Source organism: Pleuronectes platessa, chromosome 14 (genome assembly GCF_947347685.1).
Source record: "Pleuronectes platessa chromosome 14, fPlePla1.1, whole genome shotgun sequence".
Classification (NCBI taxonomy): Eukaryota; Metazoa; Chordata; class Actinopteri; order Pleuronectiformes; family Pleuronectidae; genus Pleuronectes; species Pleuronectes platessa.
The window spans coordinates 10847086-10918417 of NC_070639.1; the positions used below are offsets into that span (position 1 = coordinate 10847086).

The 71332-nt window shown below is 42.0% G+C and overlaps 6 protein-coding genes across 7 annotated transcripts in view; 4 read left to right on the forward strand and 2 right to left on the reverse strand.

The window, feature by feature from the left end:
- The window catches only part of LOC128455576 (sodium/myo-inositol cotransporter), a 7316-nt gene extending 2305 nt beyond the window's left edge, over positions 1-5011 (forward strand). For both annotated transcript variants that reach the window (XM_053439245.1, XM_053439247.1), the window contains exon 2: positions 705-5011. In XM_053439245.1, the coding sequence (XP_053295220.1) occupies positions 998-3133 (2136 nt within the window). In that variant the 5' untranslated portion in view covers positions 705-997 and the 3' untranslated portion in view covers positions 3134-5011. The remainder of the gene's footprint in view (positions 1-704) is intronic.
- A 9660-nt stretch (positions 5012-14671) lies between these two features.
- Positions 14672-16305, forward strand: LOC128455582 (potassium voltage-gated channel subfamily E member 2). The gene is made up of 2 exons (XM_053439254.1): positions 14672-14869; positions 15860-16305. The coding sequence occupies exons 1-2, from the start codon at positions 14843-14845 to the stop codon at positions 16187-16189; spliced, it is 357 nt and encodes a 118-aa protein (XP_053295229.1). The 5' UTR covers positions 14672-14842; the 3' UTR covers positions 16190-16305.
- A 1897-nt stretch (positions 16306-18202) lies between these two features.
- Positions 18203-24510, forward strand: LOC128455578 (calsequestrin-2). Its single transcript, XM_053439249.1, has 11 exons — positions 18203-18699; positions 20703-20787; positions 20957-21057; positions 21168-21279; positions 22382-22455; positions 22532-22662; positions 22774-22819; positions 22899-22953; positions 23583-23683; positions 23781-23855; positions 23951-24510. The coding sequence occupies exons 1-11, from the start codon at positions 18463-18465 to the stop codon at positions 24260-24262; spliced, it is 1329 nt and encodes a 442-aa protein (XP_053295224.1). The 5' UTR covers positions 18203-18462; the 3' UTR covers positions 24263-24510.
- A 2384-nt stretch (positions 24511-26894) lies between these two features.
- Positions 26895-43783, reverse strand: LOC128455577 (vang-like protein 1). Its single transcript, XM_053439248.1, has 8 exons — positions 43685-43783; positions 42400-42571; positions 35491-35919; positions 34781-34956; positions 33550-33683; positions 30776-30926; positions 29467-29701; positions 26895-28772 (listed from the first exon to the last, which is right to left on the reverse strand). The coding sequence occupies exons 1-8, from the start codon at positions 43750-43752 to the stop codon at positions 28512-28514; spliced, it is 1626 nt and encodes a 541-aa protein (XP_053295223.1). The 5' UTR covers positions 43753-43783; the 3' UTR covers positions 26895-28511.
- Positions 43784-52238: 8455 nt separating this feature from the next.
- LOC128455583 (helix-loop-helix protein 2-like) lies at positions 52239-52568 on the reverse strand. The gene has a single exon (XM_053439255.1). The coding sequence runs from the start codon at positions 52566-52568 to the stop codon at positions 52239-52241; it is 330 nt and encodes a 109-aa protein (XP_053295230.1).
- An 8184-nt stretch (positions 52569-60752) lies between these two features.
- LOC128455580 (NAD(P)H dehydrogenase [quinone] 1) lies at positions 60753-62674 on the forward strand. The gene is made up of 6 exons (XM_053439252.1): positions 60753-61366; positions 61452-61616; positions 61712-61842; positions 61930-62043; positions 62126-62227; positions 62321-62674. Exons 1-6 carry the CDS (start codon positions 61363-61365, stop codon positions 62615-62617), a joined length of 813 nt encoding a protein of 270 aa, XP_053295227.1. The 5' UTR covers positions 60753-61362; the 3' UTR covers positions 62618-62674.
- Positions 62675-71332: the final 8658 nt, after the last annotated feature.

A 71332-nucleotide genomic window follows, 5' to 3' on the forward strand; every position in this document is an offset into this window, starting at 1 on the left:
AGGTTTATATTTTCTTTGCATCAATGCAAGTGTGTAAGCTGTGTGTATGACGGATGGTATTGTAAAATGTTTAATTGGTCATAGTAATTCTGTGGGATTGGCTAATGTCCTGTTGGCTTGTGCGTTCCCTCTGCTCTGTGTTTATTCATGGCCTGAAAACCATAAAATGAAAATAAATCATGAGCCAGCTCAGATTGGCCATTTTAAGCATTTCCCCCGAAAAAATGTATGCTTGAGTCTATGCAGGCATGTTTTGTAATTTTGCAAGATTTTCAAAATGCTACTAGTGAGACCACTTATTGAGCAATAGGGACTGCATAGTATTTTGGCTAGAGGCTGTTCATCCTTGCCTTTTTCTTTTTTGCATGACTATGCTTTCTTTGAAGTTTATACAGTGGCACAGTTCTTTTGTGTCTTATTTACGATACTTACGAAGAGAATCATATAGGAAGGCTAATCCCAAAGACTGAAAAAATACTGCAGTTGCAAAACCAACTATTTTGATTAGCATCAGCAGTCTGGTAAATATAATATTTGTTTGGTTTATAAAGTGATAATTCTGATTATTTTATGTTATGGATTGTGACACGATGCTTGAGTCCAGTAACTCCTGTTTCAGAGGGTTGTTGTGAAGTTGTTGGCTGTTTTCCCTCTAAAATCAAGGCTCTAATGAGGTGTTTTTCTTTGTCTTTGCTGTCTTGCAGGAATGTTAAGTCTAGACTTTTCTAGACCAGAGGCCTACAACATCCTCCTCTAAATCTAGAACGACCTCAGTGCCGGTGGATAACCCCAGCCGAAGCACACCTAGTGAATTTGAACTGACGGTGGATTACGACAGTCTCCATCCAGACAGCAAACCAAAACAGAGCATTTCCATTGCTCCATTTTTATTATTAAAATCCATAACTTTTATCATTTGCATTCCTTTTTGTAAGGATTCCATTAGCTATGAGCTGTACTTTCTAGACGTATATATTTTTTAAAGTAATCTATAAAAATGGCTCCTGGAATGGAAGCAGCGGACATTGCTGTGGTAGCACTCTATTTTGTCCTGGTGATGGCCATCGGGTTTTTTGCCATGTGGAAAGCAAATCGCAGCACAGTGAGTGGCTACTTCCTGGCTGGACGCTCCATGTCATGGATAGTGATAGGTGCATCGCTCTTTGTGAGTAACATTGGCAGTGAACACTTCATAGGACTGGCTGGATCAGGAGCAGCAAGTGGATTTGCTGTTGGAGCATGGGAATTTAATGCACTTCTACTTCTGCAGCTGCTGGGTTGGGTGTTCATCCCTGTGTACATCCACTCAGGAGTCTACACCATGCCCCAGTACCTGTCGAAACGCTATGGTGGCCACAGACTAAAGGTTTACTTTGCTTTCTTGTCAATAATACTGTACATTTTTACCAGGCTGTCTGTGGACCTGTATGCTGGAGCTCTTTTCATTCAGGAGTCCCTGGGATGGAACCTTTACCTGTCTATCTTCCTGCTCATCAGTATGACGGCATTACTTACAGTCACTGGGGGACTGGTGGCAGTACTGTACACGGATGTCCTTCAGGCAGTGTTGATGATTGGTGGAGCCTTAACCTTAACCATCATCAGCCTAATCAAAGTGGGTGGGCTCGAGGGTGTTAGATCTAAGTACATGCAAGCGGTTCCCAATGTTACTGCTATATTAGCTAGTGGAAACTTCACATATTCTCCTTCCTGTCGCATTGAGCCTAAAACAAACTCGCTTTACATACTTAGAGGTCCACTGGATGAAGATATCCCTTGGCCAGGCTTCATTCTTGGCCAGACCCCTGCGTCTATATGGTACTGGTGTGCAGACCAGGTCATAGTCCAGAGAGTACTAGCAGCAAAGAACATTGCTCATGCAAAGTGCTCCACACTCATGGCTGGTTTTCTCAAAATTCTTCCCATGTTTGTGATTGTCATTCCAGGAATGATCTCCCGTATCCTGTTTCCAGATGAAATTGCTTGCATAGGGCCAGAGCACTGCATGTCTGTGTGTGGTTCTCAAGCTGGCTGCTCTAACATTGCGTACCCACGCCTGGTCATGGCTGTGATGCCTGTGGGACTCAGGGGTCTGATGATGGCGGTTATGATCGCCGCCCTAATGAGTGATCTTGACTCAATCTTCAACAGTTCAAGCACCATCTTCACCCTGGACATTTACCAAACTGTTCGGAAGAAGGCTTCGCAGCGCGAGCTGCTGATTGTTGGCCACCTGTTTGTTGTGTTCATGGTGGTCATCAGCATTGCTTGGGTCCCTGTTATTATTGAAATGCAAGGTGGACAGACATATCTGTACATCCAGGAAGTTGCTGGCTACCTCACTCCACCAATCGCTGCCCTCTTCCTCCTTGGTGTGTTCTGGAAACGGTGTAATGAGACAGGTGCATTCTGCGGGGGCATGACAGGTTTTACTCTAGGTATCACACGGCTGATCTTAGCGTTTATCTACCGCCAGCCTCGCTGTGACCAGCCAGATAATAGGCCTGCTTTCATCATCCATGTCCACTACATGTATTTTGCGGCTGGGCTGTTCTGGATTTCAGGGCTGGTCACAGTGGTGGTCAGCCTCTGTACTGCCCCACCAGATGAGGAGCGGGTTCGCAACACCACAGTCTGGGGGCTCCGCAATGTTGAAATGGTTCTTGCGAAGGATAGAGAGGAAATGTACAAGCTGACTGACCAGAGCCATCCTAATGTTGATGGAAACCTTCTCAAAGAACTGCCCCCGGATGTCAGAAAGGAGAGATGTTTGGATGGGGCAGATATTAAACTCCTGGTCCCATCCACTGACCATGACTCAGCAACACCTAGTACAGAAACCTCCCCTGCAACCACCCCTGCAGAACAATTTGGTAATAGCAGGATGGAGATGATCAGGGCAGTCGACAGCTGCCATGGGGATGGGGAGAATGGCAGGTGTACACGTTTACTGGACTGGATTTTCTCACATAAGGATGTGGCACAGAGTGCTCAGCCAAAAGACTCTCAGGAGGATGAAGTACTCATCGCAAAGATGCTGTATGAGTCCCCTAGAGTCAAGCTTCTCCTCAACATGGGTCTTTTATGCGTCTGTTCTGTGGGTGTCTTCATGTTTGTATATTTTTCACTGTAGCTGAACCTGGCACTAAACTAAGGGAGACGGGTGTAGGTGCTTTTTATGAAGCTGAAAGGTGTGTTGGTGGTTTGGGTGCTTTAACAAACTGTCTGTAATATTTACAGTTGTCTTTTGTAGTTCTCTAACAGGGATCATAGCTTATTCTAATCATTTTTTGAAATGATTAAAGCTTCTATTTACTTCTTTATGACTATGAAGCTTGTTTGGCACTGCTGTGTCCATTTTGTACAGTGCTTGGTGTTAATACTTTTGAGTATCTGCTGGGATTTTAAGAATCGTAGTAATCCAAGTGAATTTTAATATTAGCTTTATTTGACATATGCACTTGTCTTTTTGGATGGTAGAAAAATGTGTGATTTTAAATGTTTTTCATTTTTGTTGATTGAGTGTAAGCTAAGTTGCTGGTGGAGCATACATGTCTGTAGTAACTGAACTTTTAGGTTTTATGACTTAAAAGTTTTGTACACTAAGATTATTACAACAGTTGTATTATTAATCATTACTATTTAGTTTTCCTGGATGATACATTTCCAAGTGTTCTTTCTTTCTACAAAATATTCTATCCATGTTTCTCCCATTTTTCTAAGGCGATCATTCTGAAATTTATAAAATAATAGTTCATATTAATTGCAAAGAAGTTTTGCTTCTCTGCTGGTGTTGCATATGACAAATATTTGTTTACGGTGATTGATTATATTCGCTAGTTTGAATTATCCTCCTTGAGGTTTTGCATCAAAAATTATTTTGCCCAGTTTACAGTTAGCACCTTGTATTTCACATGTACATATTTTGATGCACATACAATTGAGGGGATACACAGATGTGCAGAAATTGTTACCTGTTTTTTAAAGATTTTTTAGCTAAACTAATTATTGTGTGGTACTTATTCATTGTCATTGGCTGTTACTCATATGTTTCGTCACTGATACGAAATTCCAGTCATATCTGGAGCTATACCGGTATTTCTCAATGGTTCAAATTTTTGGTTTGTATGCTTTTTGTATTACTGTGTGTTTCACGTTTGTTTATTTTTTTTGATCTACTTCTATTCTCTTTATAAGAAAACATTTCCAATGTTCATGATTCTGTATCAATTTACATTTTATGTATATCTCATTTCATGTTTCACATCATTGAAGAGTGTGTCAAGGCGGTTGCATTGTGTCCAATATTATACCTGGCTCATTGGATTGCTGACAGTAGACTTGTCTTTTGTAGTAATCTGTTTTAAATATACGGTGCATCAATGTACCTGTAGTGCACTGCGGTCTTATGCACCCTCTACCAAATGTGTCTTAGTGTGCAAAGTAAAAGTGAAAAAACCCCACACAAAATAAGTTTTACGTCTTGAAATTGTTTGTGCACTAAAAAGCACATTTCTTTAAAGACATGTAGTAAATCAGCTCTGTCAGTTAGTTAAGTACATTGTCAACGATGATGCAAAGCAGACATTGCATTTCAGCACATTACTGCATGAATAAACTCATGACATTTTCAAGGGTTATTCAACAACTTTTGGATTGTGCTTCACCATTCCAGAGTGGAAGGTGACCAGATCTGAACAACACCTAGCACCAGTAGAAAATAGAAAGGTAAATAATGTTGTGTTTATTAAGTTAAGCGGAGAGTTAAATGACCTCAGTATGAAACATTTGGTTCATAATGTAACCGACATAAATGATGCATAACATATTGACGATTGATAAGTAGTGAATGCTGTATGGGAATGAGCTTTAAAAAAAGCTGAGCGAATATACATTGTTTTTTTTATGGACTTTATTTTTAGAAACTGAAAATAAAGGTTCTGTTGAGACAAAAAAAGACAAAGGTGTTGTGATTCTTTATGTTGTGACATAAAGTCAGTTTGGTGTTACGCAAGTTTTCTTTTTCATGTCATTATTATTTCCTGTAAATTCAGCTGATTTGTTGACTTACAAGGAATTAAAGAATATTGCAAAACCAGAAACATTCTTTATTGATCATGTGATTATCAACTTGATCCAAGTTGTCAGTAATCAAGGCATCTGTTTTAAGGAAATACTTGAACTATTTAAATTTAGACCAGATAAAACACTTAAATTTATCTAATGTGGTTATGTTGTTATTGACATTCACTTTACAACTTCTGAATAACCACATTGTTCGTCAAGTGACATTTTGCAACTTTCTTCGGTATGAAGAGATTAAAAAGTTTTCAAAACTCTAAGGAATTTCTACTGGGTTTGGATATTAACAAAATGACCCTCCTATTCGTTTTCTTGTCTTTATATTTTGGGTCTTTCTGCTACTACTTGCCAGTATTATATAAAACCCAAGCAAGGCTTTATTAATCTGATCTGAGCAGGGGTTGGATGATTCCAGGATTCTTTACACAAGATTCAACCAATCAAAAAGCCAGGATCAGTGCCACAAATCTCCACTTCATACCAGTTTTTCTTACCATGTATTAATCCTTTTGAATAAACTCAATCAAATTAAACTTTACGTAACACAGTAAGGGGGAGATTGTAGTTGGCTGCATACAACCTTCAACAAAGCAATGTTTTTCAAAGGGTTGTGTTTTTAAGAGTGACAAGATCAACACTGCAGATATCTCTTATAGTCAGAGGTTGGCATTTAGAGGCTGTGATCCGCGTTTTCATTTAGCCAGTGATTCATATCACTCATGTCCTCTGGCTCTCATAGCAACAAGTTAAAATGAAGCACGCACACTCATAATAGGGGAGTGTGTGAGTCACAGCTTGGAAATAAACTGGGAAATATTACCTGAAGGTTTGGAGCAGGTGTTTTTCAGCGAAGCAAGTAAATAAGTAGCTTTGTTAGTAATTTGCTAAATGGAAAACTTTAGTTTATAGCCACCTGAAAGCCTGACTTTCAGTTGTTCACAAAACAAGAAACTCTTGCAGTCATATTAATATTTAATTTTCCATATAACTTATGTGCACCATTCATTCAACCATGAGCAGATTTTTTTTTTGTTCACCTTTGCCTCATTAGACCCTTCGGGCATCTATCACTTAAATGACTAAAGTTTAAATACTATGCAGTGTTGTCACTAAATAGATCAAACATTGGTTCTTTTTTGCTACTCTGGTATTAGTATGGTGGAAAATTTCAAAGAGCATTTATTTAAGTTCTCTACAAAAACTGACAAAATCTTCAAGTTGTTGTCAAAAATAGGAAATCCAACTATACATTAATAAAGTAAAAATTGTAATGAGTCAAATTTTTCTATTATCACCAGTTGCCATAATACAACACAGGTACTTATGCTCCGCAATGCTTTGAACCAAATGGTAATGCATCTTAATTTAGTATGCGGACATTTTTAGTTCTGTGTCAAAGTTCGACCGAGTGGTGCTGCCCAGGGGAAAGTCAGGGGATTACCAAAGTGATTGGGGTTAATTCTGAGGGGAACATGAATGCGTGTTCCAAATGTCATGGCAATGCATCAAACAGTCGTCGACATCTTTCACTCGAAACCACAAGGGTGAGAGTCATGAGAGGGAAAATCTGTAAATCACCAAAGTCACGAGGATGCATGAATGTTTTTTATTGCAATTTTCACTAAAAGGCAAAAGTGTCACCTGTCTGGTGGCCCAACAGGAAAAGACACAAGATCACCAAAGCCAGTGGGATTCATCCTCTGGTGACAATGAGTGTCCATACAACATCTCATCCAAATCTGGTGAGTCACTGTTGGTCTGTCTGGACTAAGCTGGTGGAATGAATTATTGAGTGACAGTCTGCCATCTGAGCCACATTACAAATGAGCAGTTGTTCCTTTACGATCATACAAGGACAATATGACTGTAAACTTCGCTACATTTGTTTTAGTGTTGTTATCAGTAGCTTAGATAAACAATGGGATTTTAGATAAGAATCTATAATCAATCCATAAAGAATGTGTTGCACTTTCAAAGATGATCGTGAGTATTTCTGATCACCTGTATATAAAGATAAACAACGTGTCTCGAAATCCTGCATCTATCCAAAGATGAAGCCAAAATAACCAAGGTACAAACAGCCATCTTGCACATTTGGAATCTGCCCAGTATCGATCAGGGGAGGAAGCCATAGAAGCAAGGTTCCGCCGATGCATGGACTTTACAGATCAATATCAGTTGTGCTGAAACCAAACATACTGAAATAATTTTTTTATCTGATGTATATTTTGACTCTCGAGTTTTGTCCATGCCCCATCCGCTAACACGGCCGAGGCAGGATTTATGACCTATTCCGCAGTCAGCCACAAGGGCAATTTTGGCTTCAATTTTGGAGAGTCGTCAAGTTGCCAATCTTTATCTACAGCCCATGCCTTAGGGAAATTAATGGAGTATTTCATAATGTGGTTTAAATGAACTAACGCCACCACTGTTTATTTAAACCGTACTAAATGGATATCTGTTGTGTAATAGCATTAATCTAGTGGAAAAACTACCTGTGTTTGCGTCTCTCTCTCATCATCCTAATGGTATCAAAGCTGCAGGCTACGACTACATCGCTCTCATGCTGTTGTTATTTTCCATCACTGCTGTAACCACATGCTTTGAGTTTGACAGCACTGTAACTGGAATCTTCTTTATCGTATATCACTCCAGCACTGTTACAAATCTTGCCCGCCCCAACCCCTGGTCGACTCGTACCCTCCCTCTTTCCTCAGAAGAAACTAATGATATTGTCCTTGTGGAAAAGTACTGGCATCTGCGCCATGCTTTGTTCATTGTCTGCTTTGGACAGCGAGGACAGAAACAATAGTCTGAAACAAATGGCTTCACAGTGTAGCAATGATGATATTATTAGATGGGGCGAATCAGGCAGCATGCATTACAATATTCTATTAGTTATGTGCAACGTGCCTTAAAAATTAGATTTTGTTACATGATCCCTTAAAGATTAGATTAGAATTTAAAAAAAAACTCTTTGTGAACTCTATGGTGCCTAAAGGCGTACTGAGCAGGACTTTCCAAATGAAATATCATAACGTTAACTGAACACAGTTAGTCTTTCATCCTGTTGATCAGTGTTTGCAGTGACTCAGGCTCCTGCCGTAATTTTGTCTTCTTACTCTTCATGTTTTGGATTTGTGATCTTTTGGCCGGAGATGTAAAACACAGAGAGGTTCATATACGTGCCCTGGACTGAACCATCAGAGGCAGCACTTCCCGACAAGTCGTCTGTTTCCCACCTCGGACAAACAAAGTTGTTCAGGTTAGATTGATGGTATAAATTAGGCTTAGCGCTGAAAAGGCCGGATTAGGGGCCTTAGAGGATCAAGTCAGGACATGAAGGTTAAACATATACAGGTGTGATTGCCTCATTCAAACATCAACAGTACTAACGTTGGTGTCTTTTCTCCTGCATCCGGCCCTTTATCTGCTTCTGCAGGGCTGAACAAACAAAGAACCCACCTCTCGATTTGCTTTTACTCTGATATCTTGAACTGTAACCCATAAAAATTCCACTCCACCACCAGCAGCTGTATGTTCAACAAAGAGAAAAAGGTGTTCAACGTCTTGAAGTAGACAAAGTATGCATAAAGAATCCCGGTGTGTGTGATGACACACCTGCATGACATGTTATACCAGAGAGTGATATTCAGTAGGCTGTGTTGAATAATTTAGTCTGGTCAGTAAAGTATCTCCCCCCGACTTAACAACTAGATGTCCCGTTCCTACAAAATACTTACAGTATAACCTTTCTTCCACATTCCACTGTTGATACTCCCTTTTTCTGCTATGATTCATTGGGAAACAGTAACATGATGGTGATATTACACTGTAATAAATGTTGGGAAATGTAAACTTTACATCATTGGTGGTGTGTAGTGTGTATTCTTATGAGCTATTGATTTCCTATTGTCTTCTAATTATCTCATTACAGCACTATTGAACCTTCTGCAAACTGTACTTTTAACACCAGCTATAAGCAATAGATGAAGAAACACATTTTTGTTCGTTCTTTCAGGCGCAGCCCTGTCATGAGGTGTATCACATTTTTAGATACTAAAACAAGTCATTCACTATCATTCTTTATACCAGTGTGATGGAATCCAGTTTTAAGTATCTTACAGGCCTGATTTGAAAGTGACCTGCGTAGTTGGGCATTTGTACACATATGTCTGCCAATGTCTTATCTGTAAAGGAAGTGCAGATACTTTCTTACAAAACTTTCCCGAACCTCAACACTATGCATCTAGGCAAATCATAAGAGAGGTAATATGATATTATTGAGTGAGGATTACTAAAAAAAATAGTGTTTGAATGTGTTTATTTCTAAACATCATCGTACTTATTGTTTGATAGTTTTCAAGATCATACTACAACTGAAAGAAAATGGATGGATGATGGTGGATTTAATTTAGAATGAGCTTGTTATTTCTGTTACTAGCATGTTTAAGCAATAATACCTATTAAGTGTATATACCTACTTTTCTGTTTGTTTCTGTTTGTGTCGAATAACGTTTTGGTATTTTCTGAGTCTAGCCAAAGGTCCCTTGGTTATTCACCCACTCTGAAAGTTTAAAAACATCACCGGTGTTCATGCTTATTGGGGTGACAGCGGAAGGGAATGCGATGTGACCTTTCAAATATACAGCAAACACATAGTCAATGCATTCCTGTCATTCCCCATGCACAGCCCTGACTAAACTATTGCGGCATGCTTGGGAAGCTTGCATTAATCCATGAAATAGCGCTTCAATGGCAAAAGGAAATATTTACCTCTTTTAGTCATAACAGCAGGAAGAATAGTGTCTAGGGCTGTAACGTGCTGAATGTGAATCAATGAGGCATAGACCACTGAGGCCTTTTCCTGTCTTTCTAGGTCAGACTCACCGTTGACAACAACATTCTTGACTGGTGACAAATCGACACTGCGCACGGCGGTGCTGTAACTGCTGACCATGAGTTTGCTGATAAGGACACAGTTATTGATAATGATTGAGGGGGGAAAAGAGCAGAATTATCAAGAGTGGTCATTCTTGTAGGCCATAATGGAAGTGGAAAAAAACAATCCTTATCGCTCATCTCAGATGTCCCAGTAATAAAATGGGACTACGAACTCTGGCACAGAGTTTCCACAAAACGGTTAGGAAATTTGTTGGAAAAGTTTTAGACAGGGGAGAGGGAGACAGAGGGCTCAGGTGGAAAGTTTAGCTGGTACTTTTTCTCAGGTAACCCCCTACAGGACCTGGACTTCGCTCTCCTTCCACCATTTTTTGCAAATTCAAAGAAAGTGATCCAGATCTGCATCCATAATGCATCATTCCACCAAGTTTGCCGATAATTCATCCAGTACTTATCTTGCTCATAGAAACAAACAACTGACAAGCTGAGGTGAAAACATAACCTTCTTAGCTGTTAACTAGCTCCATGTTTTGTCCCTTTAGCAATGGATGGGTTATTTGCAGAGTAAGAGCAATGGGGAAAAGAATTTTTCGCTAACCATCAAATGAGTTACCACCATTGTCAAGAAATGCTTTGTCTTGAGTCAAGAGGAACCCGAAACATTGATTGAGTTTAGATTCAGCTGTGATCAATGAAATAAACGATCTCCCAACAAAATATTGACTTCACAGCAAAACTCTGAGAAACTCCGATGAACTCTTTTGCAGTTTGTGTTTTGAACGTGTGCACCAGATTCATCGTGGTTTTTGAAGACTTATGTCGACATCAGACTTCATAATCATTTATGCCTGATCTGAAGCGTTGCTCTGGTTATTTACCTCCAAAGCAGCTTAGTGAGATAACAGGAGCGACCATCATCTGCTCTGGGAAGAGGGCGTGGTGTAACAGGGGCAAGGAGCCTCAACTGCATGTGTGGAAAAGTACTGCTGTGTTGTTGTTGTTGCCTCACATCAAATTAAAACAGAAGGGAGAGATATAGAGGAATCCCAAGCAAGGGGATCATTGCATTTGCATTAAAAGTATAGATGGATGATTTGTAAAGTATGGTTAAACTAAAAAGTTATTCCCTGGAAGACATAACTGTCGTTCTCACATGAAAACCTGGATTTATACGGCCAGGTGCGTGACTGTTGTGTCCAACCAACTGACAAATCATCAAAGTTGTCACTGTTTGTGTAATGGTGCGCACTGACTCCTCTGACTCAGAACAGTGGTTTATATCAACTCTTCATGAAAGGCACAACCGGGAGTTTGCCTCTAGATATCACACACAAACACAAATGTGAGGTGGGCTGACAGAACGTGTTCGGTACGTGTTCCTGCACGTGCGCATTAATAAGTGGGCACGGCATGTGCTTTTCATGTGTCTTTGTGAGTGTGTGAATCTGTATTTCAGATTTTATGTAACATTAAAGCCCAGCGGGGGGTTTACGCTTCACTGTCCCTCTCTTTGGCATTATGTCAGTCTGGCCTTGGGGTTTTCCGTTGATGAAGTCACACGGCCTGAGGTCACCGCAGTCACTGCCTCTCCGTCGTAAGCGCTTTAATTATTTGCATCAAATGGCACGTTGTTACTTCAGGCAGGGCACCAGCGGGTTGCTATGTGCTTAAAGGGATAGTGCACCCCAAAATGAAAATTCACTCATCACTTACTCACCACTGTGCCGATGGAGGGAGTTTGAGTCTGCAAAACACTTTTGGAGTTTCAGGGGTAAACAGCGTTTCAGCCAATTTCAAAACAATTGAAGTAACTGGGCGACCACTTCCTCAAACGTAACAACAGAAGAAAAACTGAAAATGCCTCCATACTGGTCCTGTGGTGTCTTCCAAATGTCTGCAAGCCCCGACATTCATATTCGACTTAAGACGGTGTCATTTACAACAGGTTGTAGCCTAAATGTCTTGCAATAGCTGCAGTGGCTTGTGGGTACTTGGGTGACGCCACAGGAGCAGTATGGCGGCATTTTCTGTTTGAAGAACTGGTCGCCCTGTTACTTCACTTGTTTTGAATTTGGTTGCAACACTGTTTACCTCTGAAACTCCAAATGTGTTTTCTGGACTCAAACACTCTGCACAGTGGCGAGTAGATAATCTGTGAATGTTAATTTTGGGTGAAATATCACTTTAACCATTAGTAGCTCATTAACAGCTACGTGGCCAGTAACATCCCATCCTTTTCCTGCAGATGCAAAGGATGTACTTTTTAAACTTACTACTCTGTTGGCTAACAATATTTACTGCTTCAGCTCCTACCACCACCACCACCACACCTCCTCCTTATCTGGTGTTACGTCGTGTTAATATGACTAAGATTTAATGTTCACGTTATTGAGGCCGATGAGTTTGCTCAGCAGCGTCATCAGCTGCTCTGACACATTGAAACAACAGAGCCTTTACTGTTTATACCATTTGCTGTTAGTGGTCAATTACATCAATTGGACTTAAATGAGCCTTTGTACAATCCACTCCTCCTCTATTTATGAATGTGTCACTGTTCTCAATTTTCATTTGGCCAACTCTGTTGAATACAAAAATTACATTATTTGCCAATTGAATAGAGACGTTTCCAGTTCGACATCCAACTGGGGGTGTAAGGTAGAGAGATTAACAGGTGCCATGATCAGATGAAAGTGTAATGTGCATTTAATGTGAACATTTGCCATTTTGGGAAGTTATTGCACGGAATATAAGGAGAAAAATAAAGGATAATAAGAGCAGAGATAAGAGCAGCCTCCGGGTTCCAGGCTGTAAAGGTTTTTTCTTTGAGTTTGGTCCTATATTTGTTTAGTAAGAACATATATTTAGTAAATTAAAAGCCATTATTAATGATTTATTAACAGTCTTAACAGGAGCAGAATGGCTTATTTAGTTGTCAAAACACTTGCCAATTGATTAAACCTAGGAATTTTTTAATTACCAGTTATTTACAACGTATAAACCCTTAAAGAAGTGCCTCATTAAGAGGTTTAAGAAATATGCTGCTGAATAATGGTTCTGCTGTAACTTGATTTGATTCTAAGTCACAAATAATAAAAGACATTTTAAGAAAAGCTGTATCGGTTTATTGTGCAAAGTGTCAGATGTCATGCTCCCCCGCTGTCGGTTCTTTCAACACACTTTGTGTTGAAACGTTCTTTCATCAGTCTGAGCCACTGGCCAAATTCCTGATGTATGAAAAAAAAAATTGTGAAACATCAGATTACTGAGTGGCCATATTACCAGGATGTGCAGATGCTGAAACTGACCAGAGAGTGAGAGTAACGGAGGGGAATATACATCCAGGGTCATCGGAAAAGACCTGTAAACACTGTTCAATTTACCTTTACTGTATTTGCATATGGAAATCCTAGTTGTAGATGATATACACTAATTTGTAGATTGTGCATTAAGAATGAAGCTGTAGTTATTTGCATATTCTTTAATTAGCAGACAATAATGTAGCTGTTATTTCCCCCTCTTTTCCACCTCTACACCGCCCGTCTCTTTTTTCCCCAGGCTGTGGAATTTTACGTCTTTGCAGCTCATTTTTCAGCCCTGCTTTTCTGTGTGTGTCTGTTTGAGTGAATCTGCCCCTTTGTGTCTGCTTTCTTTGTACTTATCTGATCCATTTTTCTCTTGTTTCAATTAACAGAGAAAAAAGTCCCCCCCCCTCCTAGCACTAGAGAGCAAAACATAAATGATCTTGGAATGATCAGAGGTAGTGAAAGTAATGCCACGGTGGCCCCGAGGGTCACAAAACAAAACATTTCACAAAACACAATAACATTTCACACAAAATATCATTTCACAACAAAAAAACATCGCACAAAACCCAACAAAGCTTGGTGAGGCACAACATTTTTAAAAACACAACAAAATTTAAAATATCTCAACAACAAATGTGCCTGTGTTTTGTGAAGTGTTGCTCTGTTTTCTGAAACTTTGATGAATTTTGACCCTCAGAGCCACCGTAGTAATCCACTCCAGCAGTTTAGCTCCGAGGGGCAGAAACTTCCCTCCTCCAAGCAAGAGATCCAGTTTCAAACATTCTTGTTTCAGCGAACAGATACCTCGCTGAACCGTCCTTGAACAAGACAATGGACGTGTACTGACTCCAGGGTGTGGACAGTGACACCAAATTCCTTTAAATTAAGAACCCGTCTGTACTCATCACTTCGCCAAACTGCAGACATCTCCATTTTTTTAATTGTTTTTTTTCATACAGAACTTCAAGACAAACAATGTTGAATCAATACATTGTTGATAAATAAATAATTATCCGATATATTAAAAAAATTTTTTAAGTGCGTGTCAATATGATCCAACACTGTGTGGCATTATACTGCCACCTATAGGAAGAGCTACTTTATTATAAAGCAGTCAATGTTGTCTTGGGTTGTGCTTCCTCCATGTGGGAAGATGAGGAATTACAGGCGAATAAACATATAAGCCTCATCCATTAACAATTTTTGTCTCTGCCATTATGGTGTTAATGTATTCATTGTTTGTGCGTGTGGGTGTGCTTGTGCATGTGCATGTGTGTGTGTGTCTGTGCGTGTGTGTGTCATAATGACTATCAGGCCTCACCCTTTTTTTTAACAGACTGGAAGTGATATCAGCCTTTTGAAGGTCATGCCGCAGTATCCTTCCCTCCCTTCCGCACGCAGAAAGTCAAAACCAAGCAGAAAAGATAAAGAAAAGTAAACAGCACATGAGCAGTGTGGGCCTGTGAAGCAGTGAGCGGCACTGACTTTGAGTCTTGCTGTGTTTTTGTATTTTCTCACTGCGGCATTCCCCCGACCTCCTGACAGATTTCATCATGCGGCCTCTGACATCCTGGCAGCAGGTTGGTGCAGTATGGAACAGATGAAAAACAATATAGTGTGTATCTCAATTTTCTCAATGTGTTCTTGCGACATGAGCAGCTTTCTTTTGTTCTCACGTGGTCGTCTGTAGAATTGTGATTGAATGAGGGTGAGTGAGTGGACAGAACACAAGTAAAATCACATAGGTGGATGACGCTGATGATAATGGTAATGAAATCAATCTGGAGAGTGATAATGGCTTTTTTGGACTACTACATGTTGTGCCTGTTATTTTAATATTGTGCAAATCACACATATCACCGTTCTGACAATCATACAGCATCTGTATTCAGAAGTATATGACCCACTTTTGAAGGGGTTGTTGTTTAATTACAAGACAATTAACGGCCCTAACAACCTGTTGTCTCAACCAGTTTCTTACTGTGAATGATATGGTGCAATATGTGTGGGAAACATGTGTTTTTTCCACGTGAGGAATTTTCTGCATGTGCTGATTTTTCTGAGCTTTTCTAACTGTTTTTTTAAATTGAGAGGTATTTTGCTGTAATTCACTGCATTCGTTACAATTTTGCATCTTTTATATGAATGAATCACTTTTGTTGTTTTTTTGCTCATGTTGCAGGCCACTGTTTATCAAATTTGATGTAACCCCACCCACAACTTCTGATGAAATTTTTTTATATATATATATAGTATATATTTACACTGTTGAACTCTTAAGAAATAAGAAATTAGAAACTCTAAAGGATGCTTTTCTGCATTACTGGTACTTATTTAGCTCTGACTTTTTTATGTTGTAAAGAAATACAATGTGAAACCAAGTTTCCAGGGACTTAAAGACCCAGTGAAATGAATTTGTTTACCCATAGTAATTTCATGAAATGTTTTTACCGTGGGTATTAAATGAAATTAATTCAAATAAAAAATTATGCTTATTATCTTATTAGTGTTTTGCTGTGGAACTGAATTTTTACTAGTTTAATATCTTTATTCTTTTTCCCTCCAACTAGATGAGGGACTCTGATTGGTCCAACCTGACCCTTCACCTGGAGGAGTCCTTAACTGGCGCTCTGGGTCACTTTCTTGACAACTGGAGGCATAACACCACGGCCGCCGCCAACGCTTTAGACAAGACACTGGCCGAGGAGAACTTCAGGGGTGTCGTCTGGTATCTGGCCGTGATGATCGGCATGTTAGCCTTCATTCTTGTGGCCATCCTGGTGAGCACAGTCAAGTCCAAGAGGAGGGAGCACTCGAATGACCCGTACCACCAGTACATCGAGGAGGACTGGACGGCTCAGATCCAGCAGGGTGGGGTGATCAGTAACTTTGGAGTTTGATTACGCACGCAGATGCTCAACTCACTGCAATAACCACCAGTATCATCAATTATGTATCATATGCTGGTCAAATTTGTAATAAGAACAATAAAGTCTAATTGATTTGGTAAATCTAACTTGTAGTTGAGCTCTATGTGTAATTCATTCCTTTCAATAATAAGTAAAGAAAATGGCTCCCAACCTTTTATGTCTGTTGTTTCCCAGCAACCATGTCAGACACGTCAGAGTGTTACATTTTTATTGTAGGGCCCCGTAGGCAAAGTGGACCTGGGGGGCCCTAGATCAAAACAAAACCCACTCCCACACAAAGAAACACATGATACCAAACCAGAGTCTTTTACTATCCAAATTATAAGGTAGTGGCATACTGCAAACACACATAGAGAATAGTGCGGTAAAGTAGTGGCCACCATGTTTTTTACAGTAGCCCAGACTGGACAAACTAAACACTTTTTGAGTTTTTATGACAACTGAAGGTTACCACAGGTTCACCTTCATGTTTGGAAAGGGAAGGTAAGGTGAGGGGTATTCAGTTGCAACATGCAAGTTTACCAATAGATGTCACTAAATTCCACACAATGAACCTTTAAGTAAGGGGGTTTTCAAAATGGTGATGTTGCGGTCTCCTGTTTATAGACGATCATTTGGGGGTTCTCACAAACCGTTTAGTTTCTGTCGACTAACATAATCAGCCATTCTCAGAGGCCCCCTATCAGCTCGGGTGCACCAGGTAATTCCCTACTTTACCTAAACTGTTGCAAGAGCCCCGGTCAGAGGAACACATCAACAAGACACATCATGATCCAAATGTCTTTGGAGAAAGTTTTTTAACATTTTAATAACATGTAAGTGAAAGAGGTCACAGTTTAATGCAAGATGTAAAGATTCTGGTACTGTTGATGTTCAAGCTTCGTATTTTTTTTTTTGTATTTCGATTTTTTATTCTTTTCCTCACTCACTGTTTTATTTGTCTCTTGTTTCACTTGACAGAGAGAAAGTCAGCAGCGTCCACCTGCTGGCATTGGATAGGAAAACATAAAGAAAGTTAGAATGCTCAGTGGTGGTGGTTCTAACTACGGGTTTTTGAGGGTCAAACAAAATATAGAAAAACACAAAAAAACCTCACTATTTTCCTACGCTCTTAATTTCGTTTCAAAGTTTATTGATTATCGCATTTCTTCCAGACCAGATTTTGACATTTTTTTCGCAGTAGAGACCAAACAGGTATTCATAGTTAAATTAATAATTGCTGGATTTCATTGAACTGCGTCATTTGCAGGGTCCTGGGTATTGTGACTGTGACCAAGCAGCTCATATATAGTTCTACCTGCAGAGGGCAGCAGAGACTCTATCAATAGAGCCATCGTGCTTGAGAAAACTGAAGAGGAAGGTAAGAATGAAGGTGCAGCTGCTGATTTTTCAGTAGCGTAGAAACCGTGTGTGGATATAAATTATAAAGTTTCTGTTGAATATATTTGAGTCAGTTTGCAGAGGAAAGGTGAAAATGAGTTATGAGGTTTTCAACGAGCAAAACAAATCACATCCATATCAAAGCAAAAAAGTTCTAAATGTTATGTATGTGCTGTAAGATCACGTGCGCAGGACAACCAATAGAAGTGGTCCACAATACACAGATCATGGAAGTTGTCCTTTACACACCTGTTGGCAGATTGTCTCCTGAGCTGCCGCTTAAAATAGTAACACCCCCATTTTCTACTCCGGCACCAAACCTCACGTCCACTTGGTCCTCAAACATTAAATCCTCGATATACCTTCACCCCCGTATGTTCGGGGCTCGCTCCTCTAACGTCTCCATCTCACTCAGACAGAGAAAGTCCTGTTACTCACCATTAAACCCCCTGACTGTTGCCCTCTCCTATCTCCCTTACTCTCCAGCCTTTTTATTTTTAGAATTCAAACAACTGGTCTCCTAAAAATGGGCCTGTCCTAGGAGGAGTGCTGCTATGTATGGTATCCCCCCTTCCCCAATACCTAAGAGGCCCGACAGAGCTTCTCCTTTGCCTTTGTCTCTGCAGGGAGGAAGCGTGAAGGAGTGATCGTAGTAGGAGAAGGAGTTGCCGGCTCCTGAAGATGCTTTAGAAGCTGAATTTCTGCGGACAGCTTGGGATGCAACTCACGGACTTCTTATAACATCTAAAACGATCTGCAGCATTTCTCTCCCCTTGGGGTGACCTCTCCGGTCGTCCAGTTTTGCCTTGTGAAACTAAAAAACCTTACTTCTGACTTTCGGGAGTGTGTGGGAACTTTGGACAATGCTCCACCTGTGGTTGTTCCTGCTCCCCTGCCTGAGCCTTGTTCCTCTGGCCCCGGCCGAAAAGGGCCTGGAATTCCCGCAGTATGACGGGAAAGACCGCGTCCTGGACATCAACGACAAGAACTACAAGAAAGCCCTGAAGAAGTACAGCATGCTTTGCCTGCTCTACCACAAACCCATACCCGACAGCAAGGAGCTGCAGAAGCAACACCAAATGACCGAGCTGGTGCTGGAGGTAAAGTGTTGAAAAGAGGGAAACAAAACAGGGAACAGGTAGTGAATAAGTTCAGGGTCAGGAGAAACTTATGGTGGCGGTGGTTTCCCCAAGGTCAGTGTGTAAGTGTGTGCACTGAATGCTCCAGTGAGATGCAGGACTGTCAGTTAAGGTTATCTCAGCCTAATTCAATGTGCGCTTCAGTCCCTAAGAAATGCATGAGACCAGTTCTCCCCGTGGCTCTCTCCTATTGTCAGAAATAGGCCAAGAGCTCGTGTGTTTTATGCTTTTGAGCTATTTACGTACATCAAGGGCACGGCTGCCTTCCCCCCTCTCCACCGTGGCTTTTTGTGAACTTGTCCGAACCAAAAATAAGGGCGCTCGAGGGTGTGTTGTATTCAGACTCAGCTAAGCAGCTGGTTGGGATGTGTAATTGATTAAATGAATCCCATAAAGTAGGAAACAAGTGTGCCCCGTCTCATGTTGCACGTGGCCGAGGGTGAGTTGATCTTTGGTCCGTTGAAGGTAATGTGAGCCCGGCCGTTCAGTCCTGATATTAGCTTCACTTATTTTGCACAGTTGGGTCATGTTACTATAGAGTCAGGCCCGAAGTCTGTTACACACGAGTGACTCTTACTGTGACATCAGCAGATAAAGTCTAAAACATATTTGCGTTGACGTTTTGCAGGTGTTTTTTCCTGTTTGAGGTTTATTTACTTTGACTTTGTTAATTTGTGGAAAACACTTTAATGTGAATTTCTTTTAGATGTAATTCAGACCATAGATTCTACATAAAGATAGACGATGTGTCTCCACTCACCCTGTTGAGCAGAAATAAATCAAAAATATTCCGGATACCCTGGTGCTGCCCTCTGCATTTTTGATGGCCCTTGGAGGAATTGTCTCTATACTGATTGTAGTATTAAGTCATGATATCGAGGGCCCGCCCATACACACCCTCCACCAATCACGAGCCAGTCTCAGCTGTCAATAATGACATTTCAGCTCGTTTTTTTGCATCAAATAAGTAATTAAAACCTAACATGTAGAAAATTAACTGTTCAACATGCATCTGTGTGACAACGGAAATGACAGAAACAATCTTTGAGAAAAATCCATTTGACTTTTTATTTTGGTCCACGTCCCATCTACTAACATGGAGGGGGCAGGGATTATGATCGGTTCAGCAGCCAGCCACCAGGGGCTGATCAAGATGCTTTGGAACCAATTTTCCGGAGTAGTCATATTGTCCATCATTATATTTTCAGTCTATGATTTCAACATTGTTTACATCCATGCTTACTCAATAACAGATATCTTCTTCAGTGCTACAGCTAGATTTGTTGGAGTTTTACTGCCCCCTATTGTAGATCAGCGGAATAGCATGAAATGAGCAATGAAAGGATATGAATTGCGCTGCATGCATGTTTACACATATGCAAGATCATCCCAATACATGACACAAACATAACGAAAATCCACTAATATATTACCACATAGCACAACTAGTTGTAAAAACTTGACATGGAGACGTTAAGTGTAACTGTAAATGTATTGCAACTGTAACTTTAACTGTAACTTTAACTGTAACTGTACTTTCCTCTGTCTACTGAAGGCTACACATTAATCATAAGATAAACTTGTTCTATTCGTGTCAGAATAATTTTTGACGGCGGAGTCTCAATCTTTATCAGCTCGCGGTTCATAGAGCAACTGCCAGAGTAATTATACTCGCTGGTTATATTTAGAACAAGGCAGTCTGGGTTATTATGTAACTGAGTCTTAACTGCTCCTGTGCAGCTTTGTCACCTCTGTCAGTTTGCCAACTATGGTATTATTTTCCCCCCTGTTAAGACCCAACACTTCAGCCAAGGTTCCAGAGTCAAATCCTTATTTAAATGAACTCTTGCTGAACTTTGAACCCAAACTGAACAAGTTTCTTTTTGTCTTTTTATTTTCATCTTCTGTTCCAAGTCCTGTTCTTACATCTTAGTCCCCAATGATCGTTTCTCTTTCGTCTGCAGCTCGCAGCTCAGGTTACAGAAGAGAAGGACATCGGGTTTGGAATGGTCGACTCCCACAAAGACGCAAAGGTGGCAAAGAAGCTGGGTGAGAATTTGATGACGGCACAAACTTTATTTAACCTCCTTCATTCGATTAGGATTTGCAAGTCTTCAGAGAGGATTGTCCCTGATCACAGTTATTTATTCAAGGGACAAATATCTTCAGCATCATTCTTTAAATGTGCGTAATTATATGTCATATCCTTCAATCACAGGTTTGGAGGAGCAGGGCAGTGTATATATTTTCAAGGCCGATCGGGTGATCGAGTTTGATGGCCTCCTCTCAGCAAACACCCTGGTGGAGTTTTTGCTAGATGTGAGTATAGACTGGTTTAAGGGCAGATTCCCAGCTGCTGGTGCTGATCAACAACAGTCGTGCCACAGTAACAAGCTTCAAACCAGAACTTCTCTCTCCTCTGTGTGCAGCTCCTGGAGGAGCCGGTGGAGCTGATAGGAAATGCTCTGGAGCTGCGGGCCTTTGACAGGATGGAGGAAGATATCCGCCTCATTGGTTTCTTCAAGAGCGAAGACTCTGACCGTGAGTCTGTGATTTCTGCAGTCTGAACAGAACTCAGCTCACTACCTGGTTCGATCTGTGACGGGCATTGTGTGACCATGTGCCCTTCATAATTGCATGAGTGAACCCCCTCATCTCCACGGATTTACAGATCCATTTTTACCACTATCGCACCCACAGCTGCCACCGCCTCGTCCCTCCTCACATGCTTTGGAGGCACTAATTCCAGAGTAGTTCACTTGTGGCGATGAGCCGCCGTTACACCCCATCCGACCAACTGTGGGAGCATTAAGAGGAGGTCAAAGTTGAGCTATTTCTGCTCCCTGATGTGCAAATGTCATGTACACAACGGCCAAAGAAAGCACAAACAGCTGTGTAAACAAGAAAATGGAACAACAAAAGAGAACACAACATAAAATCACTATTTGGTTCATATGGCCTATTTTTGGGGTGTTTTGATTGATTATAAAGTATATTGGAGAAACCAGGCTGGTTTTTTGGAATTTTGAGAAAAATAAGAGAATGGGGAAAATACTTTTCAAACATGTCTGTGCAAAATATTGCAGTTGCAGCAATAGTCTGTGAGACTAGCAAAAGCTGTTTCAGCAAGTGCATTGATCCCTCTTAATCTGCACATATATGTATATATATATTTCCAATAATTTGTTTTAGGTGTCATATACAAACTCAGAGTTACCTCATTGTATTAGACAATATTTTGGCCGAAATTCACAATTTCCTAATCAAACAAGACAGGCCGTGCATCTTCATCTTTCTCTGTTTAAAACATCTCACAGTCAATTTTCTATTAAATATAATGGAGTTATGAGTCATTGATTTTTAATGAAAATGACCTCTTTTAGAATTTTCTCTGTTAAATTAATATTTGTCCAATTTGATCTTTTATTCTAATATATAATTTGCATTGAAGACTTTCTACATTTTGTATTTTATTTATTGGTTTATTTGGATTTGGTTTTCAAAGAAGCTATTGGTGGTTTCTACCACACCCCACACATATTTTAACATGTCATTCATGTATTTTGTATTTATGTTGTGTAAACTAAACTAAACTCACCTCAACTCAACTATTAACATCCTCCATGTTTTAATTTCTTCTCAGACTACGAAGCATTTAAAGAAGCTGCAGAGCAGTTCCAGCCCTACATTAGGTTCTTCGCCACATTTGAGAAATCAGTAAGTGATACAACAAACACACAGACACTTGAACACACTCGTCATTATTCTTAAGTGATGTGTGGTTTCTTCTCAGGTGGCCAAGGAGCTGACACTGAAGATGAACGAGGTGGATTTCTACGAACCCTTCATGGAGGAGCCCGTCACCATCCCAGGAAAACCTCTCTCCGAGGAGAAGCTGGTGGAATTCATAACCAAACACAGACGGTAACCAAAGCAAATACTCCCAACAAACAGGGTCACAACAGCGTTTTTGTAAAGATTGAGGTCTGCGGTATAAAAACCAAGTGTAACATCCAGTGGTTTCTGTGCCGACAGACCAACCCTGAGAAAGCTGCGTGCACAGGACATGTATGAAACCTGGGTGAGTGACGACTGCTGCTTATTATTGAGTTACCCCGGCCACTCGACAGCTACAGTACAGTTTCCATTGGTTTTCTCAGGAGGACGATATTGAAGGCATCCACATTGTGGCCTTTGCAGAGGAGGAGGATCCTGGTAAGAGTCTATTATATATTACCCTGCAGTTTTGTTTTTGGATGATGGGCATATGACTGTAGAACTTATTTAGTGTAAACAATGGAGTATATTGGGAGATGTTTTGTCTTGATGTTCAGTAAAAGTTTTAATTAAACTTTCTTCAAATAAAACAGTAACATAGTAAGTAAGTAAAGGTGAATGATATGGGCATTTCAGATGAAATAATGAAACAATTAAATAATAAAACTGTTATTTTATTAAACATTAAAATTAGAATGTAAGTTGATCATTAAATATATAAACACCTTTGACTGCTCTGATATAAAGTTATATTATTTTAACAAATACATAAATAGATCAAGTTTACGATGACATTTTTTATTTCAGTATGTCTACATGCATTTATTTCAACATGTATTTACTTATTAGTTCATACATGTATTTATTTATTCATCTATTTATTAATTTATCATGTATTTGTTCATTTATTGCACTTTATAATCTAAGACCCCACCAAGGTTAGTATTATTAACAGAAAAATTATGATTATTATAATTATAATTATGCTTATCAATGAGCTTTGGAGGAATCAAAGTTTTGAATTAGTTATAAATCAGTTGATATTGTTTAGTTTTACTTTCTTTTAGATAGCTACGAGTTTCTGGAGATCCTGAAGGAGGTTGCCAGGGATAACACTCACCTGCCTGACCTCAGCATCGTCTGGATTGACCCTGACGACTTTCCCCTGGTGAGCTGTGACACCTCCGGGCTCAAAACTTCAACAGGCAGCGAGACATCAGGACACACCCTCCATTTAACTTCATGTTTTTTTTGACTCACTTCAGCTGATCCCCTACTGGGAGAAAACCTTCAAGGTGGACCTGTTCAGACCACAGATTGGAGTTGTCAACGTCACAGATGTAAGTTCATGAAAACCTCACAACACGTGTGTCATGATGCGAGTGGTGTGTTTTAGTTTATCCTGACACAGGTGTGTGTGTGTGTGTGTGAGCAGGCCGACAGCGTGTGGTTGGAGATGGAAGACGAGGACGACCTGCCCACCGCTCAGGAGCTGGAGGACTGGATCGAAGACGTGCTCTCTGGCAAAGTCAACACTGAGGATGACGATGACGATGAAGACGAAGACGACGATGACGATGACGATGATGATGACGATGATGATGACGATGACGAGGATGATGATGACGCTGAGGATGACGATGATGATGATGATGATGATGATGATGATGACAATGATGATGATGATGATGATGACGATGATGACGACGACGACGACGACGACGATGATGATGATGATGATGAGTAATTTATAACAGTTATAAATCTTGACTCCTCAATCTTTACTCTTTGGACTGAGTTAAACATGGACTTAAATAATAATAAAAGTTATTTAATATTGAAAAGTATAAATAAGCCTGGAAAAGGTTTTGGGATTAATAATAAAACATTTTATATATTAAAATGTCTGAACCAGACATTTACTTCACATTATGTGACATTAATTTATACATTTATAAATGACTGTTCATAATAAAGAACTGTGGATGTCAACAAGTATGTCGTCAGTCACTTCTTCAGTCCTCAACTAAAAACACAACCTAATAACTGCAACTGTGGAACGTAAGAGAGATGAAACTTTAAATATCAAAAGCAGCAGCAAATGGAGGAAAGTAACTAAGTATATACCTTTACTCTATACCTCTATTTACTCATCAGATTAAGAGACAAAACCATAATTATACTTTGTATTGTTAAGATTAAATCAATTGATCCCAACATGTTTGGCTTTTTGAGTATAAGATGGACAACGTCTCTACTTCTTCCTGTTGTACAAAACGAAGCCAATATATCTGTGATACCGGATCTGCCATCTTGTACTTTTGACGTCATTTGGAGCCAGAGTAAAATATATACTTTCATCCATGTCCATTATTTATACTGCTTCTACTTTAAGGGTCGGGGGAGAAGCTGAAACACAATCACAGCTGACATCGGTCACCAGCGTATCACAGGACCAACATATAGAGACAACTATCTGCTGTAATATTGTTTTGAATATATTATATGTAGACGATTTAAGGCTGTTATAAGATGGCAGAAGCTGAACTCCTTTTCTTCTTTTCCATCTCATTAATCAAATTCAATTCAATAAGCTTTATCGGCAGGACAATTACATTTGTAGCCAAAGCACAAATCATCCCACAACATCTTCATCATGTCTGTCAGAGCGAGTATTTTTACTTTGAATACATTTTGCTCATAACATCCTCTTACTTTTACTTCTCGAATGAGGCACTTTTACTTTGGCAGTATCAAATCTTGCAAGGAAGCTGGATTTCTCACATTGTTGTGTAAGTCAATGAACGTTTAGGGTCTGAGTACTTTGGCACTTCCAAAAATGTTATTATCCGTTCAGTCTATTAAGTTGTGGCTTCATTGGGCTCAGTGTCAATAAACTGAATTGAGAAGTAAATGTGTGTCAACAACTCTCCGTGCTCCTCTCAGGTAAAACGACTTAAGATGTGATGTTTGGTGTAAAGCTACATTTTCTGCCCGGGGGGCCTCACAGCTTTGAAAAGCCACATGCTGACACCTTCCATTTTCACTGGAGTAAACCTTTAATCTCTTCCCTCATCTCTCACTATACGTCCTGCGTCTGTCTTCATCAGGTCCATTTCTCACCTGGATTAATGGAGCAGGCTGCAGCTGCACAGGGAGCTAATATACTGCCGTCACACTGTTGGACTGATGCAGGGAAACTCATTTGAATGCTAATTCCTCTTCCTCTGCAGGTTCACTTTACTTTGTTGCTTTCTCCTTTTTGTCAGTTGCAGGCCTCATATATGTCTACATTGTGTTACCTGGAATATACAGTATATTACGATCAGGGATTTTAAAGCAACAGAATGTGCCTCAAGAGAAACTTACTTTATCAGGCTATCCCCAAAACAAGAACTGCACCTTATTGGAATATTGGCAATATATATATATTATATATATATGTAAAATAAAGTGCAAATGATACCAAACACGGTAGCTGAAATCTGCCTAATGCAAATTGTGGGACTGCAAATTCTTGTTTATATTCAATCACTATTCGCAGATATTATAAGATGTTCTTCTACTACTTCTACAACTATTACTACTACTAATAATAATAATGTGAGAAAACGTACCTCCCACATTTATAGATGATAAAAAACCCAACAAAAAAATTCCAACAAGAATAAAGCATATAAAGAAATAAAATAAATATCTAAATGACCAGTGCAATAACAAATCAATATAGACCCAAGTATAGTTAACTCCTCGCAGAATTACACTAACCATGTGTTTATCATCACCAACCTAGGGCACATAAAGCCACCACGGCCAAGAGTCCCCTTTACTCTGAAGCTGCACCATTTCCACACACTCATAGATATCAGTTCCTGGTTTTCACAGGCCTTGGGAAATATCACAATGTTAAAAATGTTAAAAATTCCTATATCTGCCCCTTGATCCGGACCTGCAACAAAATATAATGTGATCTTCCCTGACTCACACCACATCCTTCCACCAAGTGTTGCTGTAATACATCCAGTATTTTCCAGTCATCTTGTTTACAAACAAACAAGCATACAAAGGAATGGATAGGGTGAAAACATTACCTCATTGCAGAGGTCCATACATTTCCAATTTCTACATAACCGGTCAAATAACAAATCAATATAAGTAAAGGTCAATGTGTATTAAGACTGGCAGAAAGTATTATTTATCATCGCCAACCTACTGCAAATAAGCTGCAGTAGTTTTAAACAGTGAAACTCTGAAAGCCACTGAAAAACCAGACATATAAAAACTAGCCATTCTTTATACTGCTCTATCACATCACATAAAAAATACAACAACGATCAAATACCTTTAAAAGGTCAATACAAATATTCATTTATTTTTTACTTTTTTAACAAATGTGACTTTGACACAACTGCTATGATTTTACATTTGTTGTATAAAAGAAGACAGGGACGTGTCAGCTGCATGACAAGTGGGAAACTTTTTCTTTTCTTCATCATTTTTCCTTTCTTTCTCTCTCTCTCTCACACACACACACACACGCACACAGACACACACATGCTGTTCAGCTCCTAGATATGTAAAACTGAGGCACGTGTAGTCGATAAGTATTTACAACACAGCCCTAAAACAAAACCACACGGTCAGTGACCACAGCAACAATTGTGTAAATATTAATTTACAACACGCCTCCCACATACAGAAGATCTAAAAAATACAGACCCAATATTCAGAGAAATCAACCGTTTCATTGACGCACAGCACAGTTTTATGTTCCAGCCGTTGCAGATAGGTGGCAGCAGTGTCTACACACAGAATACTGACAGCAGAAATACTGACAATAATTACTTATTTATCAAATCTTAACACGTTTAACACTTGCCAGCGTGAGTTAAGAGACCATTAATATTGGATGGGGATTTTATTTCAGGGAAAAAGTCCAATCTTTTGAAACGCCTCCTGAGATCTGTGTTTAAGAACTATTTGTATGTTTAATACATTGTCAGAACCTCAGGGATCAGCGTGTTTCACTTTGCTGTTACACACAGAGGAAATGAAATGTCCTCCTCGATCCAAATCAGGGGGAAATGTTCCGGAATGAAACATCACGAGTGCAGATATAAAATCTAAATGACCTGTCCCGACATGACGTCCCTCTGATCAGTGTACACTGCACACACTTAACTGTACAAAACATAATGACAAGTCACATCTGTTTCTTCACAATCTATTGGCTAGACCGTCGCGTTTTCAGCTCGACTGCGTTTGGCTTTTTTTTTTCTTTGTCCGACATTTACAAAACGTGTCTTCAGCTATTTACAGTCCAGTTTATCTCCACAAATATGGTGCAGACAGACAAGGTAAAAAAAAAAACTTTGATACAGTAAAAAATAAAGAAAAAAGAAATCCTTCAAACAGAACACGATTTCATATAAAATTGAGGATACGGTATATTCACATATAAATACTGTACATAAGTGTGTGATACAGGACAGATAAATATTCATTGCTAAGACAGAAAAAGAGCAGTTTTGGTGAAAAGGGTTCAGTTTTTGTATTAAATATCCTGGTCACTACGTAACGCTAAAAAGAAAAGGGGAGACAGGCTAAGAAGACAAACCCCGGGTGTATAATATACTCAATACGCACACACACACAGACCTTTGCATCCTAAATCACACACTCCTCCTGAAACTCTCCCACGCAGGCACACACTGGCACATGCAAGTAAAGTGGAGGGTCATCTGAAGTGCATAGAGGAATACCTGAACTGTGTTCTGCAAAAGTCAAGATAGAGAAATCCAATCATACTCCCTCCTGTTTTCTGTCTTTTATTGTCTTCTATGTCTCCCGGGACAACGACAAGGACACTGAGATATTCTATGTGAGAAAAATAACACAAACAAAGTACAAAAAAAGGAGGTACAAAATGCTATTTTTTTCAAAAAATTCAGTCAGAACATGGTAGCAAGTCCAGCAATCGGCAGGCAGGGGCTCTGTTAAACGGAGGTTTCTGATTGGAGCAGCAGTATAAACTTGTGGGACTTGGGGTCGATGTACTCCTCAGTGATTCGGATGAAAGGGATGCTCTTGATGGTGATGGCCAAGCTGAAGTCGAGACACTTTAGCAGGAACTCTGCCCCCTCCTTGAGGCCGCTGGTGACGGACGCCTCGCTGATCAAAGTCCACTGATCGGCCATCCAGCGCTCAGGGGCGTACTGCAGAGTCGGACCAGGGGCCAGGTAGGCCTCAAGGAAGGCCTGACACACACAGAGACAGCCAATGAGTCGACAACAGTCAACAAGTCGAGTATTTTCATACTTCGAGAAGAAAGTCTAAATATTACAAGAATAAAGTCATGATTTAAAAAAAAGTCTGAATGTCACGAGAATAAATAAATAAAAATTCAAATTTTGAGGAAATAAGTAGAGAAGAGAACTCATGTTTACCAGAGTTACTCCTTCTGCCTTCAGGGTCCAAGATCTTGATTTTAATAAATAAATGACTTCACTTGTAAAGTGGTTCAGATACAGTTTGCTCATCTGAGTGATCTGAGCTCTTTGCTGAGACAAGTAAACATGCATGATGTGATCTGAACCATAGACTCTATATGATGGTGCGACAGCTCCTAAAAGTGAAGTCATGTTTTCTCTATTTTCCCCTGGTGGCCGCTGCAATGTAGGTCGGAAACCGTGCCTCCTCCATGTTAGTGGATGTGGTATGGATGAAACAAAAATTTCCAATAAAATAAAATGCTGGTTTTAGTCAGTTTAGGAGATTCTAATCACACTGATGTATGCTCAAGTGTTAAATATTCCAGTATGTTTGGTTTTATATTTTGATATCCCATATATTCTGGCATTGTATTGTATCAACAGTCGATGTATCAGCCTTTCAAAAAACACCTCTTAGACCAAGACAATAAGACAATAAAGTAGTAAAATCAAAGCTGACCTTAGGGCTCATGTTATTCACGAGGCAGAAAGCGAGGTGCTTCTGGATGCTCTCCATGCTGTGGCAGTGCTGCCTCCTGGTGGTGCGGAGGTACTTCTGCAGGGCACGGGCCATGGAGGGAAATATGGCCAGAGCCGCCTCTCGTACGTCCATGATGTCCGAGGTGGCTGCCTGCTCATCCTCTTTCTTCATGCGCCGCACATGAGTGAAGGCCTCTTCCACGGCCACCACCAGCCTGACAAAGCAGCTTAGTGTCAGCTCTCAAGGTTACTGTTCTTAATCCATACTGTTCAATAAGCAACGCATGTACACCACATGATATGGGACTCAGAATAATGCTGGCTTTACCCATCATCTGTCAAAGTAATGGCTTCTGTAGCCGTCTATAAATATTCCTTAGAGCTTTATACAGTCCTGATGTGACAGTTGCCCCTGCTGCTCTCATCTAAATCCCTGAATAAATTCTCATCAGTTTGATCATATATATTACACAGTGAACACCGCTGCCCATATTGTAATATCCCATAGCGCACAAATGAATGGCGAATGAAACATTTAGTTTAAAATAATATGAGCACACAGGATACAATTTAATATAGGTAAAGTACAATTAAGATGTTTTTTCTTCTGTTCTATAGACCTGAAAAGTCTTTTTAAAGATTTCTTTGGGCAGATATTACGTCTTTATTGATAGGAGAGCTAGCGTTATAAGAAATGCAATGAGAGGCTGTTGCAGGCAGATTCAAGCCTTCAAATTTGCAGTATACATACAAGGCTACATCCATATGTCCTCCTTTCAAAATCATGTTTTTAAATCAAAACGATCTCTGTGAGGACTAACATTTTGGTGCTGAACCAGTTTGTATCCCTGTCCGTACCAACACACCTGAAAATGCATATCCCATGACCACACATGTACCCTGTGCATGCGTGTGCCGGTGTAAACAGGATTTGCTGGAATAATAGCTCGAAAATAGTTGCACACCAGCTGGTAGCAAAGACGACAGGGTCAGACGAGGCTTGTAATAGATTATCAGTGTTGTGCTCTACGCTGGTAGCCGAGGCTGATCCGCATCAGAGTTGATGCGTCATCAAATGACAACGGGGGAATCTGGATGTAGCCAAAGGTCTCTCACTATGTAGAGTTCTCCTTGTGCTGCTTTAGCTTCTAAGTCAATCAGACTTGTGTCATGCTGAGTTACAGAAATGCTAGAGCGCCCGTCACATTTAGTTTGTCCTGAGCTGCATGTCTGAAAGAGTCTCTGGATCTGCACATCACCCTGAGGCATGATGTCATTTCTTTCCTCACCTGGCTTTGCGTTTGCGGACTCTTCTCTCATAGTCGGCCTCCTCGTAGTACAGCTCATTGTGGGCGCTGTCTTTGCGTTTGGCGGCAGCTGTAACCATGGCCCGTGACTGATTCCCATTAGCAGCCTGAGCCCCGGCTGGGTTTCCTGGGGCTGCACCAAAAGGAGAAGATGGAGGCAAATTGGTTAAATTCGTCCCGGGTTGGGAGGAAGTGGTCCCTGACCCAGCCAGGCTGTGATGAATGGGCTGTATCTCCGTTTGAATCGGTGAAAAGAAAGGGTCGCATTGGAGGAGAACTGAGGTCGTACTTCCTGGACTTTTGAGTAAGATCGAAGGGTGTCTGTGTTAATCTTCACAATTCTGAGCCAAGCTGCCAGATCAAGCGTCTCAGCCTCAGTGAACATTAGTTATAGCACAGAGGAAAAGAGGCAATTTCAACTGGAAGGCTCCGCGTTTCTCCGCAGACAGTATCAAGCAGGAGGCTTTTCATTTGGGCGTGTTGGGGGTGGGGTGGATGAGATATTCATCACTTTACACTACAAAGGCCGTAGTTCTTGTCTGATCTGTGAATGTACTGATTTGTGTGACAAACCCATAAAGCTAATGGAGCTTGTACAGCAGTTTATTACAGTTCCTGGGGTTTCGTTGTGGGGGGAGTAGGATCTGGTCCATATTCATGAAGATCAGCAGCATTCGGAGGAGGAGGCTATAGAGAGTAAACGCTGCAGGTCAGTTAAGGATATAAATCATTAATAATATAATTTGCATATGTGTGCGTGTGCAGGTGAGAGGAGACGTGGAGTCTCGTAGTGAAACATGGATGAAAACTGTCCTCGTATAAACTGTGGAAAGAATGACATCAGATAAAAATCAAATCAAATACTTTCCACTGAAAACAAGCGTGAACTGAAGATTCTTCAACTTCCTGGCCTACTTATCCGTGCAATTAGTAGAACATCCGTGAATGAAAGAGAGAGAGAGGGGTGGGTGGGGCCAAAGTGAGTGAAAAATGAAATACAGACGGAAGGGGAAATAAGAAAACCAGGAGCGAGTGGGGCTGAAGGAGAGATGTGGGAGTATGTGAGAAATGAGCGTTACTCTGATGAATTATTTAAGGCTCGAAATTCCACAACCCTCCAGAGGCTTCTCCGCTGCTCTTTGATCGGGAGGGGGGTGGGGTAGGTGGTGCTGTGAGGACACCATATCCCATACTGCACCCCTGCTCGAAATCCACAGTGCTGTGCAAGGTGGGGGATTGATGGGTGGTGAGTGGAGAGAGCCTTTTAACTGCGGGAAAGGATGCAATATGTGGCGTTGCAGGATGCATGTCTGTGGGTGCAGGGAGGCAAAGCCACGGTAGGAGTATGTGAGTGCTTTCTGTAGATGCAGTGTATACATTGTGTCAGGGACGGAGGCTTGAGAGCGTCGTAAATATGGAGCCAACCGAACCATGAAATTAGCAGCTTCCTGTGATAAAGTGCTGTGTGGAGCCATTGAGGACATGTATCTGTACTTACTGTCCAAAAGGTACGTTCTCAGTTTGTTTTTAAAAGCTGCTCGCGGAAGAGATGGAGATGAAAAAGAAAAGGAGGAGCATAGTAGAAAAGACATAGTAAGCAAGAAGCTGGCTTCACAAAGACAGACTCTGACAATAGCTGGGAAAAAAACTACTGTACGAATAATATTAGCAAATTCAAATATTTAGATTTCTAAAATCAAGTTAGCTGCACAAAGCTGTTGAGTTCTTATGATGGAGTTTTAGGGCCACATTGAAGAAAATAAATCACACATTTGAGGAATAATGTCACTATATTAGGAGAATAATGTAATTTATTAAGTAAAAAATAATAAGTTTGAAATTTTATGACAGTTTTTTTATATTAAGAGAATAAAATAATTCTCTTTAGGAAATAAGCACAAGCAGAACTTGTGTTTGCTGGAGTTCCACTCCTTCTGGATCCGAAATCACCAATCAACCAATCTCACTGTTTCTTGAGAAACTACAAAACGTGTATGTAACCAATGATAATCTCCGTCACCGCTACCAAACATTTCCGCCTCCACAAAAGAGGCAAGCCTGTTTGTCTCTTTCCTCAGAAAAGACCGTTTCTCAGTCCGTATGATGATGTGCTGCTGATGCGCTGATTCTTGAAAGCTCTGATTGTTCTTGATTATCATAAATGGGACTAATTTGCTGTGAGTTCTGAGTAATAAGGCAAAGAGCAGCTGCTTCAAACCACTCAGCTCCTTTCACTTCAATAAAAATAGTCAAATAAAAAATTTCAGTGAGTGTAACAAAAACATGCAGCATAAATGTTTTAATGTAGTAGGAGTCAGTTCCTCTGTTTCCTCATCAGTCAGGTTCACAGTCACTGCAACACATCACTGTGCTCACTAAAAACTTTTCTCCTCTCTCATGGCTCTCTTGACTACACACGATACGACTACACACCAGTTTTACTTTTTTTCATTCATTGCCACTAGTCAGCAGGCGTTGCCGATTGTTGCCATGGAAACACTGCTTAGCAGGTGACACTGACTGTTACCATGGAAACACAGCCCTTAGATCTGAGTTAGGCCGAGGACGAACTGTCATTCGTTTTGTGAAACTAATCCGCAAGAGACTAATCCTTAGGCTGAAGTATCATTATTTAATCTAATGATACTCATAATTATCATTATACTATATAATGATACTTATGTATATATATATTTATTTATATACACATATATACTGTATGTGATGGAATTATTAGGACAGATGAGGCGACTAACCATCCACGTTGTAGACCTTTAACCCGGCCAGGTGTTTGGCGGCCCGGTGCTTCGAGGCAGACAGAAGCGCTGGGTTATGGAGAGGAAAATCTCTGTAGTAATACTCCAGAATGGACAGAGCGGCCTTTTGAACACTGTGGAAGACGAGAGAGAGACAAGTGAAAACTCAGAGTCTGTTCGCATATGATTTACATTATGGTAAAGTTATATATGAAACTGAATAATGACATTCAACCCACTAAAAAGTAAGTTTTTATCAAGAGTCTACGGAGGATTTTTCATGATTTGCGTCATCAACCTCTCTCGTCCTTACTGCTGCCGCAAATTGAAATTTTGAACTCTTTTTTTTTTTTTTTTTACATGTAGACCCGTGTTGTTCCAATCCGACTGCAATGCATTGTGGGATAGGTTGGACTGAGAAGGAGCCACTCGTTGGAGTCTTAAAGATGAAGGATGCATTTATCGGCTGTGGTTGAAGTAGCCTTAGAAATTCGACAGCCTATTTCAGCGTAATTGATCATCAAATGCAGCCTCAGAAGGATGTGGCCCCTGAATTGAAACACCACTACTGTCTTTGAGATTCCACCCGTTCTCCTTCAGTTTTAGTGGGAGATTTGGGTGTGTTATGTTAGAGGCGGCGACAGGGGTCTGGAAAGCCATGTCATGTGATGTCCATGATGTATGTGAGTGCAGCGCCCCTCGAAATGATTGGAAGCTCTTAATATAATGTTTATTTTTTATCTTTTCCTGGGGCCTGGTCCTGTAAACAGGTCTCTACTCCCTTTTTATCATCCTGCAAATTCCAACTGCGCCCAGAAAATGAATGTAAATTGTGTTTTTAGCCGCATCACGCGACCCTTAATCTAATTACCCCTTGTTGTGTCATAGTCAGACAGACACTTGTCTGAAGCACAAATAAAGTAGGACAGCTATAGGACGAGTGCCTGTGTCCGTCAATTTCTCTTCCCTCCCCCCGGACTCACATAATAACCCACCTTGAGCGAACTAGACAAGGAGACTGATGTGTAACTCAATTACTGCCTGTGCCAGCCGTCCCTGTGGCCTCCAATTACATATCTACGTCAACATGGTGGAGACTGATGATTGTGACCAAGTGTGTCTGTATCTTAATGTGAATTCTACAGAAAGGTCATATTCCTTTAGAAAATGGTTTCATTCGAAACACTGCACACTTATAAACGAGGTAATAACAGAGAACGTGCTCGCAAACCTGAGCTGTCCTATGTTGTAGTGACGTGACTCTCCGTCCGTGGAGCGGATGACGCACACGCTGTAGCAGGGCTGCAGCTGGCGGAGCTCCAGCAGCACCACGGCCAGGTAGTGGACGAAGAGCTGGGAGTCCACCAGGGACACGGCAAACTGGACGATGCCGTGGTAGTCCTCGTCCTGCTCAGACCACAGCACATGATGAAAAGATCAGGCGTGTGTGAGTGGGTGATGGGCAGCAAACGACATACAGCAGATTTGTGCAATATGTCAAAAAATAGGAATCAAACAAAACAAATTTATAATGGATAAAACAAATAAAAGATAGCATTGCAGGAATAAAGAAAGAAACACAACGTGAGAACCATTTACCTATATATAGCTAAACACCGATAGAGAATAATAAAAAAGTATGATTTTGCTATCGTTACAGTATATATTTATGTACAAGCCAAAACTCAAATCTTTTCCCTTAAACTTGAATGAGTAATTATGATTTCTTTGGCAAAATAAATATATAATGAAGTTGTCCCAGAAAGAGATTATTATTCTCAGATAATCACTTTGATACATCAGTATAACCATAGTTAAAAATTAATATGTTAAATTCTTGTGATTTCTATCATTTCAAACCTGGAGTGGCAGCGATATGAAATATATACTTTGGTAAAAGCTGACAGTGAGTACATGCTAACATCTCACTCTCTAACCCACCTGTGCCTCGAGGATCCGGACCCCGTAGAAGAGCCAGTAAGACATGGTGAGCAGAAGTGTGAGTGTGGTGAGGAAGGCACGGTACACGCACACTCGCGGCAGGCTGGCACGGCCCTGGCGGAGAAACAAGGCCCATATGGCCACCATGAGGATGAGGAGCTTGAAGGAGATGGAGAGGAAGAGGCCCTCGCAGGCCGCACCGCAGGCCTCCAATCTATCAGGCCACATTACGGCTGGAAGGAGCAGGAAGAGCAGGGGTGTGGTCACCACCAGCAGCCCCACACACAGGCCCACAGCGAGGGGAAGGTAGCGGCGGAAGCCCTGGGTCCGGTCTTGTATCCCCTTCCCAAGGCCGACCACCTCCTCCTGGGACACGCTCAGCTCGGAGGTGCCTGTCACGGCGGTGGTGGTTTCTCCCCAGTTATCATCCTGAAATGGGAAATAGAGGGAAAGATGAAGGAAATGTGTCATTTTGTGTTTGTCATGGTTGGTGCTTATTCCCAAAACCTGTGCTGATGAAACTCCTTCAGAACTTCAGTAGCACTCAATTGATAACATAACTTCCCCAAGGCCCAACAGTCGCCTTTAATTCAATCAAGCTGCACCAAATTGCACCAACTCACAGATATCAGTTGCCCAAATGTGCCTGGTTTCTTTTGTCATTCACCGAAAGTACTTCCCGGATCTGCACCAAAATTGAATTGCTTCCTCCCTGACCCATATTGAATCCTTTCACCAAGTTTCGCGGAAATCTGGGCTGTTGTATTTGTATAATCTCGCTTATAAACAAACAAATCAACAATCAAACCGAACACAGGGGTGAAAACATAACCTCCTTGGAAGACGTCGAAGACCCATCAGTCTTGTTAAATTAAAATCAGGCTGCACCAAATTTTGCAGATATCAGTATGCATGTATTATTCCTGTGAAAATTGTAAAGAAAAAAATCAAAAAAACGCTATATTAAAAAAAGTGATATTATATCGTCCCCTTTGTCCAAAGCTGCACCACGATTTACTGGGTTCTTTCCTGGCCTTTGTCCCATCCTTCTAGTTGTGTGGAAATCTATTCTGTAGTTTTTTTACATAATTGTGATGACAAACAAACCAACAGACAGACGGGGGCAATAAAAACACAACCTCTCCGGTGGAGGTAACCCGGGAAATTCTCAAGGAAACGGAAAATCAACTCATAAATGGAGCCTGACAGACAATAATGCTTCAGTTTTCCTATTTTCTTCCTTCTTTGCATGAGAACAAAAGTGCACACAGGACATTCATCGTGCTATTTAGAGACGTTTGGTTTTCTTGGAGGTTCGCCTCATTATACGAGGCCTTCAAAGTCCCATTGAAGTAATATAGCTTGACAGGAAGGGATGTGCAGTAATGCTCACTTTGGCAGGAAGCTGCACACGCTGACATAGGTAAAAATACACACATACACTCACACTCGCACGCACACACACGCACACACACACATGCACACGCACACACACACACACGCGCATAGTGAATCACATCAACAAAAGCAGCTGAAGCTTTCCAGGCCCATCATTGCAAATTAGAGTCATATTTTTGTTCTGGGTCATTTCCAGCATAAATCTTTTCTAACACAGACACACAGACTAAATTAATGACATGTCTGTTCTCAGGAGACGTTTAGTTTGTGTGCCTGTCATTAATTCATATAATTAGCCGTCCATTGTTACTGTATTGTGCACATCTACAACCGCGACCACTGACAGGAGGAGCAGCTGCAGAGAGAGGCATGAAGGATGGAAAAATGACAGGCTGAACAAACGGGCCTCTATGGCATCACGCACACGTGCACACACATGCACCCTCACACGTCAGGAAAGTCTGTGGAGCCTCAAATGAACCTGCAGGGAACAGTAACACAACTTCTCTCCTCTAAATGTAAAGTGTGCTATTTCAGGCAATTTTACCATTTGCATATTTCCAATCAGCAACATAACAATGAATTCTGCCCTCCACAGCCAATTAACTGAGCGGTGCTACAGGAGCAGATGCTAACAGGAGCCGGATGATGAACGAGCACGAGAGGAGGAGAAAGTGAGGGAGGGGGACAGTGGTGGTGAGGGGGCAAGTGGGGGGTATGTGGCTGCCAGAGTAATGCATGAAGCCAGAGGTCGGCCATGTACGTGTAGCGTCAGTTTCATTTAGTCTAATTTTTATTCAGCTCACACGTCTCCTCTTCGACTCCTTTTCTTTCCCAAGCCAACTCTCTTTAACTCGGTCCCAACCTTTACAGCAGGATCTGGGAACTATCTCATGATCCGTGCTGATCCACACTTCAATAGGAGGCGGAATAGAATTTTAGAAAGCAACTATCCAGATTTCTTTCATCCATTATAGACATATCTCTTATCCTTTTGAGGGGCCATAGGGGAAACTGGAGGCAAATGAGCAGGTAAACTTTGATACAAGGCCTCTTCTCCTTTTGTTCTGAGATCAGATTAATCAAAAACCAGATAAACCTGCTAATTCATAACATTTATGTATGTCACAGCAAGAATGATAGACATCATGCTCAGTGGGAAGGGGCCAATAAGGCACAGAGCTCAGAATCACAAAGTAAATTATAATAAAAATCCATCCATCCATTCGTTATCTATACAGCTCATCCTCTGTTAGGGTCGTGAAGATGGTGGACACATGCAAATACAGAAATAACTTCACAAAGCATTGAAATACACTCAGGTTCAACACTTTTTGGGTCCCCCTGGGAAACATTTCTGTATTTGCATGTGTTGTGACTTTTTGCAGCGCATGTGATGTCCAATTGATGAAGTTGTTTTCTATGTGTTTTTTCTTTTTTGAATTGAGCTCGATCTGCCCGCCATAGCAATATGCATGTTTTTGTAGAAAACCCCACGCAGACCAGGGGAGAACCACCACACTAAAACTTTATAAACGTATAAAGAGAACCTCCTCATTGTCCTCCTCTTTCAGTCTGCCATCATAACAAACATCGAACATCTGGCGAGGAGTGACACAGACTGTCTGGTTTCTCTGCTGAGTCTGTGGCGATTAAACCCGTCGTGTGTTCCCTCCTCTGTGATCATCAAGTGTTTTAAAGGATCAATTGGATGTTTTGAGCCCTAGTTGCAGAGTAGATTGTCTCACCCTGTATCTGTCTGTTCAACATGAGGATACAAACAACTCTAGTCAGTTTTGTTGCCAGACAACCAGCAGCGGCTCCGAGAGTCTGCAGCCGAGAGAAACTCCCACACAAAACCACACATAAAAACACAAATAGACATTTTACACTTTGGTTTTTGAAGAAAAGAGACACAATGTGTTAAACAGTGAGTCTTAGAGGCACCAAGCAGTTTCAACCTGTCATGCAAGACAACAAGCTGATGGCCCCAACTATTTGTCACACAGACATGACTTTGGCATCTTCTCATTTAAATCTCACCAGTGACTCGAAGAGGAATTTCCCAGAATGCTGAGCTGTTTGTTTAACACAGACAACTCAATTAAGTTGCACTCCGACAGAATTTCACAAAACATAAACGCTGATCTGATCAAACAGCTCATAATTGAAACTGAACAATGATGCACTTGTTGGCTTTCTTCAGGTACTCCGACTTCCTCCCACAGTCCAACAACATGCAGATTGGGGTTAGAACTCTACGCTCTAAATGTGAATGAGTTCCTTTGTCTCTCTATCTCTGCCCTGCGATTCGCTGGAGACCTGTCCAGGGTGAACCTGCCTCCCCCTCAATATCAGCTGGGATTGGGTCCAACCCCTGTGACCCTCAAATGATAAGCGGCATAGATAAGGGATGGATGGATGGATAGTAAAGTAGCAGATCTTTAATAAACAACAGCAAACCTGTAGTTTGGTGGTCCAGTTTGACTTCTAAATCTGAGACTTCAATTAATGCAAACAATAATTCCATCGGTTCACTTTAACACATGCAACCGAATCCTTCATACTCTACATCAGCCTCCATTTGGATGCTCAATCAGAGCATTTCAGCCTCCCACACTATCTCTCTGCCACAGGGTTTATACAAACAAGGTTTCACAGCCAGTCATCACTGACTGAGCTAATACTCTGTTAAAAACAAGCCATTAAATCTCAGTTGATTAAACCCCAGGATTAACGCTACACTAATCAGACCTGATCTCCACAGTAAAGTGAGGAGAAAGTGCAAAGAACCGAGGGAGAACGAAACAGGGAAGCGTTACAGGGAAGCGAGGGGGAGAGGGAGCGACATAATTGCTGCCTGCTTGCTTGGCAGCTCGCTCTTTTCATCTGGCAGAGGGTGAATGTGGATTATGCTGGGGCCTGTTCCACCGTCACAAGGCACAACAATGCAACAACATACTGATTAGCACCGCTTCCACCGACCCACACATCTGCAGAGCTCACAGTCAGCCAGATGCACAACACCATGGCTATAAGCCCCGACGGCCTGGGTGGAGGTTAGGATGACATTTAACATGTTGGTTTGCACTGGTGTTAGCGAGTGTATTAGTGTCATAGAGTGTGTGTGTGTTTGTTTGAGCTAAAAGAATGTGTTACAAAACCGCTCAAAAGGTTTTCTTTAATTTCCTCCTTTTCTTTTGTTGTGGTCATTATTTCCTCAGGCAAGAAGGCTGTTTGTTTCGCAGCAGGGCCGCGCAAAAATGAAAAAAGCAAAGCAGATTTCCATGCAACTCGATTAAAGAATGGGACATATGCCAAGAACGATCCCAATAGATTTTTGCCACGGATCTGGATTGGGCGTTCTCACAGATATCAGGGAATAACTTCTGCCACGAGGGGTCTCTCAATCAAAACAGGTACAAAAGGCCTCGTTTGATGATGTAGTGAGGCAGCAAGGGATCATGGGGGTTGTTGTCTCCTCCAGCGGCGCCAATGAAAATCGACCTGATGTGCGACGCAAATAATGTTCACAGTGAGGTAATGTATTGACCCTCACAAAGAGTAGAACGAAAAGAACCCGACTAGCTAACTGGTTAGATGTGTGTTTTTCCTTCCTCATACATCATTTGTCCAGGAAGTTATGGCAGAGATGGGCAAAGAAGATATGACGCAATTTAAAAGTGATCAAAATGAAACTCTGCATTTGAACATTGTTGGAAACATTTTGGATAATGTAAAATGTCCATAAAATATAACGTAGGTCTAATGGATTTTAGAAATTTTAATGAAGAATTGTGACATAATATGTCTTCAAGAGGACTGTTGGGAATGTCCGAGTGCCGTTGTTTGTATATCCGATTACAGGCTGCTGGTGTGGTAGCAGAAGGAAGGAGCTGAAGAAAAGGCCAAAGGGAGACTTTGGGCTGTGTGGTTTTTCAGCTTGTGCTTTGGTGCTGCTGAAGCAAACACTGTGTGGACATGGAAGCTGCTGCCTCGTCTGGCACAAAGTCACAGCGTCACAAAGCAGCATGCACAGTCTCACTAACAGATCTGGCACCTGCTTCGTGACACACACACGAGCAGAAGCTGTGGCCCAAGAGGGTATCCTTATGTCATAGGCATGACTGTAAACATGGAGGATTATTCATATCAGCTTTCCTCAAAGTGGCGCTTGGCTGGATGCTACAGCTAATCTCACTCAGGGAGACAGTCTCTCTGCAATGGAGCCTGTGAGTATTTCCGCAGCTCTCCCATCCAACCCTCACACTTGGCTGCATGGAGGAGACTTCGGTGATAGTGCTGCTGATGATTTGGAAAACATTCTTCTGCAGGGCAACATACCTGCAGATCAACTTACACCGCCAACAATGGACGCGAGCAGCAAGCTGACAGTCACATGACAGCGTGGAATGTGGCGGCCCAGACAGCGGGGGATGCCGAGCAAGAGAACGGCAAATTAGGTCAGACCCCCCCGAAGGTGTCGCTGAAGACATGTCCAGAGTCTAATCATATTATTAGTTTGGGGAAGCGCACCTTTTGCAGGTAGCTCGTACTCAGTTACTCCACATGCACACACTTCTTCTCTCTTTCCCTTGCAGACAAAATAACACTACACACACAAAGATAAACGGCTCTCTTTTTTACTATAGATTTGAAGTAGGTCAGAGAGGCCCGGTGAACGCAGCCTCAGGCAGAGTCCTCTCAAAAGAATAATATCTATCACTCATATTTTCTTCCTCTAGGTTTCTCTTTTTGCCTCCTCCTTTAACTTCCATTGCAACTTACCCGATCCCCTGCACTGAAAAGAGGGAGCTGACATTTTGACCAAACAGCACGTTGCTTTTCTCGGTAAGACGTCACACGAGAAGTTTTAACATCTGTATGTTGAATGTGAAGCTGCGTCCAGAGGACAGTTAGCTTAAAGCATAGGAGTGAGGACAGTGCTATAGTTTTTCTCGTCTACCTCTTGTCAACGCACGAGAGGTAAACAATATCCGACTCCATCTTTAATCCCTGCTGAGTTGACTTAAGTTAAATATCCACTCTATCTTTGAGCTGCATTATCGCCGGGTTTCATTTCCCTGCGTCTACTTTGCTTGCAGAGCTCAGCAGAGTCAGCTTTATGGGATGACTGCTACAAATTTGCTTTGCTTCAAAGCTATCAGGCTTGACATTTATACGCAGTATCAAACACACACACACACACACACGCGCACCCACGCATGCACTATAACACCGCGTCGTCAGTATAAATCCAGGCGTACAAGAGGGATACTAATCCTCTGACCTATATGATCCCTTGTCACCGTTGTTAATATGTGTCAGGCCGTGTGGCAGTGGGTAGCCAGCTGTGTGAGGACGAGTTCATAAGGTCACGGCGCTGACTTCATAGCTGGATTACGGGGCCTTCTGATTTACTCTAAAGGAATGTGATTACTGCAGAGACTTAGTATGCCACACACAGCCTCACTGTCACAGCCTCACTTGCACCAACTGCCGCATCAATACCTGGGCGTCGTCTCCGTGATCTGCATCAGGCGTGGGTTCTCCAGGCAGCGGCTCTCCGTTGTGAACAGGAGACTCCTGGGACGGTGTGTCGGGGGGGTTGATGACGACGGATCTCTCCGAGCGGCTGCTGTCTTTACTGCTGCTGGCCTTGTGACGCTCACGGCTTCGGTCCCTGCAAAACAAGCACATAGACTCACACTGAACACAAGGTTTGGTACAACAATATAGGCCTATAAACCCATAAACATAAGATCAGAAATGATGAACGTCATGTTTTCGCCTGCACTCAAAAATATACACCAAAAACGATTCTACTATTTTGTGGAATGGTGGAACACAAGAAACGACCGATTAAATTCTGGAGCAAATCTGGATTCTTTACGTAACAGCGCATTTTTCAACATTTCTCTATTTCTCTGAGAATGATTAAGGGATCTAAAAAAAAAAATATCAATCTATGAGCAATTTGGTGCAGATCCAAATAAAAATCCTGACCTCGTAAATTCAAATATGTCTTTGCAAGGGGACTTGGGGGTATGCGCTCTACTGAGTATCTTTACGGTCTATAAATAATAACCATTTCTGGATCACTTGTTTTGTCCGTCAAATGTTGGAAAATCTTCCTTCTACTAAAGCTTAAGATGAAATGGAGTTCAAATATGTGTTTTGTCTAAGAATCCACCCTCTGCTCAGAACTGAACAGATTATTGGAAAAATCAAGGCATCTATAGATGTCCTCTTGGACTTTTAACTTGTAATGAATAGTTTTTTCCCACAGTTGCATGACCAAAACACATAAAAACAAAAACAAATCGTGGGCGGATTGCAAATGTAGATTATTAGTTTCAGTCCTACTAGAAAAGCTGGAGATAAGGGAGAGCAAAGGCTATTTCAGCATAGAGTCACAGGAGCGAGGGATGAACAGCACTGGAATCAAATGATTCTCTTATTTGCAAAGTAGATCACTGAAATAGGTTAGAGCCACTCATCTGTGACGACCCTAATCCATGAGCTCTGTCTGTCTCAATCTCTCCCTGTCTCCCGCTCGCTCTCTCTCTTTAGTCTCCCATCTCATTTGTGTGGCCTGAGCCAACACGTGGCTCGCACCAAAATGAAGGCAAACACAAAAAAATACTGCACCACAGGCATTCCAGTGAAAATACTGAGAGGTTCAGCAACAAAAAAAGGGGAGGGATAGACAGGTAGAGCGGGGGGGGGGGGGGGGGGGGGGGGGGGGGGGGGGCAGACAGTCGGATGGTGAAAGGCAGACAGACAGAACACATACCCATGTCGGTTTGATCTCCCGGAGCGGCTGGAGTAGGAGTAGCCCGAGTGGGTCGACTCGGTGTCCATTCCAGCGCCGTCTCAGAGGCGGTGGGTGATTGGCCGGCGGGGGGGGGGGGAGGTGAGGAGAGACTCGCCGTGTGGCAGCAGAACGGGTGAGTTGGCAGCAACGCTCAGGAGGAGGAACGGGTTGCTATAGAGACGAGCCTCTGGAATCCGCGACGACAGACAGCTACCCCAGAGAGGCGCTTTAGGAGCAACATTGACCTGAGAGATAGGGAGATAGAGGGTATGAGAGAGAGAGAGAGAGAGAGAGGTGTGCTTCAAAGCCTGCTCCTGCACGTCTAACAAATAATGCATTAGACACACTGGCGAGCAGCAGCCAGTACCAGGTGACACGGTTCTCTACAGCGTTGTGAAGATTCTCATCATTCTGTGGCGAGGCAGAATTACCAGTTATCAAAATATCCCAATCATCAGCCATTTTCATTAGAACTAAATGTTGCTCTGTATGGATGCCAGGTAAGATGATCAATCATTAACGTTTACACCAGGCAGGTTTATGCTTGTCTACATGTTCGGTGTAATGTCTCCAACAGCTCCAGTCGGGTCCAAAAAAACTGTCTGAAAAGGATTAGGAGTGGATAATCCTCAATTTCCTCCCTGTCAGTTTTGCACTTGGCAAAACTATTCAACCTACACAACACTCACTTTATTTGGAAACATTGCTTTCATTCCAGAATGTGAGTAAAACTCCCTACTCTTCACCTTCATATTATTCACGTCTATTTCTTTAGTGTAACTTTGTCTAATGCAGCCGTTTTGGCACCGTTTTCTTTTGCTAAATAAACTGAAAATAATGAGTAGAACAAATACAATTCTTAAACAAGAAAGGTACAGAGCAAACAGAGGCCAGTGCTAAAACCTACCAATTCACAAATAAGAAAAATACAATGAAGTAAAATACATTTTATGAAACAAAAGGAATATATATTGATTTCAGAGTCCTCAGTATAGCTATGCACCGGTTCATATCATAAATAAATTCAACAAACTGTGTTTTTCAAACGAATTCTGAGGTTTATCATATCTAGACAATGTGAACGACCTCCTTCCTCTCCGTTCTGTTATTATGAGGTCAGACTCACTTCCTGGGCCTTAATGTATGCTGTGTGATGAATGAGGACGTCCAGTGCTCCATCGTGCATGACCATTCATTTAGACCTCCATCTACTCCCCGTCCACCTGCCAATCACCCCGCCCCCCCCTCTCGGCCCATGTCTCATTTCGCACACTGTGGGCTATTCTCCCCTCGTGGTTCAGGGGCTATTTGTTATCTCGGCAGCTAATGGTGCACGTATTAACACTAAAATAGCTCATTCAGGATATTAGGATGTGGATTCACACAAGGAAATCATGGTTAAAAGACGATTCTGCAATGGAGCCGATTTCCATTAAGATGGTTTGAATGTTTTTCTTTTCCTTTCATTGCCCATCATTCAAAATGTGGCTGGTGCATATATGATAAACCACAGATTTTCCAATAAGCATTGTCGTATAATGCATATAAATGATATAATAACTCTACCCCTGCCTATAGTATTATTTATGGATACAATTTGTGGTATCTGACTTGTAGCATCCAGGTGTAAAATGCTGCTGTGTAACAGAAAGCTAACTTCCTCTCAGAGTAAGTATGACATCATTCTCCACTGATGCAGCTGCTACTAAAAGCAGACAAACATCATGTTGAATAAAGGGCCGAGCTGTGGATACGCAGGACGTCAATAAATAATGCACTTGAACATGCAAGAGCATTGCACGCACAGCATCAAAGCTGGTGTTATCCCATAAAAATTTCAAACAAAAACCAGAGTTTTGACAGAGGACACTCACGTCTCTCCTCTCTAACCCACATCTGCAGCGTCCGATGTTGCCTTGGCAACAGAGGAGGCAGGAGGCCCCATCTCACAGCGATAATCAATCACCCCTGCTGAGAGTAAATTTGTGTAATATACTTATGTGTGTGTGTGTGTGTGCGAGAGGGGGAGAGGGCAACAAAGAGCAAACAATGGCTTCCCATCACACCCAGCACCCGTGTGGTTAAATGAATAACCCGATGATTTGAATAAAAGCTGTTAACCCCACAAGTGCTGATCTCTGAACGCGTGGCAGCGCTATGTGGGACAAGATGACCCCCCCAACCCCCCGCCGCCCCCCCGAGAAACCACTCATCCACAGGACGAGCATGAAGAGGCATAGTGAACCAGGCCATGTGGAAAATCGCTGCCACGGGGTAAGAACAACTATCAGTTACAAACGAAGGGGATATCTATGAATAAAGCATGCGGGAATAATAACGTGCGTCAGAGATGTGAGGCTGCCCCCGTTCACAGTGGGTCGGCCTGTCCAGTACATTCAGTGGTCCTCTGTGAGGGAGTCTGTGGCGCAGAGGAAATTTTCTCTGGTGAAGCGTAGCCACATCTCTGTGGGCCTTTCTGGTTGGCTGCACAGAGAAGAGATGCACGAGGGCAGAAAGTGACACTAATGTAAAACAAACACTCATTAATGTGTTTAGCGGAGGGAGGTTGCTGCGCAGTGGGAGCTACTGTAAGTACACACGGTCCGATTCAGAGATTGGATTCATGTATTATGGATTCACTTTTTTTTCAGTTTTACTTCAAAGAGCATGAATAGAATGCACGAATGCTTGAAATATTTGAGTCTCTGTGGGAGGAGCTGCAGCATCTGATGGGTCAGGCTCTTTTATCCCTGCTGGTCCTGCTCATACATTGATAAGAAAGCTGAGAATGTGGGAGGTTAGTGTTATGCCACTGGCTGCAGAAACATTTGGCTGCCAAACCGAGATATTCCATCATAGTGCGATGTGGTGTTCGCACCCTAACTGCATGGCACAGATCATACTGGTCGTGTGGTTGCCATGGCATCTGTGCCCTCCCTTACACCCATCACTCATCATGCCTTCCCCTCCCTCCTGTATGAGCGCCCTGCCCTGGCGCCGTGGTGCCAGGATCTGCCAGATGCAGCAGCTGTCCGTCTGCCGTGTTAGAGTGGTTTCACAATTCCATAGAAGTCTGGCTACAAATTGACCATCTAATGTACAATAAGTAAAACTAAATCATATATTGTGACAGCAGCTAATGAATATTTTCATGCTCACAGAACAAATTGGCCATCATAGTCTACGGTCTTTAAATGACTTGTTTCAACCAATCAACCAAGTCCAAAAATGTAAAAAAAAACATATAACAAGTTATCAGAAATGCTGCAAATTAATGTTATGTTAATCGACTAATATACTCATTGAGTAATTATTATTTATATATGCGAGTATGCAAATCTATGTACTGATCTGATATCTTGTCTCTCACCCGGATGAAACTGCAATTTCCTTTTTCCCGGAAATCATTTCTTCTTCTTTGCTGCTCCAAAACAGTGATTGTGCTGCACTGTCACTGGCATGTGCTGTCTTTAGAGCAGTGAAGAAGTGATTTCCTGTAGGGTAGCGTTAGCCAGAGCTAGCTAAAATGTTATCACAGTTATGACTGTCAAAGGACATAATAAAGCAAATTCGAAAGCTCCTTTCTCTGTATGTATTTCTTTTCAAAGGGTTTAACCTGAGCGAGGACAAACAGCAATGATGGCAACCATGACTTTCATTCAGGGTTAGCAGCATACTGTTAGAATATGTTATATAAATTGTTATTATTTTAATGCACAGGTGATGGCCGATGCCCAAAGTCCTGATATCAGAAGCAGGAAGGGATGAATACATCTGGATACATCTCTATCCCAGGCTACATCCATAATATGATTTTGTTTGCATTATTGCATCAACTCTGCTGTGAATATGCCTGACGTCCACACTACTCTGGATTTTTCAGAGCCGATAAAACGGAGAAGTTTGGAAACGCTGCCGGGCCCGTTTTATTTTGAAAGATCCGGGGCTGTGTTTTAGTTTGGAGAGGCTGAAATGCAGATGTTTGGAAACAATGCCTTGGAAACAATTGCTTGCTCGTTGTCTTGTAGGTCACGACGTAGCCTTGGCTGATTTGTCAGGCTCCCATCACATGACCCTTGTCTGGTGGGGAAATAACCGGCAGTAGCTTCGGCCCCCAGTGTAGAACACAACATAGATAATCCATTACAAGTGTTGCTGACCCTGTCTTTGCCAACAGCTCGTGTGCAGTTAAATTCAGCATTCAACAATGATACAACTGCGCAGGAGTAGAAGTTATTATTTAAGCAATGCCCATTGTTCATAAGTGGTCACGTGATATGCATTTTCAAGTATTGACGGGGATTAAATAGATCCGGAGCCCAAACTCTCCTGTGGACAGAGATCTCTATACATTGAAAACGCTATTTTCTAAACTAAATTGTACCAGTTTGGATGTAGCTGCACAAACACAACACAGTCCATTGGGCGGCCTCTCTGAAATAAACCCAATGTTTTCCCCTGTTGGTAACAGTATCATGGATTTATGTAGGAACTAGCTTCTCGTGTGTTTTCCTCTCATTGTTTGCGGTGACAATCTGACATTTGACTCCCGGCACAAGAATGTTGTTCGGTATGTGCAGGGAGCAAACCTGTGACCTTTGAGTGACTGGATACAGTCTCGGCCACTCCCTCACTCCCACAAACACAACCAAAGAGTCAAGAGGAGAAAGTTAAGACCTGACACAGTTCTCTGGAATGCAAACTTAGTCCCCTCTGATCTGCTCATGTGGAACTAAGTAAAAGTACAGCAGAGGGAGAGGCAGTGAGGTGATGGAGGCTAGAGGAGGAGACGCTTCAGTACATTCCTGCTTTAAGAGCTGTGCTTTATTGTCCGTAAATACACTCACTATACTCTGCACTACTACTACCACTACTGACTACTGTGGAGCATCCCCGGCTTCTCATGCAGGATCCTGTTAATGCTCCCCTGGAGTCTGAAGGGAGATGAAAAGGTACGGCTCCATTTCACCTTTAACTCCTCACACTCTGCCCTGCCAGCTAGGACGCATAAAGAGAACAGTGACAAAAGGCAAGGCCAACAACAGCTTCTTTTGATCATCCATGGCAGGAATAGCTTCCAGGGTGGTGACTCATGCATTTCAGGGGTTCCCAGGTTCCTGCACTGTGTCCTCTCATCTCATCAGCCTCTCATCTGCACACACAGGACCCATCAGCGCTGCTCAATAATACATGGCTGGAGGTGCTGCACGGTCTCACTGCAGCATCATGCCTCGGAGGGACACTCGGGGGAGGCGACAGTGTCAGAGAGGAGACGCGCGAGGCGGCTCCGGTGTCGCCAACACCTAACCATCCAGCTGTGAGCCCGCCACACAGATGTGGCGACGCGCAGCAGCATCAGCCTGCAGCTGCAGCCTGGATTCCGAAACGCCCTTTATCCCAACAGGACTCCTCCCGAGTCTGTTTCCAGCTAGAGGATGTGATGTGACTTCTCTATTTCACGGCTGCAGTTTCGGTTACAATGGATCTCATTTCAGTTTCATCCTGAACCCCATTAACCGCAGCGCGCTACATAAGCGACTATCACCTGGAACAATGCTTCCGTCCATTTATTTACACATAAGAGCACGTAACACAAAAGCAGAACGACAAGGTTAATCTCCACACATATATGGGTTAGGAGGACCAAGGCTAAAGGCTGCATCTGCGTCTGGTCTGAATGAAACCCCCTTTTTTTCCACGACAGCATTGAACTTGATCAGTAAATCTCCTGTTAGGTTGTATCTCAGGCTTTTCATGAGGATAATGATTACAGCATCAATTCGTTTAAACCTACCTCTTTATCAAATGTGTGTCATATTCCCTCCCATGCGTCTCGGTGTGAGTGCGTCTCCGTCGCGCTGTGCGTAAAAATGCTGCTGCTACTGCTGGTGGTGGTGGTGCCGAGGCGCGTCTGTGTTGTTCTGCTCCGAGAGGCAGCTCCCTCACACGAGCTTGGCCATTGTGATAAGCTGCGGGAGAAGAGAGAGGAGGAAGGCAGCAGCATGGAGGTGCGATAGACTCCAAGTGCACGGAAATGAGGAGTTTTACCACGGCGGGCCACAAGGGGTCGTGATTTGGAAGGGAATGAGAAGACAGTTTCTCCATCGGGACAAATTGATTCATTGATTGTGTGACAACACAGGTTTGAAAACCAATCCTGGTCCAATATGTCATTCATAGAGAGTATGATGAGGAAACCAGTGATACTGAGAAGGGACATCTTTATGAAATAGTTACCATATATCCAAACATATAAAGTTAAGATATTTGATTATTTTGGCCTATTAACATGTAGACTAACCCTACGTTTCAACGGGTGAAGGGGGCAGATCTTTTTTTTCAACATTTTGAAACGAAATTTATTTAACTGAAATACCACTTGAGTCACAAACCACTGGTGTGTTTTCATTTTGGGGGATCTGCTTATTAAATCGAGCAATATTCCAGTATCGTGAAATAAAATCACATTAGGCCTTGAGCACTTCATTACTAATGAGCCAAAGCTAGCAGCTGCCTGACCCCGACATCCCCAGGGGCCCCAAAAGGCCCCATAAGCTCTTAGAGGTGGTGATCATGTGTTCCTATCAGGCGTGTTCAAATAAAGTTTGAAGATATTCCTAATTTCAGCTGATGCTGTGCTTGAAATGTCAATACTCCTGAATTAATTGGGTTTAATCATATAAACACACAATATGACCATATAATATACCGGTATTATAATGGTATGAGAAAGTGGAAGTAAACGTTTGCACAATGGTGCTAACAGGTCACAAAAAAAACATTTTCAAGAATGGTTTGCCTCATATTATTTACTTCTTCAGAGTTCATTCTTGACCTTGAAAACATCTTTTAACACCAATTATTCAGCCTCTCATGATGAAGCAGTGTTAAAAAGTAATCAATGCGTGCAAAAAACATGAAGGTATAGATTAAAATATATGAACAGAAATAACTACCACAACCTTTTAACCTGGTTTACATGGGCAGTAATGATCTGATGCTTTCATGATTCACACGGTGTATCATGACAGCAACATTTCTTTAATAACCCAAGGCTGTAAAAAAGTGGATAGGCTTTAGCTGTTACATTTTTGTTTACGAAACATCAGAAGGCAGTGTTAAACTGAAGAATTCATGTACAAGATGGACATAGAGTTTCCAGAATGACCTCGAACCACAGCTCCTAACCTGATCACACATGAAGGTAAACTTAACCTACACGTGAAGAAAAAAAGTGTAATCTCCAGAAACTGTCCTGTGCATAGTCTTGAATAAAGAAATATAAGATCCTTAAATAATCATCTGCCCCATTTGTCTAAAATAATGATGTTAGGATTCTAGTCCCCATCATACAGTGTGTAGTCCAGTGTGTGCTCTGCTGTGCACAGTGAGCGGACAAAGGACTGTCAGTCTTACTGCTGGAGTGGATACGAACAATACCCAGTGCCCCCTGGGCCACATTACGCTGAGGAGACCCACAATAAAAGGATGAGAGAGGAGTAGAGAAGGAGCATAGACAGCTTCTGACTAATGGAGAGAAAAAGCTAAGAAAACACGCAGCGGTTACATTCACCGGCTGATCTCACATGATATAAAGACAGGACTGTGTGTCAAAACACAGAGAGCACTGAGCATGATTCATTTCGGTTTTTATTACTTTTACAATTATGCATAATTAATGTCAAGTGATCAAATTTGAATAAATTAAAACCTATCATTTTATAAAATAAAAATAAATTCAAACATTGCCTTTGTTAAAGCTTCTGGCTTCAGATGTATATTGTGATAAAACTTGGATTTAACAGAAAAGACAAGTGGTTCAGACACATTTTCAGCTTTCGCAGTTTATTTTCAACACTTTCAACGTACGTTCATCAATATAGTGGAAACACAGACAAGTTGACTATATTGTTGTCTTTCATTTAAGATACTTGAAATAAATATGTCTACAGCCTGGTGCGAACAGGAATCAAAACCACAACAGAGAGGCCAGAAGACATTAGAGAAGGCATGGAGCATCGCAATATTTCAGTTTGGCTGAATATCACACAGCAGCCTTCAGAGCTGCTGTGTTAAATGGATAGTTAACCCAAAAAAGAAAAATGAAAATTCACTCATTATCTAATCACCACTATGCCGATGGAGTTTCAGGGGTAACAGCATTGCAGCCAAATCCAATATAATTGAAGTAACTGATTCTTAATACCTGAAACAGAATAATGATGTTCTTTAATCCTGAAACTCCAAAAGTGTTTTGTGGACTTCAACACTTCACCCACTCCTCCATCGGCATAGTGGTGAGTAGATAATGATTCAATGTTAATTTTGAGTGAGCTCTCTCTTTAACCATGGAGAAAAGTCAATGGGATTAACCCATTACAATCCCATGGTGCACAGGGCTGCACGGTGCCTGTGGAGTTTACATATATAACCGTATAACCCCTCACAGCATCTTGCATCAGTATCCGGTTGCTTCCAGACACACTCGGCTGCAGGGCCGGTCACATCCTGCCTCGGTCCCGCCTCCAGCCGATCACACACCCAGCACGTGGTTGAGATAAGAGATGTAGCAGAGCGCCAGTCTCAGGGTCTCGATCTTGCTCAGCCTCTTGTTGGGGGGGAACGTGGGCAGCAGCGTCCTCAGCTCCGCGAAGGCCACGTTGAAGGCCACCACGCGGACGCGCTCCCTGGTGGCGTGCGCGGATCGATATTTGGCGGTTGCGCGCCTCCTCCGCCTCTTCTCCTCCCTGCTGAGCGCGGGCACGTGCGCGGAGCCACGGTGAACGTCGTCCAGGACAAGGTGCCGCTGCGCATCCGCGTGTCCCCAGGGCAGCCCGGGGTGCGCACGATCCGGACGGAGCATCACTGTACAAATGTCCTACAGATACAGATTTGTTAATGAGCCTTTCAACTCCAGATACAACAATCTGCAGAGAATCAGGAAATATTTAGATATCATTTCATCAGATGTAAAGTGGACGTATCCAGCGAATAGGTTATCGAATGAATAACGTGGTTTTTCTGCACACATTTTGATTTGACCTCATATATATAGGTTTCTTTCAATTCATATTTTCTATGTTTTTTATATATCCCTGACAATTAAGTGTGGCATTTAACTTTACTTAGTGATGCCTATGTTGACTGTTGCTTCTGTAATACGGTAAATTTCCCCATTGTTGGACTATTAGAGGTTGTTCTTATCTTATCCGTCACATTTTTGTCTTTGAATCACATTCTTTGTTTGGAAAATCGAGAAAAATATTTTTTTTACCAAATATACTCAAATACGAGGGCCTGGTGCTGCCCCCGTGTGGACGAATGGCTGCCTACGGCGCTGTCTGAGGTGCTGAAACATTAACGTCACAGCCCCCCCCAAAAAATAGACAAATATTAATAAATCATTAATTAAACAATGAATATTTAAAATTCATGATTTACTTCATTTAAAATTGAAATGAGAAAAATAAACAGGCATCAAAGTAAAAAACGATCTTCTTTATGAAATGAATAAATCCCTGAAAATGATTGGAATTCACATTACCAACTCAAACTATCGATCTTGGTTCGCAAAACCTGTTAAGCAGGTGAACTCAGTAACGACAAGGACGCTCAGGTCTGTATCGTTTGGAAATTGTATCGCATTTAAAACACAGATTTTTTTTTTTCTAAGTTTAAAACAATCTTAATTTACCATCAGCTCAAAAAACTGAACAAATAACCTTTAAATTACGCAGCAGTGCCAATACTGAGTCGAATTACTATTGCCTGCGGGATCTAACTTACCTTTCACATTCAGAGATCAGATCCAGCTGATTCCTCATGATAAACAGGTACAGTTGTCTCCTCATCAGCCTTCTGCTCTTTGTTTGGATTCGAGTTAGAAACGGGACGTGGGTTCAGGTTCAGTCCGGCTCCATGTCCGGTGCGCATTTCCCAGTTCATTTAAAGACAGCGCGCCGTGTTGTTTGGTCCGTTTCCTCCATCAAACCTCAGCTCTGGATGTGCGCAACACAACACACGCATCGCCTGTTTCTTCCTAAACCTGCAGCGAAGTGACGACGCGCACAGCGGGATAACGAGAGGGTGTTTGTCTCTCTTCCTTCACTTTCTACTCCCAGGAGACCTCCATGATTACATTCGTTTTATTCTTCATCTCACAAACTTATTTGCAGCCTCATGAAACCACCTCCAACGACGCCACATTTCTCCAAGATCTCGCTGTGTAAGGTTAAGTGAGCACCTGCGTCTAAACAGGAAGAAAACACAGTAAAATGTCTCATCACCTCAGGAAATTAAAAGCCTCCGCGTGGAGCAGCAGATGAAAACATCTGCTGTCGTCTATCCATTAAAACTTAGACAACAGAAAGAAAGCAGAAGCAGCTCAGCCTTCGTTTCATGGGACACTATAGGTCAGTAAAAAACCAGTAGATACAGAACAAGATCCAGTAACTACGTAACTCAACCAATAGTGGCAGAACCGGATTCAGTTACTATGCACCTTCTAAATAGGATCTACAAGCTTCCCTCAAACTACAGTCATGTGTTTCCCTTGGAGATTTTAAATCTTTACTATGTGATGGTTTTATAAAATCTTGTTGTATTCATTTATCTCTGTTTTGTGTTGTTGCTTGTGTTTAATGTTTGTTGCTGATTGTTCTCAGGCCTCTCTTTCTCAATGTGACTGCCTGATTAATACAGATTAATTAAATACATTTAAAATATATATCTATATAGATATATATAGATATATATAAATAACTGTGCAAATGGAGCTGGGGCTGGTAATAAGACAGAGATTCAAATGAAAATGGGCCTGTATATTGCCGGGTCTATGTAAACCACAGTGCAATATACATAGTCATAGTTCATAAGCTGTAAAATGTCACCAATATACACACTCTGCCACTTGTAACCTTTGTAGATTGGTCAGGAAGCAGGACTCTGTGTGAGAAATAAATTGAGATGCCAGCAAGAAAACAAAGGTCACTAACTTTAATAAACATTGTTCTATCCCTTCTCATGAAAGCCAGTTAAAATATATAATAACACAAAGCTTTAAATTCTGCATAAGTTTGTGCGGTTATTTCTCGGTTATGTTCAGTTGTGGAAGGTGTACCACTGTGACTCTGGTACTCTCAACCTCCTCATCTCTTTCAGGGAAATGTCAGCACTGATCATCACTAACACCATCACTGTGTAAATCACCAGAGGGCCTCCACCTCTGCGCTGGTGGTGAGTAAACAGTGCCTCAGACTTTGACAGAAACGGCCCTGAACACTCGGCTATGGGATCATGTGTGATTACCTCTAAGGGCCTCGATATATGGCTGACGTCGTTAACCATCTCTCCAATCGTTCATGTGACCAGTTCTTGCATGTCGAATGGGGAATGAGCTGCCATGATGCTCGTCACGAGAGGAAAGAGGCATCATGGGATGCAGACGACTTCTCAGTATTATTGTTGAAGTGAGTGGTAATGGTGATGTGATTGATTCGAGTGCAGGGAATACATGCTTTACATTTCTCTGATGTGTCTGGATGTATTTGAGCTGTTTTTTGATTTGAATATGAATATGTCCCCTCAAACATCATTTAAGGTAATTAAATTCAGATTGGATACAACATCACATTTACTGTCTATATCACCATCAAACGTGGTGTGGATTTGATATTTGGATAAAGCAATTATGAAAAAGAGTCACATCCCTATTAACAAAAGTACTGAGGGGAGGACTGGTAAGAAAAGGGTCTCAGTCTCAGTTGAGGATTAAAGGTCATGTTGATACGAACACGTGTGCGTTTGTGTTAAATGTGTTTGTGTTTCATTGTAACCGAGCTGTCTGCAGTGTTTGCAGAAGAGACACAGTGTGCAGCATGATAAAAAACAAACAAAAAGCAAAGACAAATCGAAATTGGAAACAAGAACGGAGCAGACCATGAAAGCCGACTCTTTGATTAGTGTTTTTTGTGATCCGCTTAACACAGATCACACATCACAGCATCTAATAGTTCACATGTAAGAAGCAAATCATCGATACGACAACCTGGCCGTTTATATATCATATATCTGAAGATGTTGCTTTTGTACTTCCCTGCATGAAGCTGTCCGGTCAAAGTCCCTCTGCCCCTCTCCTCTCCTCTCTGCAGCTCTCCTGTCCTGCTTCAATAAGGTGGCTCAAGCGCCTACACCTGGGTGGATGGTGAGGCATTCTGGGAGATGTAGTGTGTGCATCGGTGGCCATTTTGTGATGTGGCAGCCGATCCTGTACGGGAATGTGGAACCCCCCCTCTACGACATGACCCTTGTGATGCCACAATATGATAATTTACATGCTACTGCTACTACTTACATGTACTTTCCCTTTCCAATCCACACATTACTTATCGTGAAAGACTAGGGTTTGGTTAATTGAAGACTTTAAATTGAACGTAGGAGTGAATGTGAGAGTGAATGCCTGTTTGTCTGCATATATCGGCCCTGCTCTAATGATGGTGACATGTCCTGGGTGTATCCTGCCTCTCACCAGCCCCACCGGGACCCTCAGAGGATAAATGTTATGGATAATGGACAACTATTCCTCTTTCCTATTTTATTCCTCTATATTTAATTTTAATCATTTCGAGACGGACCTCTTTTTTGGAGAGGTTCCATCTTTGACTACACCCTGGTGATAACGCCCGATCCATTCACATCTGTCAGAACCTTTCATCTGGTTTGAGAGTTGTCTGGATTTTGTTTTGAAACACCTGGCCATGCCTTACAATAAAGACCATTTTATTAGAATATTTTAATTTGATCCACAACGAACAGAACTCAGCAGAATCACTAATGCCTATAGCACAATAGGACATTCAGATTCTTTACCTTTTGCTTCACCTCACTTATTCTCTCTCCTCATTCTCTTTCTACAATGTTTCTTATGGGTTTAACTCCTCATCTGTCTCAGTCTGGACACCATCTGTCTAAAGGCCAGCATCCCTCACCTCCTCCTCCTCCCCTTTTTTCCGAACATGTGCATTCATGAAGTGCAAAATATTTAACTCCTATTCCCAGTAAATCAAATGAATCTGCAGCATCCTTTTCCAAACTTTATGTTTAAGGTATATTCTATATCTACATTACTATGGGGGGGGGGGGGGGGGTAGTTGACCTGCAGTGTTTGTTTACTCCTGTCAGGTCCACGTTGTGTCCTCATGTGACGCCGTGAAAATCAAACCTTGTCAATCAAAACGCTGAAGTACTTTCATTTTAATTTGATCTCCAGTTCCCCTCCCACTGCCCTCCCCCAAGTCCCCTCCCTGTCTGCTCACCATCTGCTGTCATATTTTATTTCTGCTGATTTGGAATCAGATATGTAATCAATCAGCGTTGTTGTCATGGTAATGGCTGCGAGGAGGAAGTGAGACAACGCAGTCGCTCTGATGCTTTCCTCGAGGTTTGTCCTGGAAAACCTCCAAGAAGATATAGGACTGGAGATAATCTTGGCAATAATATTTATCACAACAAATAATTCCACGAGTGATGCATTTGTTTGAGACTAGAAATTAGTACATGACTGATTGTATCTGGGCTGTAATCCAGGGCTGTAAATTTCCCCTTGTTTATTATTCTTTTCAATAAATCAATGAAAGCATTTAGTGTTTGAAATTAAATAAAATTCTGAGAAAATAATCCAAAAGTTAAGTGTCCAAAACCCCCAAAAAGTTAATGATATAAAATTATATAAAACAGAGAAAGATAAGTAAATAGTATTTGTTGAGAAGCTCCGACCACAAATAATTATCAAAATGATATAAACCATTTTAGCCCTAGATTGTGTTTATCAGTTAAAAAACATCCATTGGTAGGTTAAAACCTATAGGCATCTTTTTTATTTATGAATACTGTGCTGTGAAAAATACCTTACAATAACTTTATCTATTTGTGGACAGCTCAACGTTGTCCTTTGAACCTCACATTCAGTTGTATATATATATATTGTTTCAAATGATAGTTATTTGCATTGTATATTCCCTTCACTTGTCAGCTATCCATTTTATTGCAGTTCCCAGAATAATAAAGTTTGTGGTAACTTCTTTTGAATGGTAAATTTAAACCTCCAAATCATTTCTTTCAGCTTGGATAACTTGGGATGTCTTGGGATATCACAGGAAATAAAATGCATAAAGTCATGATTAATTCACATGCAACCAAGTATCACAATAAATTGTGTATGAAGGAATCAAGTCACGGACTAATTAACTGATTCTGACCTTTGGCCAATAAGAAATTATAGGATTTTTTAGGGGGAAATATGATGTTCTCCTTTTGTTTTTCTGTTTATTGATGACAACAGCCCTTCATTAAAGTTTTCATTCCAGTCCGCCACTCGTCTCAGTTTTTCTTTTCATGGCTGTGCACAAAATCCCCATTTGTATGAGCAGCTCTGAGGAGGGAGACGAGTCAGTAAATAGACCCTCAACAAAACCTAATTGATTCAGTGAGGCCTAAATGGAAAAGCAGAGTGAATGGGTTTGTTGCACACCTGAGAGATACACTGGGGAGTTCCTGTGTGATGTTCTTGTTTACATGCAAGAGTTGTGTCCTTCAAACTTAAAGCAACTTCAGTTTGCAGTTTATACTTTAAAGGGAATTAACATAGATGTTACAGAGAACACCTGTATCTACCTCCTCAGAGGTTCACGGTACTCTCTAAGCATTTGTTCCATAAGCAGGGACTCTTATCTCAGTACATAATCTTTATCTGTTGTTCACTCTATGGCAATTATATAACTCAGTGCTTCACTGCTCGATACTTTCACAGTTCACTGAATATTAACTTCAAGGAAAAAACCCACAAGGCTGATAAACATATGACAAATGAGTAATTATCCTGATAAAAGCATAAAAGAAAAGAATGAGATTATATTACATTCACTGGCCTGTCGATGTTGGGCAGAAGTATTTATATCAATTTTTAAACCAAGACATAAGAAAAGGGCCACTGAAAAAATTTACAAACTACAATTGTAGAGAGCATCTAAAATGACATTTAAACGGAAATGACAAGAAGGACAAAATGAAGAAATTGGCAAATTTAATTTAGTTGATATTTTATACAAATTTACACCGTTAATATGCTTCAATTCATTTACTTTTTACTTTGTAAAACGTTGCGGTTGTCTGTACTGTCCCTTAAAATCGGTCTCCAGCTTTCTATGTCATTTGTCCTTCAATTAATTCTTGCATTTGATCTGTTTTACGATACTGAAACACAGGATCACGCTCAGCAAAGACACTGAAACTTTTCAAAGAGGCCTCTACAAAACTTTCTCTGGTTGCCACCATATAAAAAAAGAATAATCTACATCTCTGGCAGCAGTGCTGAGTGGGTGCCAGCAGAATAAGGTAGTACAGTAAATTCTGGTGCTGTGTTTACTTCCTGTCGTCCCACTCATCAGATCGTGACATTAGGCTGCAGTTTACATGCTTTACAATGACTCAGGTCTGCCAAGATAGAGCCACAACTCACGTGTCACCATCTGGACGGTTATTACTCTCTTCGGCCTTGACCTCCCTGTGATCTGGCAGATTATCACAAACTGTGATTAAACCATCAACTGCAGCAAATACATTTCTTGACTGGAGGGGAAACCAGTTACTGTCGCCATCTAGTGGCAGGATGGAGCGTGGTACAAAGATGCCAGGTGTCAATGCAAGAAAGGGCCCAACAGCCCGCTTCATAACAATTACAATGATATTTAAATCAACTGTAGCATCGGACCTGAATCACTTTGTTTGTACTACAGATATAAATATCTCCTTCCTGTCCAAACTGGTGCCACAGCAAATAAACACTGACAAAGTATTGTTTAGTGCCATTGCATGTTAAATGTATACATCCTTTGATTATTCACTTATATCAAAACAGGTATTCTGCAGCAGTAGCAGGGGAGTAAAGTATATATGATCGAATCCTGTCTATCCAACAAAAAATGTGAATAAAGGTCACTTCAAACTGAGATTGGCCCGTTGGCCTGTTTACAAAACCATCCACGGTTTAGGTTAGTGTTGTCTTTGTCATATTTATAATAGATAATATGTATTTAAACTTTACATCTGGACAACTATATGCTTGTAATTTATCTAAAAAAGTACTTTATTCTCTCAAGTTGGCCACATGATGGCACTGTAGGGTTATATTTTATCCTTCACAGCATTGACTATAATGTCAAACTTAAAGAAATCCTCTGTAATTATGTGCCTGGGTCTTTTTGTATTCCCCTGTAGAAACAATGTTGAACTTGTTAATGATATTTTGTGAAAGGACTCCAACATGTGTGCAGCTGATAGGCTTCTCATTTCATGTTGTAAAGCATGATCGCGACCTTTGACCCAGACTACAAGCCTTGAAAAGCACACACCAAATTCCAGATACATGGAATGGAGGAAAGTGTGAAACAGAGTTTGTGAGCACGAGGCACAATGTTGCAACAAAACAGTTTGGGATCATGTTGCTCAATACATCACAAACAATGAAAACATTACTCCCGGCAAAACAAACGATCCCACCCCGTCACCACAGAGGGAATGCAGCCGGGGGCTCGGTGTGCGGCACAAAGAACATCAACATACAAGTGTGGTGATGCCGTAAAAAAACACAAAAAAACCCCACTGGGAGGCCACAGAGATGAAAAAGAATCGGCCACACAATTTTAAATGGGAGCAATCCACGCGCTGGTTTGACAAATACCTACGAGCCCTTAAATCTCAAATCAATCTCAGCGAGTGAAAACCAGGAGAGACAGAGGGAAGAAAGATAACTGACAAAGCGTATCCATATGTCTCACTCATGGGGCATGGATGTGCGCCTATGTGCTAATGCAAAGCAGTTGTTCATCACCCCCCCCCCCCCCCCCTCCTCCTCCTCACAGTGGCTGCATAGACAAAGCTTAGGCCTGATTCTGGTACCAGATGTGTGCCAGCTCATGTCTGGCTTTGATGCCCATTGCAGAGTCTTTCCTTTTTTCTTCCCCCCCCCCCCCCCCTTTTTTTAACAGGGCAACATTCGTGAGCGGACCCGACCACAGGCGAGCGATGATTTGGGGGAACGTAATGTAAAGGGAAACAGAGCTGGAAACAAGGAACAGTAGAGTGAGAGGATGACGCGACCACATCTGCTTCATGTGGTGGGAAGACATCAGGAGTGGCAGGCAATTTTTAAACATGGGAGGAAAAAGACAGACACGCGCTCTCAAATATCCACCCAGAGATACTGCGCGTAGGATTCGGACAAACATAGACTCTGACTCAGGCTAAAAACAGGATAAGAAACACATTAAGAGAGGAGTTGCATGTGCAAAACCGGCCAAATGTGCAGCTGCCTCACTGATAATCCCTACATGTTCTTGGCATTTAGCTAAGCATGAATTCTTCTCCGTGTAGGAATGTTTTCCAGTTTCAGTAAAAGATTTGTGGACTCCTGAGAGACAATCCCACGATGACAGCGGATTGGCTGATGATCCTGATCGCTGACTGACGACACCTGTGAGGGTGCAACGAGCCACCAGGCTGCCTGTATAAAAACAGCATCTTTACTCAGCAACAAACTGAGCTACTGGTTCCATCAACATACCTGTCAACTGCAAAGCGTGTTAGCCACTGCCGATTGAGAAATGTGTAAGTTAACGTGCTGTTGGTTGGTTGTTTAAATTGTTTCAAGAAGACGTGTGTATTTCTCATTTGTAAATCTTGGCTTTTGCAGCAAAGAAGGTGTTGATCGTCTATGCCCATCAGAGCAGCGGCTCATTCAACGCCGCAGCCAAAGATGCGGCAGTGGAGGCTTTAACTGCCGATGGCTACACGGTGGAAGTCTCTGACCTGTATGCCATGAAGTTTAAAGCCACTGCTACTGCTGAAGACATCATTGGTAGAGGAATTACCAGCCATTGTTAAAAATCATGTTCTTTTTAAACTTGATCTTCAGCTCTACATGAAGCATTGTTTATATTTGTGACTCTGCAGGCGAAGTTAAGAATGCCGAACACTTCCGTTACGCAGAGGAGACCAAAGTGGCCTGGGAGGAGGGAAGGCTTGCTGCTGACATCACTGAAGAGCAGCGCAAAGTCACTGGGGCAGATCTGATCGTGTTTCAGGTAAGCGCCTGAGTGGCGGTTATGTGTTTTTGTGTTAGGACTTGAGATCTCTAGATTAAAAAGTAAACTTGAACTCCTTGTCCTCAGTTTCCCATGTACTGGTTCACTGTGCCTGCGATCATGAAGGGCTGGTTTGACCGGGTGCTCACGCTGGGCTATGCCTACTCGCACGATAAGAGATACAGCCGTGGAATCTTCAAGGTGAGGAATCAAAGCAAGTGGCTCACCGTGAGAGTTTAAGATTTAGTTTGTCCTTAACTTAATTTGTTGGCTTTCTGCACAGGACAAGAAAGTAATTCTCTCCTTCACCACTGGATCTCCTGAGTCAATGTTCAGTGCTAATGGCATCAATGGAGACATGAATGTCACTCTGTGGCCCCTACAGGTATAATATTAGCATGAATTAACTGAATCAAACTCTTAATAGCTTGATGGGAATGTCAATCATGTGTGGATTTTTTTTTTCCCCCTCCCCCAGAATGGTATCCTCCACTACTGTGGCTTCCAGGTTCTGGCCCCTCAGATCTTCTGGGCTCCGTCTCACATTCCCTCCAATGCCCGCAAGACCCTGCTGGACGACTGGCGCACGCGACTGCAAGGCCTGCTGGAAGAAGAGCCACTTGCCTTTACCTCCATGGACTGCTTTGACGGGGAGGGTTTCCAGCTGAAGCCTGAGGTCCATGAAAAACATGCCACCAAGGAGTTTGGCCTGACGGTCGGGATCCACCTGGGAAAACCGATTCCTCCCCACAACCAGATGAAAGCTGGAGTCTGAAGACTGCAGAGCATTGCACAGCGTTGTACCTCTGATGAAAATAAAACCTGAAATGCTCTGACTCTACACTGGCCTTTCAATTTCTTTCTCGGTTACTCAATTGTAAGGGTTGACTGATGTGTTCCTGATATAGTTGTAGAGACAAAGGAATTGCTAAGGGAGAAGGGAAGTGACTATCACAGGTCAGAGATGAATACTGGGCGATGGTTCACCACGAATTTGTGTGGAACTGGGCCCTCCTTGAAATGAGCTTTTGGTATTTCAGAGTTCAGCTGTTGGGTCAAAACTTGGCACCAAACTGACAAGCTGAAAATGTTGCAGTGAGCAGCAATAAAAAGCCAAACACTTCCTTAAGGTGGCGTCATACAGGGCGAAGTGTTCCATGTGGCCAGAAACTCAACCCCAAATGAATGCAAACTGCCAAATGTGTAAATACATGCACTGGTTTGTTAACAAGTTGTGCTATATGACGTCAATGTTGTGTTCACATCCTGATTCCACTAGTCAAGTGTACAAATAATCACTCATTGCAGGTTTTAAACGTCACATCTAGAATGATGCTTGGTTCTGGGCCTCCTGAGAACCGCCCCTCTCCTTTACTCCCTCTAAACTCTGCTTTGATTAGGAAGGTTTCTAGCTTGGACCATGAGCGACATGCTAAACAAGGAGCTTTCTCTGACCCACCTGGGTAAACTACTCCCACCCTGTAGACACATCACATCTGGAGGTGTGTCATGAACGCTGCTCGGCCTGTGCAATAAAGGAGTCATCTCGTGCTGATTAACATGGAAGTCTTGACCTTCATGTTTGGGCGAGCTGAGTCAATGTCTTTATGAGCACTTTGTTTGTGGACTTGTTTTTAGGCAAATCAAACATGTCATCCGTGTGGTCGGCATTAAGCTGAAGTGTTCTCTACCTTGTTTACAGACACACCGGCGGCCTGCTCTCATGCAGTTTGGGGCTCCGCACAGAAACATAAGTGGCCGAGCACTTTTCCCAGAGAAGCAGCTTTTGTTTGGGTATGGAGGAAATGAGATGGAGGCGGGGGTAGGGGGACGTGGGGGGTGCACACTTAAGGAAACGGCCTCGCGCTCTCATGTCCAGACCCCAGCCTGTGACATGTAGGAACTTGACGGTGCGCATATTTCACAGCTGAGGTTCCACAAGGTCACTGTGTTTGTTTGCATTGAGTCAAGTCCGCTTTCATCATCACCTGCAGATGCAGCCAGAACATGTTCAGATAAAGAAACTCTGTTGATGTGGTGTTTCACAGTGAACAGTTCAATACGTTTCATTTTTGCTGTTTAATGACGTGTAGCCTCATACTTGAACACTTGGGAATCATGGACGACTGCTGCTATGCTTCAGTTTGCATACATCCATACTCAGAGATGAAACCGTGGGAAAATATGTCACCTTTCGTGACCAAACTTATCACAGTTATCAGTATAGTAGCGGTTGACATATATGAGAAAAATGAATAAATCACTATATAACAACATATAAATGTACAACATTAACATTAAAGCAAGAAGACTCCTGCAAGCTAAATAGGTTATTTCAAAAAATATAATACTGAGGACAAATAATATAGCAGTGTTTGCCAATCTTCTTTTCATTCACACAGCAAAGTAAATTCACTGACTGAAATGCACCTGTAGCTCGGAGATTTCCTGTAAATTTTTCTACCACGTTTTTATAACACACAAAACGTACTACGCCTGTGTTTCAGAGACTTGCTAAATTTGGTTGATGCTGGACACTATCAATCACCATGGTAATTATGTTCAGATTGAAATGGTACAACTGACCGTCGGCTGTTTTACCACCGTACACTTTGTATCTGTTATATTCCTACTCACACTTGCTATTTCAGGTTTATAAATGTGTTCAATCTGAGAGCATGCAGTGCACTATAAGTACCCGGATGATGCACTTAAAATTTGTCACCTTACTTTCAAATTTCTGAAAATGGTGCCTTAGCAAGGAGGACAGGTCTTTGGTGGTGATGGCGGCATAATTTCCTAGTCGTATTAAAGTGGGGGCATGGGGGATAAATATGAAAACTTAATTAAATATAATTATTATGGGATGACGGTGCATTTATTTGAACGGTATGATAGTAAATCTAAACGAGGAGAGAGATAATGGCGCAATACATGCACCAAAGGGCCTGATCAGAAATAGACCCATGGGCCCTGTGGTAGGACTGGAGCCTCTGGATGTGAGGCGCCTCATCTTCTAGGTGAGTTAGCAGACACCTGTTAATGATACATTTGAAGTCAAGTGAGGTCAGCGCCCGGCAGATATGTAGTTGGGTGAGTGCACAATGGCCATATTGGATTTTGGAAGCCACTCCCCCACTAACTGAAGCATTCGATATGAGACTAAGTGAGATTAAATGTTGTCTCGACAAACTGCACGTTTGTAATGCTCTTATTTACCTCATCCAAAACAACAATGTGAACAAATCTAACGATTATCAGTTTGAAGATTTTGAGTTGTGCTTTTACCATTTGCATCATTGTCCCACGCAGAAAACTCTGTGTTGGCATTAGAGTGGCTGGAGTAGCGATCTGTTTGTGTATGTTAGGGTTGCACCACAGTATCTGATCTGGTGTCCATCCTGCTCTGCCATTGTCCGTCCCAGTTCTCCCACCATGGCTGCTGGGAAGTCCATTTTTGGCCGGCTCAATGGGAGGAAGTGGGCACCGTCTCGACCAAGAAGGGAACAGAGTCTCCGGAAAAGCAGTCCTGCTCTGCTGAAAGTTCAGATACGCACATAAACACAGATTAGAAGATGGCAGCAAAAGTTCATAGGAAGCCTGGAGCTTGAATGAACCTCAGTTTTTCAGCAAACACACTTTTTTATCTTCAAGCTAAGAAAAGATATTTAGGAAATATTTGACATTTTGGGACATTTACTCATTTACTCATATTCACTTTATTGCCAAAAACCAGCGACATCTACAGTATCTGTTAGCTACAGGTTAGCTTAGCATGGCCAATGTAAAGAAGGGGAAACAGCTAGCATGGCTCTGTTCAATTAACAAAATCCTAAAGGCTCACTAATTAACACAAACAATCTTTTTTGTTGAAGGTGTACAAGATCTGAAATGCAAAAAGGAAACTTGTGTAACAGGTGTGTGACTATAAGCTTTGTCCAGAAACTGTAATTCCCATGCTGGGCTAACTACTAATTAAATACTTGGACACATAATCCATCTGTAACACCACAAATTGATATTTCTTCATTTTGGTTTTGGTGTATACTAAATACATGATATATAAAGTGTAATTCAGTTAGCTTTAGATTTCATGTTTATCATATACAAAGCCTCTTGTGCCAATGTTTATGCTAGCTCCTTCTCCACATCTAAGAATAAACCTGTTTCCCAAAATGTCAAACTTTTCATGAGTCAAAATGTAAAATAAGAAAAAGCCTTGGTTTAATTTACTTTATTTAAAATTGAGGTGAGAGGCAGTGCAGAGCCAGATGTGACTGATTGTTCTTTGTTGGGTGTTTTGATTAGGCCATAAATGGGTCCTTGTGTTTGCACCAGATGTCACAGGGTTAACAACAGGCCGACCATTAAACACTATGACCCGAAACAGGCCGGGAAGGAGAGAGAGCTGGTCAAATGCAGGCGAAAAAACGAAAGGGTTGACTGAGAAAGGAAGAAAATTATTTTTAGCATCCATCCTCTCCCTCTTTCAGGGGCTTCATTAAAATCCAATCAATTACATCTCAACACGAACCGCAGCTTGTCGAGCTTGGCTTGAGTCCATGTGTGCTCACAGGAGGCCCGGTTCGGGGTGGGTATATTAAGATTGGCAGCAGGAAAGGTTTGTAATGGAGAACTACTGGCGTTTACGTTTATACCTTAACCTAAGTTCCAACAGATCCATTTGCCTTTGTATCACTGTGTCATTGTAAGTTTCCCATCATCATGAAACCATGAATTCACACTGACATCAGAGCATAATCCCGCCAAACACACCAATCACTTGTAGCCTCTTAAATCAGTCTTCTCCTGCACCGAGTGGAAAAGTTCCCACAGTCCTTGTTAAAGAGAAAAATGTGAGATTGATAGTTCAGCAAAACAATTCTTCACTCGTACCGACTCTAACACATAACATACATAAAGTACTTGTACTTCTAGGGGGAAACTTGCTGCTAAATTGACTGCATACCCAAGACAGCAGATGGAATACTTCAGGTAGATCTGCCTTTGGCAATAAAGCAAATAAAGTTTTTAATGGATCTATTTTCTCATAAATACAGGGCGTAAACTACTTGTAAGAAACCACGTGTGAAACCACGAGCACTGAAGCTCCTTGCATTTTTCTTGTGTGTGTGTTTGTTTGTGTGTGTGTGTGTGTGTGTGTGTGAGAGAGAATCAAATATAAATCTCTCATGGCTGAGTTGGCGATCACTGCCAAACAGCTGTGGAGGAACACGATCAAAAATATATCCGAGGAGCTTTTTTGTGAGGTCCAGAAAAGGAGAGAAAAACACAGGTGAAAGAAATAACAACAATCACTACCTCCTTCCTCTTTTCACGAACTCCTACAGGATGTGTCTTTCATGCCTTGCTCTATTCATCCTCATCTCCATCCTTCTTTTGTCTCCCTCTTCACTTCTCACCAGTGTGAAAATACACAGGAAACTTTTACCACAATGGGACTTCTCACACATCTTTTGCTCATTAGGGATTTGAATGTTCACTGGAGAAGTATTCCTGCAGGGGATCGGAGTGCAGTTTACCACATATAAACAAACACTCTGACAAATCAGGCTCCTGACAGGCACTTCACTCAGCTCAGCTGGCAGGCCTGCACTTTGCAACTTTCAAACTCTTCCACGGAAGGCCTGCCATCCTGGTTTTGATGAATGGATAGGCATCAGGCTAGCGGCCTCCGTTCAGGCCATGATGTATGGTGTGCCTGGTAGTGAGAGGCTGACGTGCGGCTGCAAAGCTGTTTCATATTTATATGCAGAAGTTGAGCGGGGCTGGGACGTTCAAGGCTTCTGGTGGTTTGGTGCATCAGAGTGTCAGGGTTAAAGCTGCAGTCAGCCATTACGCTCCTCTCTGAATCGTTCTCTGCATTGTAATGAGAAGCAGATATCTGCTATCTCCACCACAGGCTGCACGGCTGAGTGATGGGAGGAACAGACACATGGTGAGTGCGGCACATCCTGTCCATCACTCCTGTTTGATCCTCTGATCCAATGTTGACTCCTCTCTGGTTTCTATTTTTGATCCGATCCTCTCTCTGGCTCTCATTTCATGCGTCTCACTTGGATATTTCCCCTCGATTTATAACTGATATATTCGCACTGTCATACATCAGTATAAGCAGAGAAAGATGAGGTGGCCTTGTATGTTTTTGTCTGTAACAGACGTAAGCAGAGGCTCAGGGTTATAAATGAGCCTATGCAGAAAGACTAGATAAATGAGAGTGCTGGTGCTACGGTGCCCCTCACACAGGGCTCAGCTCCAGATGCTGCCTGGGTTGCCACATCCTGGCCGTAATCTGCCTGCAGTGCTGCGTTTGCCTGTGTGTATGTGATGGGTGGGGTGACCATGAATAGGAACCACCTGGGTCAGAGAAAAATGGCTTAAGGTGATTTTCCGTCCCCTGAGCAATAATTTTTCACTGCAGAGTGATTTTCTTTTAAAGGACCCGGTAAACAGTATATCGCCATTTTGATCTTTCTCCACTAAAGTGACTCAGGCTTCATTGCACCAGTGCGACTAGCTGCGGAGTTGTGTCCAATAAAGCCTGCAGTGTTTGGTTCTCTCAAAACGAAATGTCACACTAGGTTTAATCAGTCTGTTTACCACTCCTGCAAATTATCATAAATTTCTAACTTCATTTCAACCATGAACTTGATGCCAGTGACTGTATATCAACACTGAGGCTTTCATGCATATAGATTACCTAAAGCTAACGTTGCGAGCGAAGCTTCTGCTGCAGGCTTCCTTAAAAACATGCCACATTCCAGCAGCATTTACGGTCCATTTTTCATTTGGCGTGACAGGACAATAGGGGAGAAAGTTAGCTACCTTATCTGCAAACTCCGTGGCATCGGCACAGTGAGGCACCGTGTTGTAAAGCACACGTTGGATAGTCAGGATAGGATTACTAGATTAGAGCTGTAGCCCCCCGGGTGGGACTCAATGAGACGGACAGTGTCTCGTGCAGCCTGTGGACAGGCTCTATCATTCACTAATCCATACTGGACACCCACTGTCCCCTGGAGCAAGACTTGTCATCAGCTCCCACCCATCTTCTGCATGATCCCAATGACCTGACTCATAAGAATGAATATAGAGTGTGTGTGTGAATGTGTGTGTGTGTGTTTGAGTGTGTGAGTGTGTGTGCAAGAATGCAAAGAGGATGGGGGTGAGAAGCAACCTGTAAGGCTTGAACTTTGTTTGAGTTACTGCTGCGCGCAGGAATGATGGACAAAGTTAATGGGCTGTATGAACCAGGGCCAGTCATGGTGAACAGCTTAGCATGAAGGCACTGACAGATTCGCAGGTTAGAGAAAGAGAAAGAGAGAAGAGAGAGCAAAGATGAAGAGGGAAAACTAGAAGGACACTCAGTGGAGCGAGCACCTCCACCGAGGCCAAACACTCTCTTTAAATTCAACCAAGCTGCACCAGATTCAACACACAGACATCAATTCTCTGAATATGGCTGATGCATTGTTGCTTGGGAAAACGTAAAAATGTGTGGAAAAAATAGTCATTAAAACAAAACCAGTCTGACAGATTTTAAATGAGACAGTTGCACTGTACCCGGTCTCTCTCGCTCTTCTCTCCCCCTTTCTGCCCCCCTCCCCCATCTCTCTCCTCTCTCCCCCCATTTCTCTCCTCTCGACCGGTCGAGGCAGATGGCCGTGCAAATTGAGTCTGGTTCTGCTGGAGGTGGGTGGGGAGTTTTATTTCTCTCCACAGTCGCTAAGTGTATCGTTCTGGGAACCAGTGGGTTTCTCTCTTATTGTGTAAGGTCTCGACCTTTCTATGTAAAGTGCCTTGAGATCTAAAAGAGGTTTCACAGAAATCCGTTCTGCTCTTTTTCTGTAATCTCACTTACAAACCAACAAACAAATGGACAGGGGGTTAAACACAGTAAAAGGACAAGATTTTAAAACTTCTTCATTCCTTTTTTTACATTAACAATCGATCAAATTAAGTGTAACATGAAAGGTCTCACTCATTTTGTCGACCCCACCGAGAACTGTCACTCAGCTCGTAAGGTTTATTGAGCCTTTTGTTGCCTTTCACTCCTTTGTTTCCCTTTTACAGCCCACAACTTTACTCTTTTGCTTCACTCTCACTGCTCTCATCAGCGTTTCTCTTTTTTCTTCCTGAGCTGCCGCACGCAGAGGTTTTCGGCACAAAAGCTCTAAAAAGCCCTAAATAGCCCACTGTAACCAACCTGCCCGGCACCAAATGACAAACAGACAAAAGTTAGAGACTCGCTGTGGAGCATAGCTGAGCTTTTAGCGGGAGTTCGTGTAGAGCAAACAATCCAGAATTTGAAGCAGTGTAAATATTGGACTTTCACTCGCCACATATACAAACACGTCTCTAAATGAATTATTCTGTTGCTCCATTTCTGATGGATGAGTAAATAGGTTTTTGTTTATTAACATATTCATCATAGCAACGTAAAAGCTGATCAGCTCGGCTTGTTTTCGCTGCCTCGAAGTGGCCCGAACCCAGCTTGAAGCAATCCAGTCAACACGCCACAAAGACTCTCAGTTCATTCTCACTTTTTCTAAGTTTGACATCTGAGCAATTCTCAGGTTTCAGTCACATTCATGTGCTGGTGTAAGAGACGATCTGTCAACACGAGGAATGCCTTCGTCGCGGCATTTTCCAACAGGGATCCAAACTTTCTGCCAAACACACACCTGCATGAACACATCCCGGAAACAAGACACAAAATATCACCTCATCACGAGCATGAGGAATAAAAGAATAAATCTTTTGTTCTTTGACTTTTTTGTAAGATTCATTGTGCTTCCCCCCCGTCTTCACTCCTTCACAAGCTCCTTCTGCACCACTCCGTCTTTCAGTTCACTTCGCACAGGGCCTCCTCTCCCCCGGGAAGATAATTGAAAATGAATGGAAAATTAAGTGGAGGATGAGTGAGGAATGAGGAGCGGGGATATGGAGGAATGTGAGGAAGCAGAGGCATGCAGGAGGAAACCTCAGAGCAGGATGAAAGTGTAGCAGTTGACGGTATGGATGTGCTTGAGAATGAGACGGAGAGGGACCCTCTGAATGGTGATTTGCACAAAAATAGGCCGTGTCAGTCAGATCCCCCACCGTGACACAGGGCTGGACTACAATAGAAATGACGGTCATTAGGAATAACCCTCTCAATCTCTCTTCCTCTGTTTTCCTCAACTTCTCACTCCCTCACCACCATCCACCCTCCTCTCTCCCTACGTCATCTCGACCCTGTTCTCCTGCCGCAGTCCTCTGCCCTGATCCAGCTCCTTATCTTTTCATCATTCTGTTTATCCTGTGTGTGTCTGGAATAGTACAAGAAGGGTTGAAAGGACTCTGTGGGAAACAGTGTGTTTGAATAGCAGAATGGTTGCTAAAACATACAACAACATACAACAAAAATAAACTATGCTTATTTGACCCAAATTCACAAATTGCCTCAGTGGCTTTACGATATGTTCAA

Excerpts from the sequence above, each read along its gene's own strand:
- LOC128455582 (XM_053439254.1), top strand. The coding sequence starts at position 14,843 with ATGCGGCCTCTGACATCCTGGCAGCAG. Across the intron at positions 14,870-15,859 it reads CTCTGACATCCTGGCAGCAG|ATGAGGGACTCTGATTGGTC; the intron begins GTTGGTGCAGTA and ends CCCTCCAACTAG.
- LOC128455578 (XM_053439249.1), top strand. The coding sequence starts at position 18,463 with ATGCTCCACCTGTGGTTGTTCCTGCTCCCCTGCCTGAGCCTTGTTCCT. Across the intron at positions 22,456-22,531 it reads TCGCCACATTTGAGAAATCA|GTGGCCAAGGAGCTGACACT; the intron begins GTAAGTGATACA and ends GTTTCTTCTCAG. Across the intron at positions 22,663-22,773 it reads TTCATAACCAAACACAGACG|ACCAACCCTGAGAAAGCTGC; the intron begins GTAACCAAAGCA and ends CTGTGCCGACAG.
- LOC128455577 (XM_053439248.1), bottom strand. The coding sequence starts at position 43,752 with ATGGACACCGAGTCGACCCACTCGGGCTACTCCTACTCCAGCCGCTCC. Across the intron at positions 42,572-43,684 it reads GGGAGATCAAACCGACATGG|GGACCGAAGCCGTGAGCGTC; the intron begins GTATGTGTTCTG and ends CTTGTTTTGCAG. Across the intron at positions 33,684-34,780 it reads TACAACATAGGACAGCTCAG|TGTTCAAAAGGCCGCTCTGT; the intron begins GTTTGCGAGCAC and ends CGTCTTCCACAG.
- LOC128455583 (XM_053439255.1), bottom strand. The coding sequence starts at position 52,568 with ATGCTCCGTCCGGATCGTGCGCACCCCGGGCTGCCCTGGGGACACGCG.
- LOC128455580 (XM_053439252.1), top strand. Across the intron at positions 62,044-62,125 it reads ACAGCCGTGGAATCTTCAAG|GACAAGAAAGTAATTCTCTC; the intron begins GTGAGGAATCAA and ends CTTTCTGCACAG. Across the intron at positions 62,228-62,320 it reads TCACTCTGTGGCCCCTACAG|AATGGTATCCTCCACTACTG; the intron begins GTATAATATTAG and ends CCCCTCCCCCAG.